General features: G+C 41.4%; 2 protein-coding genes and 2 long non-coding RNA genes across 4 annotated transcripts; 3 read left to right on the forward strand and 1 right to left on the reverse strand.

Moving 5' to 3' along the window:
- Positions 1-22387: 22387 nt before the first annotated feature.
- Positions 22388-30191, forward strand: LOC122643977. The gene is made up of 2 exons (XR_006330205.1): positions 22388-22437; positions 30102-30191. It is a non-coding gene; the product is annotated as an uncharacterized LOC122643977 (long non-coding RNA).
- A 7432-nt stretch (positions 30192-37623) lies between these two features.
- LOC122644183 lies at positions 37624-38292 on the forward strand. Its single transcript, XR_006330245.1, has 2 exons — positions 37624-37794; positions 38169-38292. It is a non-coding gene; the product is annotated as an uncharacterized LOC122644183 (long non-coding RNA).
- Positions 38293-38308: 16 nt separating this feature from the next.
- On the forward strand, positions 38309-40338 carry LOC122643660 (two-component response regulator ARR2-like). The gene is made up of 4 exons (XM_043837262.1): positions 38309-38435; positions 38546-38622; positions 39456-40214; positions 40300-40338. The coding sequence occupies exons 1-4, from the start codon at positions 38309-38311 to the stop codon at positions 40336-40338; spliced, it is 1002 nt and encodes a 333-aa protein (XP_043693197.1).
- Positions 40339-66941: 26603 nt separating this feature from the next.
- Positions 66942-67536, reverse strand: LOC122643114. The gene has a single exon (XM_043836757.1). The coding sequence runs from the start codon at positions 67351-67353 to the stop codon at positions 67009-67011; it is 345 nt and encodes a 114-aa protein (XP_043692692.1). The 5' UTR covers positions 67354-67536; the 3' UTR covers positions 66942-67008.
- Between the last annotated feature and the right edge of the window lie 4553 nt (positions 67537-72089).

Raw genomic sequence — 72089 nt, forward strand, 5'->3', positions numbered from 1 at the left:
CTGCACTGGAACTCGGAACATCTCAAGAAGTACTACCAAGAGAAGCATAGCGAGTAGTGGTAGTGGTAATGACAGATGAGAGTAGGAGTAGCGATGAGACAACATCAAAGACAATGTGAATTTCATCAAAATAAAGAAATGTTGCAAGAATACTTGTCTTCTCCTACCACTCAATCGAATCACGGCCACTACACTAAGGCGGTATGCCAACATCGAGGCTTCGTGCCTAAGGCGGTATGCCAACATCGAGGCTTCGTGCCTAAGGCGTATGCCAACATCGAGGCTTCGTGCCTAAGGCGATATGCCAACATCGAGGCTTCGTGCCTAAGGCGGTATGCCAACATCGAGGCTTCGTGCCTAAGGCGGTATGCCAACATCGAGGCTTCGTGCCTAAGGCGGTATGCCAACATCGAGGCTTCGTGCCTAAGGCGGTATGCCAACATCGAGGCTTCATGCCTAAGGCGGTATGCCAACATCGAGGCTTCGTGCCTAAGGCGTATGCCAACATCGAGGCTTCGTGCCTAAGGCGATATGCCAACATCGAGGCTTCATGCCTAAGGCGACATGCCCACACCGAGGCTTCAAGCCTAAGGCAATATGCCAACATCGAGGCTTCATGCCTAAGGCGACATGCCCACACCGAGGCTTCAAGCCTAAGGCAACATGCCAACACTGAGGCTTCATGCCTAAGGCGCCATGCCACCATTGAGGCTCTATGCCTAAGGCGTTAACTATAAAGGGTCAGAGAGCATCAACGCGCAAATAATCACCAAGAGACAAGGCAATCAAAGAAAAGCAAAAGCGATCACATAGAAAAGTCATAGTAGTTACAATTCAAGTTCAAAAAAGGAAAAAGGTGGAGACGTCTACAGGATCGGGACGACCGTAAGGTCAATGGATCACAGAGTGGTGGGTCACCTCCGACCCAGTGGAGACATCATGTCCGCCCCAGGAGGACGTGGCAGAACACCCCTCAGCGGGACAGCCTCCACCTCGACACCGGAGCGTTCTCCACCCGTTGCACCGAGCGCCGCGCAAAACTCGGAGAACCCCGAGACAGAGAAGTCATAGTCGGGGTCACCTCCAGGACACAAGCGGCTAAGTCCCGGACCCCTCCCTCATAGGCGGGCTGAAGCTGCCGATACAAGCATCGAGAACGCAGAGGATGCTCGAAACTCAGCCACAGCTCGCTCACTGCAGATGCCGCTCCACCTCATGCCTTCCCCTCAATGAATGAAGCTCCTCCTCCAAAGCAAGAACCCTAGCCGAGCTCTCGGCCGCACCAGTGAAGTCACACGCAGCTCCTCGGACACCTCTAGGAGCTTCCCGGACGCCACAATGAGCTCCCAGGCACCCTCTGCGCGTCAGCCTCGGCCCTCTCACGGGCATCGACTCCGACCCTGGAGCTCCCCTCTCCACGTCACGCAGGTTGCGCTGTATCTGCACCTCCCGAGAAGCGTGACCCTCCAGTCGAAGCACCGCCTCAGCAATACGGTGATGGACCTACAATCAACATGGCAAGAGATAAAATAGTGTAAAAATAAATGGAGCAATGGACATGAGGAGACAGGGAAGGAATAACTCACCGAAGCCATGTCATGGTAGAGAGTCTGGGCCAGACAAGCATCGCTAAGCCTCTGCAAGGCCATCCTCGCGGTAGGGAGCCTGCCCCTATCCACCCACTCCGCGATACGCCGGCCTCGGCCAAGGTCGAGCCCTCCAAGCACGCCCAAGGTGATCACGGGGACTCACCCGGCGTGGGAAGATCATGCAGGACCGCCCGAAGAACTCACACCCTTCCCCTTGGAAAGGGGCAATACAGAAGGAATCGGAAGGAACAACGAGAGGGAGGCAGAGGCGCGAGCACGAACGCCACCGTCACCAGGAGAAGTACGGGGAAGGAGGACCCGCACGCGCAGCTCGTCACGCGGGCATGTCCTGGTCCACCCTTCCGCTTCGCTTCAACAACCACAGCGCGAAGCACCACTAACATCGGTCACTCCAAGAGATGGACCACCACGAGAAGCGGCCTTCCTCCGCAGATTACCGCGAGCAAATCAAGTCCGGACGCGTATCCACTGCATAGATCGACCCACCAATCAGATGACACATACATTCAAATACCAACATGCCAATCAAGTACAAAAGACAATGCTCTTACCAGGACTCAGCTTCCAGAGAGACAGGAAGGCCTCCGAGTCCAACTCCTGGACGTGGAACGGATCGCGACCCAGGCACAGCTTGAGGGAGTCACCCTCAAAATCACTCAGCTCAAGCCCCTGATTGACCCTCTTGAGGTCAATAACTTCCCTAACGGTCCGTAGTGGGTATCGGGGGACCGTGGCAAAAAAGAAGTGATCCCTCCAATACTTCACGTTGCTAGTAATCCCCGTGAGAAGCTCCACAGAGGCATAGGGCCCCTTGAGCACGCGACGAGCAAAGTGATAACATCCATGGTTCCCCTTCTTCAACAGATAAAAGTGGGAGAACAGGGGAACAGTGGTGGACCGCCCCCGGCGGGCGAAGAAGACATAGAAACCCAAGATCACCCTCCAAGAGTTGGGCAACACCTGCCCAGGGGTGAGGTGCCAATGCTCTAACACCAACTCGACAAAGCGAGGGATAGGAAGGCGAAGGCCCTGGAGGAAAAATGCACGGTAGAGGCAGATCTCCCCCGCACGATGAGAGAAGGCATACTCGCTAGGCCCAGGAGCGCGCAACATGACCTCGGCGGGAATATGAAACTCCTCACGGAGGGAAACCAAGTCAGAGGGTGACAAGACGCTAGCAACAGGGCCTAACCTATCAGCAGGACCGGCAGCTGAGGATGCCGCCCCAGAGGGCTGACGATCCCTACGGGGACCGGAGACACTAGAAGGTCCCACTCGTCCACCAGTATCACTGGGGGAGGGTATAGAGGGCGGAGTACCCACAGAAGAAGGCGATCCGGGGGAACACTCCTCCGAAGATCCAACCCCGACTGAAGCAGGACCAAGGTCACCAGGGAACGACATGAAGGACAAGAGGGGAACGAACTACTTACTCGAGAAAGCAATCTCCCTGAAGCTGGCAAGAAAAAGGAAAGGAATGTCACCTGCAAAATATAAATAGCAGATCCATCACATACAAGAGGAGGAATAGGGAAGAAGAACGAGGGTCCATCACGTCCACGCCACGGCCACCATAGGCGCGGCATCACCGGCAAGCCGTGGACCACACCCAGGCATGGCCACCCAGCGCCTCCAGGCGGCCTCAGTGCGGCGGCCTCACCGCGGGCGCAGCCTCAGCCGCGGGCGCGGCCTCACCACGGGCGCGGCAATCTGTTGCGTCAAGAAATCGTCGAGCGGTCCTGCGAGTGCCGTCACCTGCAAGTGGACCAAAGGGGTCAATCAGAGAGAACCGGTGTGGTGCCGGCCTAGGGCTCTCCGATGCCAAAGTTAGATCTCCTGGCGCAAACAGATGAGTAGTGAGTATTCAGTATGAGTTTTGATGTCCCCTATGGGGTTGTGTACCTTTGCCTTTTATAGTAGCATATGGCGGTGTGGAGAGTCCCCGTTTGATTGACGATTGTGCCGTTGAGTGGATAGAGGCCCTGGGTAACGGGGCTCTATCCTGATTGGCCATCTCCCCGCGGGAGGGAGTGTCCTGGTGGCATCAGGATCCTTGGTGGATAGATATCCGCGTGTGGTGATAACGTCCTTGGTGCTTGAATCCGTCTGGATGACGTGACTTCTAAGCGGTGGCCTAGAGTCCTGGTGGTGACATGAGTCTTGTAGCGATACGATCGGGTCATAGGTGAGTGGCCCCCACCTCACGTTTGTGTCCACGATGCTGTGCCTGGGTGAGAGGCCGCTCCTGGATGTGGCCGCGCCTGGGTGGTGGTCGCGCCTGGGTGAGGCCGCGCCTAGGTGAGAGGCCGCGCCTCGGTGTAGCCACGCCTGGGTGAGAGGCCGCGCTGGATGTGGCCGCACCTAGGTGAGGCCGCGCCGAGTGGTGGCGCGCTCGGGTGTGGCTACGCCTTGGTGAGGCTGCGCCTGAGTGGTGGCGCGCTGCAGTGCAGCCGCGCCTGGGTGTGGCGCGCTGGGTGCAGGCCGCGCTGGGTGTGGCCGTGCTGGTGCGCAGCCGCGCTGCTGGGTGTGGCCGCTGGGTGCGAGCCGCGCTGGGTGCAGGCGCGCTGCTTGGGTGTGGCAGCGCTGGGTGCGGCGCGCGTTGGGTGTGGCGCGCTGGGTGCGAGCCACGCTGCTGGGTGTGGCCGCGCCGGTGCGAGCCCGCGCTGCTGGGTGTGGCCGCGCTGGGTGCAGGCCACGCTGGGTGCAAGCCACGCCGGGTGTGGCCGCGCTGGGTCGAGGCCTCCTGGGTGTGGCCACGCCTAGGTGAGGCTGCGCCGAGTGGAGGCCACGCCTTGGTGCGCCGCGCCGGGTATTGGGACCTCTGGTTCGTTTCCCTTGGTTGGAGCGGGTCGCCTGTGACACGTGGCGGCCACCGATTGGCCCGATGAATATTGGATGTATCATTTGCCCCCCACTCTCTTGGGATAGGATGTCCAAGAGAGTAGATGCCTTTACATAGTGAGGGGTCCGCTGCGAATAAACTTTCCTGTGGGGTTTGCCCGTAAATCCACTAATGAGGTAGGAGAGGTTGGGGGTTCAAACCTTACCTCCTACACTTTTTCTTTTTATTTTTTGTGGGTATATGTTCCTTCCTCTCCCTTCTTCTTTCACTTCTCATTTCTCTTTCTTACTTTTTGTCTTCCCTTTTGCTCTCCTTTAATTCTCCCTTTTTGTCTTTTGTCCTCTTTTTGGTGTCCACCATGTGTTTGTTTTTGGGTCACCTCCACTAGTATCCACTTTGCTTGATTTTGGGGTCCTTGTGCTTGGGTTGTGTTCTCTTGGTGCCTTGGTTTGCTTGGAAAGCTTGAGTGGTGCTTGGCTTGAGTGCCTTGCCTCTTGTGACCTCTATTCCTTGGTTGTGCCTAGTGGTGTGGCTACGTCATCGCCGTGTGCTTGTCCTTCCGGCGCGATCACCTTTTTTCTGAGGTACATCGATTCTAGCCCTCCTTTTTTCTTTTTTTTATTTTTTTTTATTTTTTTATTTTGTGTGGGGTGTCTCCTCGAGGCCGCGTCCCGCGGGTGTGGTGTGGCCGCCCCCGGCGGGAGTGGCCGCGGTGAGGCCGCGCCCGCGGGTGTGGCCGCGGTGAGGCCACACCCGCGAGTGTGGCCGTGCCCGCGGGTGTGGCCGCGCCCGCGGTGAGGCCGCGCCTGCTGGTGCGGCCGAGGTGAGGCCGCGCCTGCGGGTGTGGCCGCCTGGCGGCGCTGGGTGGCCATGCCTGGGTGTGGTCCACGCCTTGCCGGTGATGCCGCGCCTATGGTGGCCGCGGCGTGGGCGTGATGGACCCTCGCTCTTCTTCCCTATTCCTCCTCTTGTATGTGATGGATCTGCTGTTTATATTTTGCAGGTGACCTTCCTTTCCTTTTTCTTGCCAGCTTCAAGGAGATTGCTTTCTTGAGTAAGTAGTTCATTCCCCTCTTGTCCTTCATGTCGTTCCCGGGTGACCTTGGCCCCGATCGGCTGGGTTGGATCTTCGAGAGGAGCGTTCCCGGATCGCCTTCTTACGTGGGTACTCCGCCCTCTATACCCTCCCCTAGTGATACTGATGGACGAGTGGGACCTTCTAGTGTCTCCGGTCCCCGTAGGGATCGTCAGCCCTCTGGGGCGGCATCCTCAGCTGCCGATCCTGCTGATAGGTTAGGCCCTGTTGCTAGCATCTTGTCACCCTCTGACTTGGTTTCCCTCCGTGAGGAGTTTCATATTCCCGCCGAGGTCATGTTGCGTGCTCCTGGGCCTAGCGAATATGCCTTCTCTCATCGTGCGGGGGAGATCTGCCTCTACCGTTCATTTTTCCTCCAGGGCCTATCCCTCGCTTTGTCGAGTTGGTGTTAGAGCATTGACACCTCACCCCTAGGCGTGTGTTGCCCAACTCTTGGAGGGTGATCTTGGGTTTCTATGTCTTCTTCGCCGCAGGGCGTACGCCCTTGTTCCCTGTTCTCCCACTTTTATACGTTGAAGAAGGGGAACCATGGATGTTATCACTTTGCTCACCCCGTGCTCAAGGGGCCCTATGCCTCTGTGGAGCTTCTCACGGGGATCACTAGCAACGTGAAGTATTGGAGGATCGCTTCTTTTTTGCCACGGTCCCCCGATGCCCACTACGGACCGTTAGGGAAGTTATTGACCTCAAGAGGGTCAATCGGGGCTTGAGTGAGTGATTTTGAGGGTGACTCCCTCTGCGTGCCTGGGTCGCGATCCGTTCCACGTCCAAGAGTTGGACTCGGAGGCCTTCTGTCTCTCTGGAAGCCGAGTCCTGGTAAGAGCATTGTCTTTGTACTTGATTGGCATGTTGGTATTTGAATGTATGTGTCATCCGATTGGTTGGCCGATCTATGCGGTGGATACAGCGTCCAGGACTTGATTTGCTTTGCGGCAATCATGCGAGGAAGGCCGCTTCTCAGGGTGGTCCATCTGCTGGAGTGACCGATGTTAGTGGTGCTTCTGCGCCTGTGGTTGTGGCACTTTCGGGTGTAGCTGTGGTGGGGAGCGCTCCGGTGTTAGAGGTGGAGGCTGCCCTGCCTGAGGGGGGTGCTGCTGCGCGTCCTCCTGAGGCGGACATGATGTCTTTAGCTGGGTCGGAGGTGACCCACCACTCTGTGATCCCTTGACCTTACGGTCGTCCCGATCCTGTAGACGTCTCAACCTTTTTCCTTTTTTGAACTTGAGTTGTAATTACTATGACTTTTCTATGTGATCGCTTTTGCTTTTCTTTGCTTACCTTGTCTCTTGGTGATTATTTGCGCGTTGATGCTCTCTGACCCTTGATAGTCCTCGGATTTTGGTAGTGACGTCGTGCCTTGGTGATCCTCTGACCTTGGTGTTGGCATGTCGCCTTAGGCATGAAGCCTCAATGTTGGCATGTTGCCTTAGGCTTGAAGCCTCGGTGTTGGCATGTCGCCTTAGGCACGAAGCCTCGGTGTTGGCATATCGCCTTAGGCACAAAGCCTCAGTGTTGGCATATCGCCTTAGGCATGAAGCCTCAATATTGGCATATCGCCTTAGGCACGAAGCCTCAGTGTTGGCATATCGCCTTAGGCACGAAGCCTCAGTGTTGGCATATCGTCTTAGGCATGAAGCCTCAATATTGGCATGTCGCCTTAGGCACGAAGCCTCAGTGTTGGCATATCGCCTTAGGCACGAAGCCTCAGTGTTGGCATATCGCCTTAGGCACGAAGCCTCGATGTTGGCATGTTGCCTTAGGCACGAAGCCTCAGTGTTGGCATATCGCCTTAGGCACGAAGCCTCAGTGTTGGCATATCGCCTTAGGCATGAAGCCTCAGTGTTGGCATATCGCCTTAGGCACGAAGCCTCAGTGTTGGCATATCGCCTTAGGCACGAAGCCTCAGTGTTGGCATCTCGCCGCAGAGCCAACGACCAGGACCATGTCCCTCTGGAGGAGGAGATCCCCCTTAATGACCAGTTCGTGATCGCCGAGCCCAACAATGACGAGGCCAACGATGTGGTGGTGGAGGTGACACCTGACCCCAATGCTCCAGCCACTGTGGGTCAGATCAACGACCTGCAACGACAGATCCTCGGTGAACAACGACTCTTTCGAGAATACCTGACGCAGCGTGCGACATCTCACCGTCGGAGGACTTCACCAGCAGCAAGGGTGGAGTCCATACCTCAACAAGAGCCAAACCCTAGGAGATCATCTCCCAGGGGCGCGAGATCAGAGAGACTTGCGCGACAGGCAACCCCCACTCCGCAGCGGGGGGAGCCTTCCCAGCATCCCAGGAGAACAAGAGACCTCTCACCACGGTCAGAACGTGGGAGGACGCCAACACCCAGGGCGAGGGTGTCTAGCCCGCAGAGATCGGTCCGGAGGTCTATGTTCGACGGACGACTGGAAGAAAGTCACATACCACGACGAAGCCGGACCTACAGAGAAGAAAGCCCCTCACCTTCACGACAGGATTCATCACGGCGTGACCATTCCCCATCCTACCAACACTCAAGGCGGGAGGGGACATCCGGGAGAGAGCGTGAACGAGGTCGCAGCCGAACGTCCGCCGGCGTGGGGGCGGACACGGACGAGGAGCTCGATCAAAGACTCGCGACCTGGATGAGAAGTGGAAGGGTTGAAGAAGCAAACCAAAGGCGAGACACATTCCATACCGGACAACACCCCTTCTCGGAGAGATCATGTCACCCACACTACCTTCCGTGTTTCGACTACCCACCTTTGAACTCTACAAAGTGGTACCACCGACCCTAATGACCACATCAACTACTTTAATGGCATGATGACGCTGTATGGGGTCTGGACGTGGTATCTGTCGGGCATTCCTGCGTCCCTTAAGGGAGCAGCCACATCATGGTTCTCCAGGCTACGACCGAGATCTATATGCTCGTTTGCGAGCTATGTGAACAGTTCATCACCCGTTTCCAAAGCAGCGTCAAGCGGAAGAAGACCACCGTCAATCTACTAAACGTGGTACGAACCCTGGGGAATCTCTCGGGAATACGTTACAGGTTCACCAAGGAGTCCCTGGAGGTTCGAGACTTGGATGACCAGACACAAACATGCAGCCCTAGCAGGAGGTATTAGGAACTGGACTTGATCAAGGACCCGCACGTCATGAGACCAGGACTATGAAAGAGCTCCTGGAGCGGTGCAACGAGTTTGCAAATATGGCCGAGGTACTACAAGCTAGAACAAAAATAATCGAGGCCAAGCCACAGGACAACAAGAGGCCAGCACCTGATGACCGCAAAGAGGGTAAGAGGTCGAGGACAGAGCGCCGACAAGAGCAGAGCGACCGCCCATCCAGGAGGACAGATCGCCGCCCAGAGAGAAGTGAGAGGGCAAGCACCCCCGAGTTCACACCATCTTGAACACCACCAGGTCCCGGATACTCATGCGAGATCCAGGACCGTGACCTACTCCATTGGCCACGACCCATGCTAGCGGCGCTTGAGAGAAGCGAAACCCTAACAAATATTGTCTCTTCCACAAAGAGAATGGGCACGACACAGAGGAGTGCTATCAATTGAAGAGAGAGATAGAACAACTGGTAAAAGCAGGAAGCTTGAACAAATATGTGAAGGGGAGACGTGACAACCGCTCAGGCCAAGGAGATAGAGGTCGCGACGGAGACAGAGTGGAGCCGAGACGAGTAGAAAGAAGAACAGATCGAGAGAGAGACCGCCCAGAAGAGCGGAGAGATGCCACAAAACCTAGTGGCACCAAGGGACCTCCCATCCTCACCATACTTGGAGGACCAGGGCAAGAGTCCACCAGAAAAGCTAAAGCTCATGCCAGGTTCGTGGGAGTGGCAGAGAAGCCCAGCAAGATAGCCAAGACTGAGGCGGTGATCTCCTTCTCAGATGAAGACTTGGAAGGACTAAACTTCCCGCATGAAGATGCCTTGGTAGTACAGTGGAGGTGGCCAATCGACTGCACAGTGGTCTGATAGACACGGGCGTCTGTTGACGTACTCTCCTTGGACGCCTATCGACAGTTCGGGTTGGGGACGACCAGCTCAAACCGAGCCCACTTATCTCCATGGATTCTCAGGTGCCACCGCCTCCATCGAGGTACCATAGAGCTACCCGTCACCTTCGGTACACCCTCAACAAGTAACCATCATGGTAAATTTCATGGTAGTCAAGTCCGTGGTGTCCTTCAACGGCCTCTTAGGGCGACCATCACCTGACGCCCTTAGAGGAGTCATATCACCGCTTCACCGAAGATGAAGTTCCCCACCGAGAATGGGGTAGGCGAAGTCCGAGGAGATCGAGGAAGAAAGCAAGGGAGTGTTACGCCACCTTCATGAAAAAGAATAATGGCAACACACGTGGAATGGCACTCTGCCTAGAGAGCATGATCGATGACGGAGAGATGAACTGACAGAGAGAAGGGGAAGGCCGGTGGAAGACCTCATCCCATGGCCCCTCGGCCAGGATGACCCCTCCAAGGTCGTTCAGTCGGCTCGCTTGCTAAGCAAGGAACAGAAAGAAGAGCTTGGACACCTCCTCCAAGCGAACATAGATGTCTTCGCATGGTCGACCTCCGACATGCCAGAATACCACGCTCCATAGCGGAACACCGACTACATGTCGACCCAACCAGGAAGCCTTGTTCAACGAGCGGCGTAACTTCGCCCTCGACCGACAAGCGGCAATCAAGGAGGAGGTCGAGAAGTTAAGCCGATCGGGGTTCATCGAGAAAGGAAAAGTTCCCAACCTGGCTCGCCAACGTGGTCATGGTACCAAAGCCAAGTGGGAAGTGGAGGATGTGTCGACTACACCGACCTAAACAAGGCATGCCCAAAAGATGAATACCCACGCCGGATCAACCTCTGATCGACGCCACCGCCGCCATGAGATCTTGAGTTTCATGGACGCCTACTCCGGATACAACCAGATCCTCATGTATGAGGATGATGAGTCTTACACCGCATTCCGGACGGACAAAGAGAACTACTGCTACAACGTCATGCCGTTCGGGTTAAAGAATGCAGGGGCCACCTATCAGAGAATGGTCAACAAGATGTTCGAGGAGCAGATCGGGCGCAACATGGAAGTATATGTGGATGACATGCTCGTGAAAAGCGTCCACACCAACCAACACCTGACCGACCTAGAGGAAGCATTCACAGTACTGAGGAGGAACCAGATGAAGCTAAACCCTGCAAAGTGCGCCTTCGTTGTAACGGGAAAATTCCTGGGTTCATGGTCTCATCGTGGAATAGAAGCCAACCCATCCAAGATCAAGGCCATCCAAGAGATGGCACCTCCTCAAACAGTCGGGGAAGTGCAGAGGTTGAATGGAAGGGTTGCCGCCCTTTCCAGGTTCGTGTCACGATCGGGTGATAAGTGCTTACCATTCTTCAAAACATTGAAGAACCTCCAGAAGCCCTAAGGACTTCACATGGACGGAAGAGTGCCAAAAGGCGTTCGGAGAATTGAAGGAGTACCTAGAGAGCCCACCCTTGCTTGGGCGACGGAACCTAACGAAGAGTTGCAGCCTCTGGCCGTCACCCTGTCGCGGTCAGCGAAGATCTTGCTAAAGGAAGAAGACAAAGTCCAGAGGCCGATCTACTCACGTCAGCCATGTCCTGATCGATGCAGAGACCAGGTACACTAGGATCGAGAAGGTAGCCTATGCATTGGTAATGGCAGCCAGGAAGCTACGACCATACTTCCAAGCCCATACCATCACGGTCCTCACGAGACCTACCCTTGAAGAAGATATTGCACAAGCCGGACGTCTCCGGACGATTGATAGCATGGGCGGTGGAGTTAAGTGAGCATGACATCAGGTTCCAACCAAGGACAGCCATCAAAGGCCAGGCTCTTGCAGATTTCATTGCAGAGTGTACCCGATCGAGATCGAGTCACAAACGGGGAGCCCGAAGAGAAGGATCATGGATCGTGGGACATGTTCGTGGACGGGTCGAGCAATGCGGCAGAAGCGGCCTGGCTCATATTAACCAGCCCCGAGGGATTTCAGTATCCAATATGCTCTCCGGTTCACCTTCCAAGCATCCAATAATGAAGCAGAGTACGAGGCATTACTAGCTGGACTCCGGGTGGCCAAAGCCATCCAAGTCACACACCTATCCACCCGGAGCGACTCCCAGCTCGTGGTGAATCAGGTGAATGGGGAGTATGAGGCAAAAGATGAGAGGATGGCATCATACCTAGCACGCGCTCAAGCATTGATCGAGGGTTTCGAGAAGTTTGAGATGGTTCGAGTTCCCAGGGAGGAGAACGCCGCCGCTGATGCCCTATCCAGGCTAGCCAATGAGGAACTCCGAAATTTGGCTAGCGCAGTCTATGTTGAGATCTGCATGAGCCAACGTATAAGGAAAAGCGAGTTAACGAGATCACGGAGGGACCTAGGTGGATGGACCCTCTACTCAACTACCTCGAACGATGTCTTACCGGAAGACAAGGCCGAAGCAAGGAAGATCGGGATGATAGCTGCAAAGTACCGTCCTAGACTGGCATCGTACAAGCGGGGGCAACAAAGCACCACTACTCCGGTGCCTAGGACCCAAGGGCGGTGAGTACGCCCTAGCCGAAGTCCATGAGGGGATATGTGGAAGCCACATGGGGGCGAGCCCTAGCCTACAAAATCCTCCGCCAGGGACTATACGGCCACGAATGCAAGAGGAGGCCATCCAATATGCCAAGAAGTGCGAGCAATGTCGGTTGTTCGCCCGAAGTCACTCCCATCTTCCCGCCACCAAGCGACATCAATCCTCAACCCCATACCTTTTTCCATGTGGGGACTAGACATCTTAGGCAACTTCACCGCAGCACCAGGAAAGCGAAAGTACCTGGTCGTCGCGATCGACTACTTCACCAAGTGGGTTGAAGCTAAACCCTTGGCCAAGATAACAGAGACAGAGATGGAGAAGTTCGTCCGCGACACGTCATCTGAGGTTCGGGGTACCACGGATCCTCGTCTCGAGACAATGGAAAACAATTCAACAACCCTAAATTCCAAGCATTCTCATCACCGCTACAACATCGACTATCGGCTGTGTCGGTAGCATACCCCTGAGCCAATGGTCGGTGGAGGTCACCAATGTGAACGCATCGGAAGGAGTCAAGAAAAGGCTAGAAGGAGCCAAAGGCAAGTGGGTAGAAGAGCTGCAAGCGTCCCGTGGGCATACCAACTACGGTGCGGACGCCCACGGGGAGAGAGCCCATTCCGCCTAGCATATGGCAATCAAGCATTGGCACCGGTAGAGGTCTGCGCTATGTCCCATAGGGTTCTCGCACTTCAATGAACGCACTTATGTCGGACGCGGGCGAACCTAGACTTTATAGATGAGGTCCGCGAAAGAGCACTACTAAGGAACGTCGCCTACCAAGAAGCGTCTTGCCAGTACTATAACGCCAGGGTCAAGGAAAGGCTATTCCACCAGGGAGATTTAGTACTACGGAGGGCAAGCGCATCGCAGCCACAGATAGGCGGGAAGTTTGTCACCCAATCTGGGAAGGACCCTACATAGTCTCCAAGCGAATACGCCCAGGGACTTACCGCTTGAAGACTCCAGGGGCAAGAAGGTAGACCGTGCACGGTCGGAACATCGAAGAAGTACTACCAGAGAAGCATAAGCAGAGTAGTGGTAGTGGTATGAGCGATGGCGATGAGGAGTAGATGAGACAACATCAAAGACAATGTGAATTTCAGTCAAAATAAAGAAATGTTGCAAGAATACTTGTCTTCTCCTACCACTCAATCGAACCAACACTGAGGCTTCGTGCCTAAGGCGGTATGCCAACATCGAGGCTTCGTGCCTAAGGCGGTATGCCAACATCGAGGCTTCGTGCCTAAGGCGATATGCCAACATCGAGGCCTTGTGCCTAAGGCGAGACGCCAACACTGAGGCTTCATGCCTAAGGCGATATGCCAACATTGAGGCTTCGTGCCTAAGGCGATATGCCAACATCGAGGCTTCGTGCCTAAGGCGATATACCAACATTGAGGCTTCGTGCCTAAGGCGATATGCCAACATCGAGGCTTCGTGCCTAAGGCGATATGCCAACACTGAGGCTTTGTGCCTAAGGCGATATGCCAACACTGAGGCTTTATGCCTAAGGCAACATGCCAACACTGAGGCTTTATGCCTAAGGCGACATGCCAACACTGAGGCTTCGTGCCTAAGGCGATATGCCAACACTGAGGCTTCATGCCTAAGGCGACATGCCAACATTGAGGCTTTATGCCTAAGGCAACATGCCAACACTGAGGCTTCATGCCTAAGGCGACATGCCAACACCAAGGCTCCATGCCTAAGGCGACGTGCCACCACTGAGGCTGTATGCCTAAGGCGTCATACCAACACTGAGGCTCTACGCCTAAGGCGTTAACCCACCAAGGTCCAAGGATCACCAAGGCACGACGCCACTACCAAAATCCTATGACTATCAAGGGTCAGAAAGCATCAACGCGCAAACGATCACCAGAAGACAATGCAATCAATATCAAAGCGACAAGGATCAAACCATATCAACATCTAAAGAAAGAGTCAAGTACATACAAAAGCAAGCATCACAATCCAAAAGTTATCAAAAAAGTCAACATCCAGAAAGAACATCTATAAAATCAGGGGGCATCTAATGGAGGAGCAGCCTCTGATCCGAGAAGGAGACATCATATCAGCCTCGTAGGACAAGCAACACTCTCCTCTGGTAAGACCGCACCCTCCTCTGTCACCACAACATCATCCTTAGGAGAGACACGAGCCACTATAGCAGTCTCAGGTAGCAGCGTAGTGACCTCAGGGAACCTTGAGAAGTCATAATCACGGGTCTTCTCCAGGATGCGAACCGCCAAGTCCGAAGAAGTCAAGACGCTAGGAATGAAAGCCAACTTACTCCTAAGGTCACCAACAGAAATAGAAGCTCTGGAGGCCCTACGACCCCTACTAGGGGTGGAATCTCCAGAAACCTCCTCCTCCCCTTCACTACCAACGGGGGAAGGCAAAGAAGAAAAAGTATCCGCAGGGGAAGAAGACTCCTCAAGGGATCCAACCACGACCGCAGTCAGATCAGAGTCATTAGGTGATGACATGGATAAAATAATGAAGCAGACTAGCTACTTGCTCAGAGCAACGATCTCCCAGACAAGAAGCCAGAGAAAAATGAAATGAAGACCACCTGCAAAGTATAAGCAGCAGATCCATCACAGACAAGAAAAAGGGGAGTGGACAAGCATGAGGGTCCATCACACCCACGCCGTGGCCACCATAGCGCGGCCTCACACCACACAGGCACAGCCATCCCGGGGCAACCTCACACCGCGCGGCGGCCACCCGGCCGCCTCACGCAGCGCGGCGACCAGCTGACCTCACGCCCGCAGTACAGCCACCCGGCGCGGCCTCAAGCCCCCCTGCGCGGCCTCACGCCACAGCGCGGCCTCGCTCCCCGCAGCACGGCCTCACCTAGGCGCACACGCATAAAAAAAAAAAAAAAAAAAAAAAAAAAAAAAAAAAAAAGAAAAAGAAGAGAAGGGGTCCGAACTTACCTCAAGGGGAAGGCGATCGCCGGGAGCGGGCACATGACGACGCGGCCACACCGTGGGGCACGATCAAAATGAGAGATCAAGAGGGAAGGCACTCAAGCCAAGCACCACTCAAGCTTTCCAAGCAAACCAAGGCACCAAGATAACACAACCCCAACACAAGGACCCAAAATCAAGCAAAATGGATACTAGTGGAGGTGACCCAAAAACAAGCACATGGTGGGCACCAAAGAGAAGACAAAAGACAAAAAGGAGGAATTAAAGGAGAGCAAAAGGGGAGACAAGAAGTAAGAAAGAGAAATGAGAAGTGAAAGAAGAAGGAGAGGAAGGAACATATACCTACAAAAACAAAAAGAAAAAGTGTAGGAGGTACGGTTTGAACCCCCAACCTCTCCTACCTCATTACTAGAGTTACGAGCAAGCCCCGCAAGGAAAGTCTGTTTGCGGCGGACCCCTCACTATGTAAAGGCATCTACTCTCTTGGACATCCTATCCCAAGAGAGTGGGGGCAAATGATACATCCAATATTCATCGGGCCAATCGGTGGCCGCCACGTGTCACAGGCGACCCGCTCCGGAACCAAGGGAAAGCGAACCGGGGTCCCAATACCGGCGCGCCAGCACCAAGGCGTGGCCTCCACTTGGGCGCAGCCTCACCTAGGCGTGGCCACACCCAGGAGGCCTCTCACCCAGCGCAGCCACACCCAGAGTGGCTGCACCCAGCGCGGCCACACCAGCGGCGCGGCCGCACCAGCGGCCACACCCAAGCAGCGCGCCTGCACTCCAGCGGCCACACCCAAGCAGCGCGGCTGCACCAGCGCGGCCCGCACCCGTGCACGCAGCCACACCCAGCGCGGCCCGCACTCCAGCGCGGCCACACCCAGCGCGGCCCGCACCAGCGCTGCCACCACTCAGCGCAGCCTCACCAAGGCGTGGCCACACCCAGCGCGGCCACACCCAGCGCGGCCACCACCAGCGCGGCCTCACCTAGGTGCGGCCACATCCAGCGCGGCCTCTCACCCAGGCGTGGCTACACCGAGGCGCGACCTCTCATCTAGGCGCGGCCTCACCCAGGCGCGACCACCACCCAGGCGCGGCCACATCCAGGAGCGGCCTCTCACCCAGGCACAGCATCGTGGACACAAACGTGAGGTGGGGGCCACTCACCTATGACCCGATTGTATCGCTACAAGACTCATGTCACCACCAGGACTCTAGGCCACCGCTTAGAAGTCACGTCATCCAGGACGGATTCAAGCACCAAGGGCGTTATCACCACACGCGGATATCTATCCACAAAGGATCCCGATGCCACCAGGACACTCCCTCCGCGGGAGATGGCCAATCGAGATAGAGCCCCGTACCCAGGGCCTCTATCCACTCAACGGCACAATCGTCAATCAAACGGGGACTCTCCACACCGCCATATGCTACTATAAAAGGCAAAGGTACACAACCCCATAGGGGACATCAAAACTCATACTGAATACTCACTATTCATCTATTTGCGCCAGGAGATCTAACTTTGGCATCGGAGAGCCCTAGGCCGGGACCACACCGGTTCTCTCTGATTGACCCCTTTGGTCCACTTGCAGGTGACGGCACTCGCAGGACCGCTCGACGATTTCTTGACGCAACAGCCATAGTCGAAGATTTTGAAGGTCAGGTCCGCGATCCTTCTCCATGAATTGGTGTTAAGTGAGTAGACTTTCACCTCGGGAGGCGAGGTGTCAGATTTGAACTGCACAATTCTTACCAGTCGGTAATCGTCGGTGGTGGAATCATAACCCAATCCATAAACAAGTTTAAGATCGTCGAACCGGTCCTCAATCTCTATAGGAGTAGTGGGTAGCTTCAGATGCTTTCTGGTAGAAGGATTCGACAAGAATACGATCAATTCCTTACAGTTGGATATACAGAGTAACCTAAATCCTAAAGGAGGGAGCCCTCCCTCTCCCTCATGGGCTAAGATCATTGGATAATGTTTGGATACACCCATTGCACACCACAACCCAATCCAGGCCAAAGTCCAGCAGGTTGGCTAACAATCATATGCCCTGTTAGTTTTGGAGTTTAAAATTTTTTTTTTCTTTTGAAGATTTTAAGAAATTGCATTAAGAGCAAATCAAAGTACAGCAATCCGAAAAGGATCCACAAAATCTATTAACAGACTTAGATAGTCTAGCCCTATTTGCCAAAATATGAGCTGACCTCACTACATCCCGGTCCACTTTTTTAATTACAATATTATCGAAAGAACTGTACAAAGACACTATGTCAAAAAGGAGATGAAAGAATCTCCATGGCCAGTTCACATATTGATCGTTTTGGAGCCAAAAAGCTAAATTTGTCGAATCAGTCCACACAGTCAAGTGCTTGATGTCTTTTTCTTTCGTTGATCGGATGCCTTGTGCGATTGCTTGTCCTTCTGCTTCATCTGCATTTTCTACAAATTCATAATCATAAGTGACTAAGAGTGAATCCCCAGTGATATATAGAATAGATGCCCATCCTCCTTCCTTTGAGTCCAACAGAAAACTACTATCAGTTAGTAGAATATGACTATCCGATTAGTCCACAATTTTGAGAGATAAATTCTGGTAGGTAATGCATTATGACTACATTTCCAGAGAAACATCTTGAATCTTGGGTGAATTTTCAACTTCCAAATAAAACTCCAAAAACCTGGTTGAGGGTTAACAATAAGATGATTGGTTAATGGAAAACCCAATGCCAGTTTGGAAGCTGCCAATTTGGTAGAGAATAGGCCTGATTTAGAGAAGGGGCAGAATAAAAATATCTTGAGTGAGAGAGGCAGACAATTTAACTTTAAGGATGTTATTCACAATCTCCAAAGGAATGATGGAAGAAAGTACAGGAACATTCCAGTTTCTAAGAGGGTCACGCAGTTCGGAAACTAGAGAGTAGGAAGGATTACATTGCAAAGTGGAAGGAATAAAAAAGGAAGGGAGAGAGGGGATCCAGGATCAGTCCAAATATTAATATCATTACCATTTCCAATACGCCAACAAATTAAATTTTTAAAATGATTTCTAATTTTCAAAATTTGCCTCCAGAAAGCATAATAGTTTTTGGGACTAGGAGCATGGATGAAATGATAGTTCCTAAAATATTTAACCTGTTAGTTTTGGAGTTTAGCTTGGCTATTGAAGGTTTTACTCTTAGGGTGAAAGACTTTTTTCTTAATTCCTGATTTGACCAATCACAAATCAATCAATATTATTAGGGTTTTTGTTAAATGCCCCCTAAAATTGCCCATTTGTCCAAAGGCCCCCTTATAACTTTTCTAATTGTAAACTTTCCCCTATTTTCAAAACATTGTAACAATTTAATCCCTGTCATTAGTCTTGAACATTATGTGTAAACGGATTGACTTTTTTGACTAGTCTTAGACCATTCTACCCTTAAAAGTGTAGAATGACCAAAATGACCCTCTGATAAAACTCATTTAAACTAAGAATAAAATGACAAAAATGTCCCACTGATAAAAAACCATCTAAATAAAGAATAAAATGACCAAAATGCCCTCATCTTCCCCAAATTGTTTAGGGTTTGAATTGTTTAGGGTTTGAAACTCAAATCAAACCCTAAACCATTTGGGGAAGATGAACCCTAAAATCGAAACCCTATAATCACCCTTCAATCCAATCGTAATTTCTTCTGCAAATCAAAAATTTGATGAGAGATGGTACCGAATCCAAGCTTTACATCTTTTTTTTATTTTAAATTCATCAGTTGTTTCTATTTATTTTTATTTAGATAAAAAATGTTTGGCTTTGGCGATCAATGGATCTGATTCGTATGGCCTTGTTTAATCTCTCGAAGTGTTTAAGTAATTTAGTCTGCCTTCCAGAGTGGTTTTTCAAATAAATATGATCATGTGAGGAGAAAACTAGAACAGTTTTTATTCAGCTTTATTTCTGTAAAGCTTTATAAAACATACTCAGAAGTCCAACTCTTCTTACGATTCCAAACGCCATACATGAACGATACCATGACTGGGGAAATGGGAAACCACAAGAGAATTCAGGTCAATGAAGGATTAGAATAGAAAAGAAGGACTAAGAGGTAAAACTCTTGGGAATCCGCCGGAATGATAGACGGTAGAAAGAGTTCTCAATTTGAGTAGACCATCTTCTGATGATAAAAGTAACGACATTCTGATCGCTTTCGAGAAGGAATGTTCAAACAATAGTTGACCGAGCCTGAAGTTGACTTCTCAGGCTGCTTACGTATCCCGAATAAATCAGGAATCAGGTCGGACGTAGTTCCTACCACAGATGATATGCTAGTGTCAAAATCTTGATAGTTAAGTTCCATCATAGCCGAGTGAGTTCGAAGCTACCGAAGAAAATCTCACTGCATCTAGCTTAAGAGGACTTTCTTAGGTTGTAATGGGGCTTACGATTTGGCTTCAAAAGAAGGTAAAATGCTTAAAGTACACAACCAGAGTCTACTTGGAATTTGACAACTTTTGGTACCAAGTGTCCTTTTTTGTGAGGGCTTCATCTTTCTTGCCCCTACTAGGTTAAGCCCTCAAAGATGTTTATGGGCTTGACGCAGTAGACCTTCATGGGCCGAGACCTGGGCCGTCTATTTTATATTATTATTATTATTATTATTACTATTATTACTATTTATTTTTGGTGTCCAAGACAGGGATTGTCGGTACTCCATGTATCGTCATCACCAGGGTGGGTGACAAAAATCAGGTTTCCACACATACTCACATAAACCTTTGAAGAGACTTGATTGGAAGCCTTGAAAGTATGTCCCCATTGGGACCTCAGGGAGGTTCTTGGTTGGCAATGCCACTTATTTTAGAATCTTCTTCTTGTCCTCCGTCATGGCAACAGACCAGGGAGGTTTTTCCCTTCCATTTCAATCAATTAACTTTCCTCATACGTGATGTGGACGGGTAGGGATAGGGCTTGGAAGGGGTTCAAAACATGAGGATTTAAAATTTTTTTTTCCTTGAACATCAGCGGCAATAAGGATTGGACGCTGAAATGGAACAGAGGTGCGGAGAGTCTTGATTACTATGTTGGAAGAAGAAAAAGAAGAAGAATAGACAAATTTTAAGGATGAGGAAATGGAAAATTGAAAGAAACTTAGAACAATGGTAAACGATTATCAGTTATATAGATCTGAAGAAAAAGAGATGAAAGCCAGTGCTTGACTGCTTGTGTGTTTTCACTTAGGCTTGCAGATGAATCGACCCCACTATGGAAAGTCAAACCCAGAAAAAGAAGATTTGTTTTGTAATTCTTAAAATCTCACCAACAAAAATCCTCACCAGTAAAGGTAACAAACAAAAGCTTTACAAGAATTGCTCAACCCAAAATATAAAGAGCATCCTACTGCACAAGGCTCCCTTGGAGCAATTCTATGCAACTTCTCTTGCACATTCTCAGATAGATGACCCATCCCGCACCACAAAAAAGGTCAGCTTCTCCTTCATAAATTTTCCATACAAAGGAATACAGGACAACAGATAAAACTCAAAACAAGCCTACTCCAGACTACTTAAGGTTTGGTTTCAAGAATTCTATTCCTGCAGCCCATCTATGTATGCAAGGAAAAATCTACAATTAGCCTATATAAGTAGCCAGCTTTCCTCTCTCCACACCACATAATGCCAATTTAGCAAATAAATAATATACAAATTTTACTATGTTCACCAAGGAGTTCTTATAAGTGCAGCTTCTCCCCTCTAATGTGTCATCTAAGAAAGGAAAATAGGCATTTTTCCAAAAGCCCTTTGAACAACCAAATTAAATGGAAAATGGAAAAAGAATGTATACAAAAGCATGACTCATTCTTATCCAAGTAACTTAAATTTGATTCACTTGGAAATATCTCAAGTAATTACAATTGCTTAAATTATCTATTACTTTTCACATCACCCAAGTACATGAGTAGCAAAGGCGATCAACTTTTGGTAAGATATCATCAACTAGAATTTTGCCACAAACATGCGACGGCCACCAATTCAAGTCTTCACCCTACTCTTCCTTCAATTTGAAGGCAAGCAATTTAAAACTTGATGCAAAAATGGAAGACTCTTCCATTGGAGTTTTTGAGATGAAACAATAATTATTCAGGACGCAAGTTTGCAAATACACAAAAAAAAAAAAAAAAAAAAAGAGGAAACAATTGTAAATATATATTGGAATAGGAACTTGAAGTGTAAATCTTCTCTACCAATTACAATTGAATAATTAATATTATATTATATTATTACCACCTCTGTTTTCCTTATTCTTTCTTTTCTTCTTTTTCAGATCCATCTTTGGCATCGAGTGAAACGAGACTCCCAATGCAGATCTCTGTTTCCCCTGTTTCCCCTGTTTCAATCAGACTATTCCTAGCACTTCTTATAGTCTCTGTTTCAATCGTATGATCAGGAAAACAAATCCTAAGATTCTTAAACGTTCCTCTACGAGGATCATAGAGAACCAGAAATTGGGGATCATTCAGGAACTATGATCCCTGGAGTATAATTATACCCTTCTTTGAATAGCATACAGGCCTGATGATGTTGTACAAAAGATCTGAAGGAAGTTTAAACGAAAACTGTTTCATCCAAGAGTCTTTCACCCCATATTCTTTCATCACCCAAATCTCAACACGGACATTGAAGAAGTCTCGGAGTATACAGAGTTGTTCTCCTACAACCCCGATAATCATCGTATAAATCAAATCGTCCTCCTCAAAATTGGGCATTGGCAACTATCCAAACTCCTCATTTTTAAGGTCTAAGAAAATGACAAACCTGTATCCTGTCTCGCGACATACATTCCAATGAAGAACAGAATTTGCCAGAACCCCATATTCGAAATTACTCCTGAGGAGAAAGGGCATGTTTGCGGGCATGTCTGCGATCCTTCTCCATGAGTTGGTGCTAAGTGTGTAGATCTTCACCTCCGTATGATCAACTCCTTCCTGTACAATCCTTACCAACTTGTAATCGTCGGTTACAGGATCGTAACCAAATCCGTATCCAAAGTAATACATGGTTTTCATGGGAAACTCTATAGGTGTAGTAGGCAGCTTCTTCTGCCTTCTTATACAAGGATTCCAGAGGAATATTATTTCCTCCAAAGAGTTTTGATAAGAACAGACTAAGGTATACTTGGATATACAGAGTAAGCCGTTGCAAGAATCCAAAAATTTGGTTTGGTAAATTGGAGACTTGAGTGGATGATCGAGTTCTATCACCTTTTGTTGTTCGCCAGAATTTAGGTCGATAGAATGAAGTTTTTTGTAGTCTGAGAAAATAAGGCTGAGGTTGTTATTAGTTGCAAGGGATCGGTTGAGGTGAATTTTGATGAAACCAGGATCAGTTATAAGAACACACCAGAGTTTGGATACACACCTGAACCTTAAAAGAGACTTGACTGGAAGCCTTGAAAGTATATCCACGATAAGATGATCAGGGAGATTCATGGATGGCATGGCAAACTGTTCGCGTATCTTCTTGTTCTTGACGTCCGCCATGGCTAGGGAAGTTTTTTCTGCGGAAGACATTGGATCCTTTTGCTTTATGCATTACGGACTCGCATCCGTTTCCGTTTCTTACTGTTCTTACTATTTTTCTTTTGGGGGCGGTTTTCGTACACGGTCTTGTATAAGAGGAATCTTTTACACTGGATTTTCGTAATCATCAGATCAAATTATTTTAATCTGAACCGTCCAAGAATAAAGTAATGATATATACTTTTCTTTTAACGGTTACCTTTCGGTTACTCTCTCAAATATGTCTCTACAAGAATTTGTATTTATCCTCTACCAAAAAAAAAAAACGACTGTATTTATCAACAATGTGAAAAAAAAAGGAAAAACAATTCGATCTCCTTCTCTTCTCTCTCTTCTCTGTCCCCCTTCTCTATCTCTTCGGCCTTCCTTCTTCCCATTGTTCAACGATTCTTCTCTTCGGCCTTCCTTCTTCCCATTGTGCCTTCCTTCTTCCCATTGTGCGATTTCAGAATCGTTGAACCCGAAAGAGATTTTCAACCAAAAAAAAAATCTGAAGGAGTTTTAAAAGCCACACAAAAAATATTCAATAATCCAAAATAAATTTAAGAAATAAAATTATCTAAGAAAAGACATGGATTTGGATATGTATCTGTTTTCATCCATTAATTCAAAAGTTTAAGAGATCTCTGTTTTAAATCCTACACACAGTTTTATCGTCCATGCCTTTGCCCTCTGCCACAGAGAGTTGTAAATACAATTACCTACAACAGCCCCATCTCCCCAACCCCTTCCCGATTCCAACAGTAACGACATATTCTCCTTTTATCATCCCTGCTGTAAACCTGTAACAGTGAACAAACAAACAAGTAAACAAAAACCCTTGACTTCCACAGCAAAACATTCGACTCTCATTCTCATCCAATTACTTGACCCTAAACCAGATTACCTCTTCAATTTTCATTGAAAATCACCCCATCCATTTGAATTTAAAAAAAAAAATAAAACCACTGTAACCAGCAATTTGTTAACCAGTGAAAATGGGGGAAAGGGGTATGAAACGTTTTCCTAAACCATTTTTCGCATATCTGTTGTATGTGGTTCTTACGGTTTGAGATCTAAGGAATTGGGTTACAATGATCTTTTGACTTTTTTTTTTCTTCTTCTGAGGTTATTTTATTCCCTCATGGCGGTTTGTCGCAGTGGATGGTTGATGTCTCGAAGATCGATAGACAACACTTGTCCGGCGGCCCTGTTTTTTTTCCTCTGAAACTTCGTTTAACCCCTTCTAAGGTTCGATCCAGTGAAAAGAAAAAAAAAAAAAAAAAAAAAAAGGAGAAACGGCAAAGAGAAGAGAGCCAGAGACAAAACCAAGAGAGATAAGAAGAACAATCGAACATGGAGTTCTCCTCGTCAGCCTTCTCTAGTTGCAGAGAACGAAACAGAGGAAGAAGGAATTTGTTTCGATTTTTTTTTTTTTTTAATTATTATCGATAAATACAAAAGTCTTTTACAAGTATTTGAAAAATATTGAAAGATAACCGTATAAGAGTTATCTACAATTATTTTATTCTTGGACGGTTCAGATTAAAACACTTTAATCTGATGGTTACTAAAAACCAATGTAAAAGATTCCTCTTATACACGATCGTGCATGAAACTTTTAACCTTTTCTTTTTTTTTCTTTTTTCCCATTGTTCACTCTCTTATTGGAATCCAACCCATGCAAAAGACTCCACTATCGAATACGAAACTAAAACCGTCATTATTAATAATACTAATAATAATAATATTATAGGAGAAAAAACTCTACTTGATCTTATAAGTGGGGTATATTCCACTCAGCTAACCTCATATTCATCGAATTAGAATTATGCATTAATAACCATTTATTCATTTTAGGTATTAAAAAAGTACTTGATTTAATTTAATAATGGGTTAATAATATTTTAATATTATAAAAATATTGGTTGAATGGGTTACAAGTTTAGATTAGGGGGAAAATGAATAATCGAAATCCGTTTTCGAATTCGTGTCCGTTTAGCACTATCTGAATCCGTCCGAAAGCTAAACGAATGCGGATACGAATAGGCTATAGTAATCCAAAAAGCTATATTTACATGTAAATGGATAAAATATCCAATCCGAATCCGTGTTCGTATCCGTTTTACACTATTTGAATCCGTCCGAAAGTTAATCAGATGCTGATGCGGATATAGCACTATCCGAGCCGAATCCAATCCATTTACATCTACCAAAACGGTCCAAAAGTAAATTGGTTAACAATTACGGGAGAAAATCTCTCCTATTCTCTCCCATAAAATTAAGGCAATCAAAAAACACTCCCTTAATTAAATAAGGTAGATATAATCACACCTTCTCTCTTGCTTGGTGAATCCACAAAATCTCAAAACGTATCTTGCTATTCTTTTTTTTTTCAAAAAAACCTCCTTTATTCTCAACAATCTCTCTCTCTCTCTCTCTCTCTCTAGGGTAAACGATCCCGATCGATACAGATCGGTATCTGCTGAGATCAATATTGATTTCTATCCGATCCTATATTAGTGGATCGATACGGACAAGGATAAAAATGTACAAAAAAATCTAATTTTTGAACAACAAAGTGTAAACCTAATCAATAAATCAATTCGGATCGGTATCGACTGAGACCAATACCAATTTCTGGCCAATCCCGTATCGGTGGGACAGTACAAGCAAGGGTATAAATATATTAAAAAAAAAAAAAAAACTTTTTAAGAAAATAGGGTAACCTAACCGATGCAATCCAATACATATCGTTTCAGATCAATATCGGTGGAGATGGAGATCGATATCGATTCCCGGCCAATCCTATATTGGGGAATCAGTACGGACAAGGATGAAAAATGCAAATTTTTTTTAAAGAAAACCTAACCGATCCTGATCAGCACGGATCGGTATCTATTGAGACCGATACCGATTCTTAGCCGAACACATATCGATGGATTAGTACAGATAAGGGTAAAAATATTTAAAAAAATCTAACCAATGCAGACCGATCCATGTCAGTCGGCATCGGTTAGGTTTACCCTGTTTTCTTTTTAAAAAAAATTAGATTTTTTTTACATTTTTACCATTGTCCGTATCGATCCACAGATACGGTATCAGCTAGGAATTGGTATCAATCTCCATCTCCACCGATACTGATCCGGGACGGTATTTATCGAACTGCATCAGTTAAGTTACCCTTTTCTGTTAAAAAAAAATTAGTTTTTTTATAATATATTTTTACCCTAGTCTATACTAAGCCAGCGATACAAGATCGGGTAGGAATCGGTATCGGTCTCTATCGGTTAGGTTTACCCTTTTTTTTGTTCAAAAATTAGATTTTTTATTTACATTTTCGCTCTTGTCTGTACCAACCCACCGATACGGGATCGGCCAGGAATCAATTGGAGAGAGAGATCATTGAGAATAAAGAAAGATTTTTTGAAAAAATAATTAAAAAAAAGCAAGAAACGTTTTGAGATTTTGTGGATTCAGCAAGAGAGAGAGAGGGTCAGAGGGGAGATATCATTGAGAATAAAGAAGTATTTTTTGATAAAAAAATAAAAAAAAGAGCAAGTAGAAGAGATAGATAGAGAATGATAATATCTACCTTATTTAATTAAGTTTTTTTTTTTTATTGCCTTAATTTTATGAGAGATGATAGGAGAGATTACTTTTGGTAAATCTAAACTTGTAACCCATCTAACCAAGATTTCAATAAGATTAACGTATTATTAATCTATTATTAAATTAAGTCAAATATTTTTTAAATACCTAAAATGAATCAATGGTCATTAATGCATGATTCTAATCGGATGAATATGAGATTAGCTGTGCAAAATATACACTCCCTACAAGACCAAGTAGAGTTCTTTCTCTCTAATAATATTTTCTATTTCACTCTACATACTCTTTGAGAGGAAATTGGGAAACGCAAGACATGCCTCTCACCACCCCTTATTACTTCTAGCCCTTGATTGGCTCACTTTCCCTTATTATCTTGTCCAACAAAAATTTTAAATATGTGCAGGATTTTCATGCGATCTTATGTTTTGGTTTTCGATCTTCTCCAAAATTTCTTTTTCTTTATTTCTTCATCTAATTGAAGAATAAGAAAATGGGAAAATAATCTTTGTCATAGAGCATGGTACATGCGTCATTCCCTGACCAATGAGAGAATGCGTATGGGCATCGAATAGAAAGGGCGTGGTGATCATTTCACACTCCCCTGTGTCCAGGTGCAAGTACACACTCTTGGGCAGAGAACACTTTCATTAAGAAAATTTTTCTTTTGCTTTCTATTTTAATACATCTTATTCTGGAGAAATTTTCACGTACCTCTTCTGAGATATCACGTAATTATAAAAACACCCGTCAGTTCTGGGAAATTTCATGTTCCCCCTACTTTTCTAAAAAGTTAACACATGCACCCATTCCGTTAGTATAGGACTAACAACGTTAAAATCAATGGTGTTTCTGAAGCACCATGATTGGAGAGAGAGAAGAAAATTAACCCTAAAGGAAGGATACCTGCAAGACAACTCATCTTCCCTTTTTTCAAACCCTAAACGATTTGGGGAAGATGAGTTGCAGGTTTTTTCTCTTTTATTCCCTTTACCCATTGATTTTAACGTTGTTAGTCGTACACTAACGGAATGGGGGCAAGTGTTAACTTTTTAGAAAAGTAGGGGGCATGCAAAATTTTCCAAAACTGACGGGTGTTTTTGTAATTACGTGATACCTCAGGGGAGGTACGTGAAAAATTTTCTAAAAATAAAATTTATTAAAATAGAAAGCGAAGGAAAAAAGTTTTCTTAATGAAATTGTTCTCTGTCCGAGAGTGTGCACATGAGCCTTGACACAGGGGAGTTTGAAATGACCACCACACCCTTTCTGGCCGATGCCCATACGTACTCTCTCATTGGTCAGGACATTGACGCATGTACCACGCTCCCAGATAGAGATCATTTTCCCATTTTCTTATTCTTCAATTAGATGAAAAAACAAAGAAAAAGAAATTTTGGAGAAGAAAACCCAAACATAAGATAAAAAGCTAAATGATGCAAGAGTCACAAAGCAGATGGGGAGCATAGCCATTGCACTCCTATTTTCTCTCATATTCAATTGCATGACCCATTTTGCATTGCACAATGTCTTGTAATTTCCATGGTTCAGAAATGTTCAAATAAGTGAATGTCACTCTTATTGTTGTAGGTCCAACTCAAAACCTTAACACATTAGATGAAAAGAGTTCCTCAAGTATATGAAGGCATCACGGACCTGAGCAAACCGATGTGGAATTATCTCTCTATGATACATCTCAACACTTATTGCTAGAATAGAATTGGTGTATTTATATTGGATTGCATTGACACTGATCATTCTAATTGATTTAGAAACACTGAAATATTTGACGAATACTCAACTGAACCTTTGAAGAGACTTGACACGGTTTATGTGTCTTCTTTATGGGTCTTTAGCTCAAATTGATAGAGCACTTAAAACATGAGCATGTTCCAAGGGGATGGTGAGTCAGGTGAGTTCTAATATCAAAGATAAGTATGTTGAATATATTTCAACTCATACAAGATGAGGTGAAATTTAGCTGCAATAGTACATGAAGTGACGTTTAATATCTGAAGTAGTCCCTTTTCAAAATGAGAGGAACAAACCTGAGTTTCACTGATAAATCATAGATGAAACTCATGGTGCTGCTGCTATTGGAATTTGATTTCTTGAGGGCTTTTTTCCCCTTGGTTCTTTAAAATTCTGGTTGAAGAAGTCCTTCAACCGAATTTGCAGCAACAGCATGAAACAAAAGCCCATTAGTTTGCAGCACTTACTACACCTGCTGACTCCATTGATGTTGTCATTAAATATTTTATGACATTCCAACAAAAGCTAGTTCAGAGATCTACAAGTACCCATATTTGAGTGGGCTGTGGGAAACAGAGGAACTTGCTATATATATATATATATATACTAAAAGGTCAAAGTTTGTTATCATATCTATTCAATAAAATAAAAAGAAAATTAATAAATTTTGGGGTGCTGTTCTCTATGCCGCAGCATAGACTGCGTCCAGGCACATGGAGGTAGGGCGCAATGATCATCCTGTTTCCCTGAGTGGCAGGCCCATGTACCTGGACTCAGTTTGCACCGTGGCCCAGAAAACATTCTTCCTAAATTTTAGATCAAGAAAGGTAGAAAACGCCACCACAACTTTTACTGATTGTGAAAACTAAAAAACAATTACAATCTAATGTGGGGGACTAGAGCCTACCGTAAGTACAAGCTTCTTACATAATTGAGATAGTAAAAAGAAAAAAAAGTAGACAGAGAAAAGAAGAGAGGTGATGGTGGAGGAGAGGCATACAGAATAAGGTTTGTCATCTCGTTTTCTTTTTCTGTTTCTTGGCATTGAGTGGAACAAGACACCCCAGTCCCAATGCAGATCTCAAGACTCCCAACACACATCTGTTTTTTGTCTTTTCTACTTCGTCTTCTTTTTGTTTATGCTTCTTGGCATTGAGTGGAACGAGACTCCCAACGCAAAACAATCTGGAATGTTAATAAACCTAAGCTTACTAGCTCTTTGACTACGGGGATCATACATGAACAGTGCTGTAAAATTCTTTTCGAGTAAAACTTCCCCATTCTTTAAAAAACATATAGGTTTTAAGCCGTAATCCAAATAACCTTTTGTACGGATTGAGAACTGTTTCTCCCAAGAGTCTCTCACGCCGTAATCTTTCATCACCCAAATCTCAACACGTTTACCACTGTAGATGTGACAGAGCAGACAGAGTTGTCCTTGGAGAACACAGATGTCAAACTCTGGCATTTCACCGTCCACAAATTGAGGCAGTAGCACCTCTCCATACTCTTCATCTTGAAGATCAAAGGAACCGATAATAGTGGAGCAAGTGTCAAGATCCCTGTTCCGAATTCCAATCCAATGAAGAGCAGAATTTGCAAGAACCCCACAATTCTCATTACCCATGATGAGAGAGAAAGGCAGATCCGCGATTCTTTTCCATAAGTTGGTTTTAAGTGAGTAGACTTGCACCTCTGAAATAAAATAGTCATATTCGGACAGTGCAATTCTTACAAGCTTGTAATCATCGGTGATGGGATCGTAACCAAATCCATAAACAAATTCAAAATCATGAGAACAGTCATTAATCTCTATAGGAGTATTAGGTATCTTATGATGCCTTATGATGCCTTCTAGTAGAAGGATTCCAAAAGAATACGGGAAAGTCTATATCATCGGCTATACAGAGTAAGCCATTGCAAGCACCCCATATTCTAGATGAACATTCTAGAAAGTCAGGCTGATGATGATCGAGTGTTACCAACAGTTGTTGTTCGGAAGCAACATCTAAGTCGAAAGAGCAGATTGAATCAAAAGAGTAGAGATGATCAGTAACAAAAATGAGGCTGTTCTCGTGGTTATTTCTTGCAAGGGATCGGTTGAGATGCATTTTGACGAAAGCAGGATTAATTATAAGAGCACACCAGGGTTTGCATACGCACTTGAATCTTAGAAGAGACTTGACTGGAAGCCTGGAAAGTATCTCCACAATGATGTCCTCGGGAAGATTGTTCTTAGTTTCCATTGCCTCTTCTTCGCTTAGCTCTTTGACATCCGCCATCGCTATGGACTGGAATGGAGAGAGAAATATGAATAGGAAACACAACACTCATGTTTTGAACCCTTCCGAGCCTCACCCCTACCCCACGGCACCAACAATAAAGAAGATGAGAAACGTTAGTGAATATTGACGGATATCGAGTTCTTTTCTTTTTTTTTTTTTTTTTTTTTTGGGGTAAACACGGATATTGAGGTTTCCTTACCTCTAATTCGGATTTCCTTTAAGAGTCTCCCATTCTTTATAAACTTTTATTTATATAAGGTATGTATATCACATTCTTTATAAATTTCTATTTATATTAGGCATATATATTACAGGATTTTATCCTTTCAAGCGCGGTATACACTTAGAATCTAACTGTAAAAATATGGGTAGCAACGTCTTTTGATCTTCTAAAGTATTTGGTGGACGGTTGGATTCTCAAGTGCATATATCACATGCCATATCATGCCTTCCTTAAATAGAAGTTTACAAGGAATGGGAGATTGCTTGGAAAGACTGAATTAGAGGTTTGCCCAATAAGACATTCAACCGCTGAACTGATCCAATACACACCGGGCCCGCACTGGCACATATCCTGACACGCCCCAAGCAGCCTAGCGGCCTCTTGGATGCTAATTGAACACTCCCTAAGCGGGGTGTTTGCTAGAGAGGAACCGGATCCCAGGAATATATAGAAAAGAAGTAAACAAAATAAGTAACGGAACACATGGCACTTAAGTAGCGTAGTTGGAATAACTCCTCTCTCCATTGGCCGCCCAACAGAAGGAGCCCTCCATCAAGGGATAAGGTGATTGAGTAGTGTTTGGGTACGCCCATTACACACCACAACCCAACCCAGGCCAAAGTCCTGCCGGCTAACAATCATATGCCCTATTGGTTTTGCAGTTTAGCTTGGCTATTGGATTTGGAGGCTTTATTTTTAATTTGAGGGTTCTCTGAGCTAGTGGTATTAGTATAGGGGATCTACAAACCAGGGCATGTTTTGGCAATTTATCAGGAAGAGAGAGGAGCTGCTAACGTAGCCCACCCACACTGGTTCTAGCTAATTTCGAGCTGATTTGGATTGGAATTGATGGACATGGATCTTGAGCTAGTGGTATAGGGGAACGCATCGATCGAGATCAGTTTTGACCATTTCTCAATAGTGTGAGGAGAGAAGACTTGGTCTTAGTCCACCTACGAAAAGGAATGTAAACGGATACCCAAAAATTTGAATTTGATTCGCATTCGTATTCATTTAGGGATATCCGTAGCCATTTAGGGATATCCAAATTTTTATTCGAATAATCCAGAAAAAAATTATCTGATTGAAATACATAGGGAGCTAATGATATAGAGGGTTTTTGAAGATTCAAAAGGCCGGTTCTAAAGAATGAGGAAATGAGAATTATGAGACTAGAACATTTGAGAGTGAATTGTATTCGCTGTTTTGGGGGGGGGGGAGGAAGGTCTGGGTTACGCAAGTCAAAAATGTAAACGAATAGTCAAAAATCCGAATTCAATTCGCATCAGTATCCATTTAGGGATATTTGTATCTAGGCAAGAAATATCCGGATTCGACCACATCCGATCCGTATCTGATCCGTTTACATCCCTACCCACGATGACAGCTCAAAGAGGCTTTTCCCTTATTTTTATAATCAGATTGATGTTCGAAATCACCTCAATTTAAGTAAATTTTTACCTGATTGGACTAATCACAATCAACCATTGTGGAGAAAACTTAAGGCATGTTTTTATAAATCGGATTGGATTTGAGAGTATCACCAATTAAGACCTAGAACTACTGACCCCTGATTCCTATTCACCTCTCCCAATATCTGAGTGAAAAACCGTTTTAAGTCTTGCCAATTTCTATCTTATTTGGATTGGATTGCGAATTTCTATCTTACAATGAGATTCAATGGTTAACATTACATATTGACTGAGAAAAACTCTAGAAATTCTTTTCCACTTTCTTGTTAGTTATTCCAAGCATAAGTACAATGTATTGATTTTTGTATCAAGGTAACTCGATTATTGTTTTGAGGAGTCTTGATGATATCTTCAAGAGTCTTCATTTGTCTTCAAGAAAGTGGGTGTCACATCATCATCCACTAGGGTACATCAAGAGACATTGTATAGATTTTTCATTTAGTCTTCATTGATGATCCAGTGTTCTTGGACTTGAATTGGTCCTTAACAAAGAACCTGTCCTATTTGGGCTAGTTTTGTGATATGGTCTTCAAAATGTGGGTTGGGCCTACATCATTCCCCTTTTGTTGGAAAGAATTCGTCCTCGAATTCTTATCCCATGCTTCATTGATGCAAATTTCGCTGGGGTCAAATGGAAACATAAGGATTTTCCATTTGTAAAACATCTTCCAAAGGCAGGAAGATCAATTGAAATAAAACTAATGCTTCGGTAAAGTAGCACAATTAAGTCCTCATCCATGTTGCTAATTGCAACTTGTCCTTTCCTGCTATCGAGCATAGGGGTCATGTCATCTTTGGAGAGTACGAGAGCATCAAAAGAATTGTACTCCTCAACTTGGTATCCTACAAAAGAAATATAAAAACCTCGGAAAAAAACTGCAATTGAAACTGTTGTAAGAGCTGGTTCAAGCAAGTTGGAAGCACCAAGTGCGACTGGTTCGTTATCCAACTATTCATCGAACACCGGGGGTATGCTCCAATCAATGAATGGGGCAAAACGAGTAGCTGAAATCTTATTCATCCTCTCCCCAAAAGCTCTGATACCAAAAAAAACAGGCCTCACCTAGGCTACTTGAACAAAGGATCGGGAGAATGATAGATCAAACAATTACAAAAGGCTAAACAAGATAGATTCGCACTCTGTCAATAAAATGATACTAACTCTCGACTCACAATTCGGTTTGGGGTAATTCAAATTAAGGATTTGAAATAATAGAATGGGATACAACTTTTATGAAGAAAGTTTCTCCAGATTCGCAATGTAGGTTATCTGAAATTGTATTACAAATGATGACAATTGCAAGAATATGAAAGTAACTTGAATGGAGTGAAGGGTAGAGTTACTTACTTCTCTTCTAGGATGCAAATCAAATCGAATGGTGGCCTACAACTCTTTTAGAATGTAGGTAAACAACAAAATTCCTACTCTTCTAGGAAGGAGAGAAACTTCTCAAGATTTCTTAGTTGAATTCTTCAAGGTTCATAAAGGAAAACTCATCATGGTTCTAACAACATGCTCAAAGCAATTTCCATTCAAAACTCAAGCTCTATTACAAATAAGATAAGTAGGACTTTTATAGGTAAAGGAAAAGAAAATCTAAAAGTTCCTACGACATCTTGACCGTCCATTTACAATTAGATTCAATGGTTAATATTACATATTGACTTAGAAAAACTCTAGAAATTCTTTTCCACTTTCTTGTTGGTTGTTCCAAGCATAAGTACAATGTATTGATTTTTATATCAAGGTACCTCGGTTATTGTTTTAAAGAGTCTTGATGCTATATTCAATAGTCTTCATTTGTCTTCAAGAAAGTGGGTGTCACGTCATCATCCACTAGGTACATCAAGAGACATTGTAGAGATTCTCCATTAGCAAGACTAATCTTAGACTGGTTCTCTTTTGATCTGGTGTTCTTGGACTTAAGGTGGTTCTTAACTAAGAACCAACCTTGTTTGGGCTAGTTTTGTGATAGGGTCTTCAAGATATGGGCTGGGCTTGCATCAACAAGGTTGTCTTTTGTTATAAGAACTTGCCTACATATTTTTTTTAAGTAGACTCACCTCATTCAAGGCCCACCTTAAATCTTCATCTAGATTTTTGTCACAATGTACTCTTTCTATACATGCAATTTAAAGACTATCATAAACAAACATGATATTGTACTTGGGTTGTACATGGGTGAAGATTCTCTATGGATGTTACATAAGAGATCATTTAGATAAGAAACCAGAACACGATTTTATAATTTCTATCATAGGGCGCAAAGGGCCTTAATAGTAACACGATTGTTCGTGTTTGATACAAGCAAATAATGACAAATCTCCCTACAGAAACATAAATATCGAATTCAATTTTGGCTAAAGAACATCAGAGATTCAGAATGTGATGCGTTGATCATCTTTCAATATGTATTCTTCAAAAGAAGATAGTGGCTAATTAGGCTCTGGTGAAAATCAATAAGATCTTATAATTCTATACATGTATAATTCAAGCAATGGCGCATTGTCCTTCACAAGTTGTATCTTCACGTTCCTTTTTAGGGTGAATGAAAAATATATTCACAGCCCAGAAAAACTCCCCCAACCCCCCCCCCCCCAAAACAAATGGGAAAGAATAAGGAAAAAGAATAAAAATTATAAGGAGAAATCTCTTTAACAAAACAAAGGCCTACAACCGAATCAACCGACATCCCAAGACAGCCTGACACCTGAGCCAATCTGAAAAAACCTAAACCTTCATAAGGCATATACGTTTTTTCTTTTAAAGGTGTGATAAATCTAGGATATAGAATTTTTTCTACAATTATGCAAACACCACTATAAGTCATTTATCAAATCTTAAGAGACTTGGATATCGATTCTGAATTATCATACGTTATTGGAGGAAATTAATTACAAAACAAGTAGATTTTGTTTTACACTTACTTTGGCTTGTAACTTACTTGTTTTGTAATTTATTTTCTTATCTCGTAGATCTAGGAAATAAACTCATTGTTTAATCCTAGAATGACTAGTAGATGAACTTTCTATCAACCCAGTGGGTTTCGTTGGTCTTTTCTTCATTCATGTGTGTCATTAGTTGGCATATCTATGTTTTAAAAGACAGATTTTTTTTCCATTATCACTGAATATAAAGGACATATTCGATGCAATAAGTTACCAGATACTATGGATGAATTAGAATATGCAACGAAGAGCAAATCATAAAAGATTTTTTCCATTTTAATTAAATGAGGCATATCTATGCTTTAATAAAATATTTTTTTTCCATTATCACTGAATACAAATGAAAGATTTGATGCCATAAGTTACCAAATACTGTGGATGGATTAGAATATGTAACGAAGAGCAAATCAAAAAAGATTTTTTTTTTCCATTTTAATTAAACATGATAGAATTTTCTTAGTTTTGCAAGACAACTCAACTTTATGAAGGCCAAGAACGGAGACTGGTACTCCAAATTCTGGTTACAACTTCGACATCTTTCTTAATTTTATTGCTTTTCATTTTAGAAGTTGAGAATCTTGGTTACGTACAATGTATTTTCCCCTTGGATATTATGTACGACATTGGAGTTTACATATTATGTCATGCATATGAACCATTTAAAAGGAATTGGCTCCATTGACCAATAATGTTACACATTGACATTTGAGCTTGTGGGTTGGGTCGAGGTTCAATTAAGACTTCAAAGCGATTTTTTTTTATACAATGATTTCAGAGACTGTTAATATTAGTTGGATGAGCTCAGCTTAAAACCCCAGTTGATAATAAATAATGAATCAGCTCATGAAGCAAAGTAACTTTTGGATGTAACATAAGATCAGATCTCAAATCTTGAAAAAAAAACCAGAGTATTGCAATGAGAAGACCCTTCCGCAAGCTTCAATATGCAAAAATTTGAATCCAAACACAATCCATAGAAAGAAGGGGACCTAGTTTATCATCATAACCATCAGCTAGGGACTAAGATTAGTACCAAGCAGCATAGCTTGCTGCAACCCTCAAACGAAGAATCTTTTTAGACTGTCAAGACCAGATAAAAAAATTGAGATTGATTAATGAAAGAGCTCTGATACCACGTAATTTTTTAAGAACTAGGGAAACCAAAACCAAAGAAGTGAGAAGCGAGAGATGGGAGAAACTGAGAGCTGAAAGTAGAATGGTTTTTCGACAGAAGATGTCTCTACTATCGTCATAGCCTGATTATTTATAATAATAATTGTTGAAAATTACATAGTCCAATGTAAATGCTAAAACATAAACATATTAATAAAGTAATTAATTCCTAAAATAATACTAGTTACAATAGGAAAGAAAATCTAGAGTATCGTAGACTAAACCCAAACTTGTACTCCCATATTCCCACGGTTTGGAGCTCCATGGATTCCCAACCGAGATACACATAAGCTAACAACCTCAAATAGTCTAACACTAAATGAACTAATTATGATCTAATTTTAATTACATATTAAACAATGAAAATGATAGTTGGATTAAAATTTAGCAACTGTGCCAAGTAGTAAAATTGAGTGCATTAAAAATATTCCAACCGTCTAAAAATAAAAAAGTGTGAAGATTTCTTTCCATTAATAACATCCTAAAATTTAGGGTATTATAACATTTTGTGTTTGCCTGAGTCTTTTTAAAAATTGTAACTTTTGTCCAAAAATGTAAGACATTTAAGTATAAAACAGGCAAACAAAACCATGTGCTCTCTCTCTCTCTCCACCTAAAGCCATACCCTCTCTCCTCGTCCCCTCTATCTATAAAAGCAACATTTGTTCTCTGTGCTGTATTGTCTTCTTCCTATTTCTCCCCCATTGTTTGTTCAAGAATATCTTTCTCACCACACCCTTGTAGCTATCAAGATTAAAAAAAAAATGGATTATCAAAGAGTCTTGATAGCCCAATCAAGCAGTACTAAACCCATTCGTGCGGGTATGCGGGTTTTGGCTGTGGATAATGATGCAACATATCTTAAGCTTGTTAATGAAATGCTACAAGCACTTCAATATGAAGGTATTTCTTGAAGTTTTCATGCTTTTTTTGTTTGCTAACATAGTGTTTTGTTTAGTTTTTTGGTATATGGTTCTTCAGTTATTACTAGGCTCATTTGACATATCTCTTTCTATTTCATTGTGGGAGGTAATCGTGGAAGGTCATCAAAGTTGTATTCTATGCATTGATACCTATTTTATTATTGAAAGACATAAACACCTCCACCTCTATGTTTTTTCTCTCCACCACCCCCCCCTTTTTTTTTGTGAATCTAAGAAGCAAATACCCTAGGCTTCCATATGGTCTAGGCTTATAAAGTAGCAGTTTGTACACTATGTTTTATGTTTTTGTTGTAGGTCTAATTGGGGAATGCCATGTTTATGGATACTTGTGGGTTTTTTAAAAAAAAATTATCTATGCTCTTTGGGAAGACATAGAGGTTTTAAGCATATGGAGTTTAAATAGTTCTATATCTTTCATGTATTGGTTTTCCATTGTTTCATGTTGATTGTAAAGTTTTCATCTTAAGGGAGCTAAAAGGAGCTGTCATGAAGAACAACTACAGATCTACTCTTCAAGTTTTGAAAATAGTTGAGCAATATTAGAAATTATACAAATAGTACTTCTTCCTTAAAGATTTTACATTGTGTTCCATTTGTAGTTGTCCCTATTAAATGTGCATCTGATGCTTTGGCCATTCTTCGGGAAAGACAAGGAGGATTTGATATCATTCTAATGGATCTTGACATGCCTGAGATGCATGGAATTGCCCTCCTTGAGAGAGTTGAGGTTGAATTTAAGATACCTGTTGTTAGTAAGTTTTTTCCCCCCTTACTTGTTACTGTTGAAATTATTTATCCACCCGTGTCCCCTTTTGGATAGTCCGCTTTAGAGCTCCTGTTTGATAAACATATTGTTTCCTCCCTTTCTTATAAGGTCGGCCTTTTAGAGAAAATGATTCCAACATGGTATCAAAGCAGGCAGGGGTCACGGTATCGAATTCCCCTGGGAGGAAACATTTATCCACCCTTGTCCTCCTTTGGATAGTCTGCCGTGTTAGAGCTCCTGTTTGATATACAAATTGTTTCCTCCCTTTCCTATAAGGTCGGCCTTTTAGAGGAAGCGGTTCCAACAGTTACATTATTATTTTTTTTAATTTAAGGACTAAGATCTAACTTTTTAATCCAGTGATGTCTGCCAATGATAAAGAAGTTGTTGCGTTAAGATGTTTGGAAAGTGGCGCTTCATTTTATCTTACAAAACCTTTAACTACAAGTGATCTAAGTAACCTTTGGCAGTATGTATACCTGAAGAAACGCAATGAAAACATGGTAATTGAGCAAATAGAGACTGTTAAAGAAGATAACATCACACAAAATATGTCAAGGGTAGATTGGAAGAAGAATGGGATTCACAACAAATTCTTGAATGCCATCAACCAAATAGGTCTTCATAGTAAGAAGTTTCTTTCTTAAGAGTTCAAAGCATCTCACTCATTTTTGTATGTCATATTGCGTTGGATTGTTTACACTAACCTTTTTTGTGGTAATATTTTTCTTTTCTAGATGCTGTTCCAACCAGCATACTTGGGTTAATGAATACCCCTGGATTAACTAGAGAACAGGTTGCCAGTCATTTACAGGTATGCTACTCCTCATTGCTATTCTAGTTGCAAAATATGTGTGTGTGTGAGAGAGAGAGAGAGAGAGAGAGAGAGAGAGAGAGAGAACAATAGGAAAAGTGCCCAAATAAGGCAATTTGGGTGAAGGTCTATGGTGGCGGTTGCCAAGGACCACCACGAAAGGTGCTTTATAAATGTGCTTGGGGGTGCATATATAGCCATAATTTCCTATAACCGTGGCTATTAATAACCATATAGTTGCAGTTATTACAACCCGACATCGTATATATATATATATACCGATAGAACCATGGTTTATTAAAAACCGCCGCTAAATACCCCATGACCCTCCCCCTACGAAGGTCCCACGAAGTGGCGGGAGCATATTTAGTGGTAGTTATTAACATCCATGGCCATGTATATATATATATATATCTTTGTGTGTGTGTGTGTGTGTCCTACAACACAAGCTGCGCTCCCGGCACAGAGAACATTTTCCCATATTATAATGAGGAAAAGACTCTTTATAGTCGCGATAGATATAACTGCAGTCATATCTGCACTAGAGAGACAGAGAGAGAGTTTTGAATCAATTACCACCCTGTACTTTAGAAAATAAAACCCTAATAATAATTATGTCATATTAATGTTTTAATTGGGTAACATAGTGTCATGTTAGGAAACTTGTATACTATTATTACATAGTAATATGACATCATTATGATTAGAGTTCTTTCTTCAACATATCAAAATAGGGATTGTATACTGTTTAAAATCTTGTTCATTGCATATATTTGTGAGGCTTTCTATATAGAATATGAATTAGTGATTTTTTCTATTGATCTATGGTGCAGAAATATCGCAAACATTTGAGACTAATGAAAGAATTAGCAAGTCAATCAAGTAAAACAGCACAACTAGGAGATCCAAATTCCCTTACAAAAAGAAACCAAAGAAAGCAGAAGGAACCTTTGGTTGATCATGGCTTCAACACACCTAGCTTGCCTAGTGACAACATTCAAAATGTCAGAAACATGCCATCAAACAATCTTAATCAGAATCCAAGCTTTAGCAATACCAATAATGGCACTGCAAACTTGTCTGGATTTAACCAGATGCCCATTGGTCATGGGCCACCAAATGGTAACAATTGTGGCTACAGTAGGATGGATGAGATTCGAAATGGAAAAAGGCCTCTAGGGTTAGCTTCTTCTACTGGTTTAATGCCTCAAGGGTTAGCTCCTTCTGGTGGGTTGGTGCCTCAGGGACCAATTCCTTCTAGTGGTTTAATGCCTCAAGGGTCATCTCATTCTGATTATCCTTCTCAAGGGTTAAATTATTCTACTAGTTTAATGCCTCAAGGTTTAGCTCCTCCTGGTGGGTTGGTGCCTCAGAGATCAATTTCTTCTAGTGGATTTGCAAGCACTAATCCATTTTCACCGCCACCGCCACAACTACAACAACATGACATTGAAGTTGGAGAAGAAGTTAATAGCAGATTAGAGTTACGTATGGAAAACAATTCCTCATTCGGAAACTTCTCATTTGGGCCATCATTTGATGGAGATTATCTTTGTGATATGTTCATGCCAATAGGTCAATCACCTAATCAGGTAAGTCTCTAATGCTCATTTCATTCCACAAATTTTCTTGTGTATTTAGTTGGTACCATTTTGATATGTTGGTCTTTGTTTGCAGATAGAAGATAGAAGTTTGTGGAGAAGTAATGGATCTTGACTTCAATTTCAACGACTGTCATATGGACAATGACAATCGATCAGTACGGAAGCCGCCATGATGCAGATTCTATATTTATTAGTTTAATTTGGCTTCCATATTGTCCTTTAGTTTAGATTCATACTTGAACAAATACATTTATGCTTTGCAAGTAGGATAGAGTAATAGTCTTTGTTGATGGCATTGCCGAAGGTAGAGGCCTCTTCTTATTCTTATATTGTAGTTTTTTCGTCAAGGTATGCCTGGACGTTAATCCTGTATAATTTTATTTTTTTTTTAATATTAAATCTTGCTGATCGTTAGCAAAAAAGAGTAACAGTATTTGTAATTGGGATATCGGGATATTTGTTATCTTTCTTGTTCATTTCAATGGCTTCTGAAAATCTAACTTGTGTGTGTGATAGCCAGCACTTGAACAACATACGGCTTAAGAATTTAGCCATTCCCTTAGGTCTCATTAAATTTTTAAGATGGATAGAAGAAATGATCATAACTGCTAAATAAAATGTAAGAGAACAATGGACTTCTATACTACCAACAGCAGTTTTTTGGTGAGATCTTACTGCCAACAACTTGGAAAGGACTATATACAATGCGTTTGTTAAAGTTTCTATACATGTATAATTCATGCAATGGTGCATTGTCCTTCACTAGTTGTACCTTCACGAAAAAAATATATTCAACGAACCCAGAAAAAAAAATATATAAGGAGAAATCTCTTTAACAAAACAAAGGCCTACAATCGAATCAAGCTGCATCCAACCTAAACCTTCAAGTTCTTAAGTCATATACTTTTTTATTTTAGAGGTATGATAAATCTAGGGTATAGTATTTTTGCTACAACAAAGCAAACACCACTATAAGCCATTTATCACATCTTATGAGGCTTGGAGATCGATTCTGTATTATCATACATTATTAGAGGAAATTAATTTACAAAACAAGTAGGTTTGACTTTGTTTTACACTTACTTTGTTTTGTAATTCATTTTCTTATCTCATAGATCTACAAAATAAACCCATTGCATGTTTTCCTAGAATGACTAGTAGATGAACCAGAAGTTCTGACGACCCAGTGGATTTCGTTGGTCTTTTTCTTCATTCATGTGTGCCATTAGTTGGCATATCTATGCTTTAATTGATAGATTTTTTTTCCATTGTCACTGAATATCAAGGACATATTCGATGCAATAAGTTACTAGATATTGTGGATGGATTCCGATATGCAACGAAGAGCAAATCAGAAAATATTTTTTTCCATTTTAATTAAATATTATTGGCATATCCATGCTTTAAAAGACAGATTTTTTCCATTATCACTGAATACCAAGGAAAGATTCGATGCAATAAGTTACTAGATATTATGGATGGATTAGGAGACTCAACTTTATGAAGATCAGGAATGGAGACTGGTACTTCAGATTCTAGTTGCCTCTAGAGCAGCAAGACTACACTCCTCTGAAGTTTGGAATATTGATGCCCCTAACTTCTTAATTTTATGGACCTCTTGGGAAGCCTTGGGTAGGCCATGCTACCGTTTCTGTTAATCTAAAGTCTGTAGTTTTCTTGGTTGTTTGAGTTTTTCTTCTCAACAGCAATTTGTCTCTTTTTGTACTTCTTTATATATTTCAATACATACTTGCTGACTTCTAGCAAAAAGAACAAGTAAATACTGTTGATGGATTAGGATAAGAGCAAATCAGAAAAGTTTTTTCCCATTTTAATTAAACATGATAGAATTTTCTTAGTTTTGCAGCATGACTCAACTTTACAAAGGTCAAGAACGGGGTACTCCAGATTCTGATTACCTCGAACAAGTAGATACGACTTTGACATCTTCCTTAATTTTACTGCTTTTCATTTTATAAGTTAAGTATCTTGGCGACGTACAATATTGTATTTTCTCCTCGGATATTATGTACGACATTGGAGTTGTGGAAGTTGTTTATGTGTTACAACTACATATTATGTGGTCGTTCATATGAACCATTTAAAGGGAATTGGCTCCATTGACCACCGATGTTACACATTAACATTTGAGCTTGTGGGTTGGGTCGAGGTTAAGACTTAATTCAGAGAGTTTTTTTTTTTTTTTTTTTTTTTTCTGACATAATGATTTGAGAGACTGTTAATATTAGTTGGGTTGGCTCAGCTCAAAACCCTAATGGGTAATATATGTTGAATCAGCTCATGAAGAAAGTAACTTTTGGTTTCTTTCGAGATGGGAGGTGGGGAAGAGATGGAGGAGAAAAATAGAGATTAGGTAGGGATGTAAACGGATCGGATTCAGCTCGGATACAGATCGGCTATGATCGGATCTGAATATTCACTGGCTAGATACGGATACGTCTAAATGAATTCGGATGGGTCCGGATACGGTTCGAATTCGGATTTTCAACCATCCGTTTACATCTCTGCCTTGTGTAACCCGGACCTCCCTCCCCCTAGTGGATACAAGTCACTCTCAACCCTGTGTAACCCGGACCTTCCTCCCCCTAGTGGATACAATTCACTCTCAACCCATCTCGTAGATCGTGATTCTCTTTTCCTCACATTCTAGAACATGTTGAATCTTCAAAAACCCTCAAGATCATCATTTACTTATTTTTTATTATTATGCATTCTATTTTTTTTTTTTCGGACGAATTTTTATTGGAGTATTCAGATTTTTTTCCCGGATACCTCTAAACAAATAGGGATGTCCCTAAACAGATGCGGATCGGATTCAGATCTTTGAATATCCATTTACACCCCTAGATATAGTGTTTCTTGTACTCTAAAAGGAAAAACTAGGAAGAAAAATCAACTCACGATTAATCGCACAAGTCCTAAATTCCCAATCTTTTCTTAATTGTTACTGCCCGGTTAAGGGTGGGTTGGCATAGGAGTATGATGAAGGTGGACATTCTCTTGAAGACAAGCCAGTATATTCTGTGACAGTACCTACCAAGGACAAGGTAGGTCACAGCCCTCACGGGCGGATCGAAAGATCAAGGTACAAGTTGCACTAAAAATTTTAGGGTTTTTGATAAATGTCCTCTGAAAAGGTTCATTTGTTCAAATGCCTCTTACAATTTTTTTAATTGCAAATTTTTCCTTTACTTTCAAAACATTGTAGCACTTTGATTCCTGCCGTTAATTTGGGACGATAAATGTTTGTTTTAAGGAACTAATGACTAAAATGCCCCTCTGATAATAACCCAACAAAATTAAAAAATAAAATAATCAAAATGTCCTCATCTTTCCCAAATTGATTAGGGTTGAAATGAAGAATTTTTTGCCTAAATTGGTTAGGGTTTGAACCCATCTGAAAATTTGTAGAGAGACATTTGGACAAATGGGCTTTTTCAGGTTGTCAAAAACCCAAAATTTTAAACTTTCATTCCGTTCCAAGTGTATTCACGTGTATTCACATCATACACAAACAAAAACAAAAATTGAGTCATCATCTTAAAAAGTTTACATAAGTTCACTTCGTCAAAGCTAGCAAATCTCTAAGTACAAAAAGCTCTAGTCTATCAAGGGACGACGAAAATACAAAATAATGCTAACATCTATTCCATGCCTAAAACATTTCCAAATCCTTTGAGTCTTGAGGTTCATCTGTGGGATCTGCAACAAGGAAAATTTATAAAGAGATAAGCTCAAAGCTCAATGAGTAAAGCCCTGTCTAAACAATCTTACATCAAAAACTTTTCACACATTTATATATATAGTTGAATTCAAAAACAACAAATGAACCAATGCTATAATATGAGTTCATCAGTCAATGTTAGAAATCTGAACAAAAAAGGAGAGGACTGAAAGATGGCCTGAGTCGAACAAAATCGTTCTGTCCAGTAAGACAGTATTTGCACCCTCCTAATCCTGCAAAGGGTTGCAGCAAACCTGCCTCCCAAGATAAATCAGGACTGTATTCTGGTTGCGGGCAGAACACTTTGTGAAGCTATAAGAGGATTTTTTTTTTTTTTTTTTTTTTGATATCCGGGTCGAGAGAATTCGTGGCCCATTTATAGGCCCACAAGGCCTGTTCGGATGGGTCACACCCATTGGCTCATATGGCTTGACCTGACAGGTCATGACTATTGGGCTGGGCTCCCTTGGCTGTTCGTGTGGGCTGCAACTCTTGGGGTCAATGTTAAACCAAGGGTTGCACTCCCTCTTTGATCAACCACCGATCCAACGGTCGGATCGATCCTAAGCACCCTTTGATCAGACACCGTCGATCCCTAAAAGATTAAGGCGACATACTGTGACGATGCGCACGTGCAAAGTGCGCCATCAAAGCGCCACATTGCGCCTCACGCACGCGCAGCCACGCAGCGATCAGCGTACGCCGGACGGTACCGTCCTCGCCGCAAGTGCACCGTACAATCTCTTCTAACATTACATGTGATAATAATAACTACTTACTACTAACACATATAAACCCAATGAGCTTTCCTTTCATAGCCGATGTGGGACTAAAAGTCCACATCAATATTTTGAAAAATTCCAACAATTTCCCCCAATTTTTTAAAATAATTGAGCCTCAGTCAATAAACTCTCTGTACTTCTAAATCATACTTACATAAAGGTGTCTTTCGACTTGAACCTTTATGTTGTCAAAATACATTAGTACTTGTCAAAAACGAAGTAGCCGTAGCCTTGAACTTAGAATTTTATAGCGACAAATCTAATATACTAGACATATGACTTACTTGAACATAGTTTCAATAACACCCGCACATTTATGGCCTTGTGCTTTCATCTTAGGTTTTCATAAGTGTCTTAGAGACAAGCTTTGAATCTCGCAGAAGCGGCCCCACTTCCTGCACTTATATAGGTGAATCTAATAAAATACAATTGTATGACTTGCATTTCCTATAAGGCATAGACTCATTGAAGGACTGATCCTACCCTCTGTCGGTTTCTCCATACAAACATGCACTACCTTGAGATGTCAAGAGATCTTATCTCTACTAGTTGAGTGCATAACCGGTTATTACTACAAGTGTTTTTCCATTGAACTAGTTGACTAGATGTTGGTCTAGTGTCTAGTTGGTTTCCACTTGCAGGTTACCTCTCATTTAAAAGCTTTAAACCCATCTCCCTGGAAGTCTTCAATACCACATCCCTACCCAGGCCTTTTGTAAAGGGATCAGCCAAATTTTCCTTTGACTTTACATAACTAATAGTCACAACTCCTTTGATGAGTTGTTCTCTTACATAGCTATGTCTTAAACTGATATGCCTTGACTTCCATTGTAGACTTTATTATAAGCCCTTGATAATGTTGCTTCATTATCACAAGATATTGATATAGCAGGTAATGGCTTAGGCCACAGAGGAATCTCTGTTAAGAGGTCCCTAAGCCATTCTGCTTCCTTTACTGCCATTGCTAAAGCGATAAATTCAGACTCCATAGTGGAGTGTGAAACTACAGTCTGTTTCTTGGATCCCCAAGAAATTGATCCTCCACCCAAGGTAAATATCCAACCACTTGTGGACTTTGATTCATCGGATCCTGTGATCCAATTAGCATCTGTGTATCCTTCTAGTACTGCGGAAAAATCTTTATAACTTAATGCATAATTCATTGTGCCCTTTAAGTACTTAAGTACTCTAGAAACTGCATTCCAATGAATTTGTCCAAGGTTATGAGTAAACCTACTCAAAACACCAACTGCAAAAGCTATATCAGGACGAGTGCACTGCATGGCATATATTAAGCTGCCAATGATACTAACGTATTCCAATTGAGATATACAATTTCCTTCATTAGAAATTAATCTAATAGAATGATCATATGGGGTAGCAACTGGTTTACAGTCCTCATGATTGAATTTCTTTAATATTTTCTTTATGTAATGAGACTGTGTTAAAGAAATACAATCAGAGGATCTAATAATTTTGATTCTCAAAATTATATTTGCTTCACCCATATCTTTCATATCAAAACACGAAGATAGGAAAGCCTTTGTCTCCAAAACAGTGCTTGTATTAGTACCAAAGATTAACATATCATCAACATATAAACATATTATAACTGTCACACCCCCATCCCTGAACCACGGGAAACACAACCGGAGCATACAACTACGCTCTCCAACCACCAGAATCACTGATGCAGTACCCAAGACTTACTCATTCACAACGACAGATAATAGGTAAAAAAAAGAAAGGATTAATATTAATAACATCAGAGTTAGCAGAAGCTAGGTGATACCATATAAAATATCATCTATTCAAGTTTACCCCTTCAAGTACAATTCGTTCTAATCAGGACCTATGTATTACCTACTATATAAATAATACATCTATCATGAAAGGAATCAAAAGAATACACCTATAATTCAAAATGAATAATCAAGCGCATCAAAAGATGGCCACCGCCATAAGTCACCGTCTCCCGCCAAGGAACACACATCGCAAGCAATACCGGTCCATGCTCCACGATCTCCGGAGCCCACCAATCAACGTAACCAGTCTCGGAGTCTCGTACTCGTGCCACTGCTCGAATGTACCGCATCAACTAAAAATATGTTTCCTCGAGGAGTGAGCTCCAATCGAGCCCAATGAGTGGCTAAGCCACACAAACATACACAATAATAATAATGAATGGGGTTGATTCGCAAACCATACATGATGGACGGATACCAAGGTGTCCCATACCACCAAGGTAGACCGTACATCACATACAATTTACAATCATGCTACATGAATGAATGATGATGTATAGTTTTATTGTTATCCACCTAACACACAACTAAGTCAGGTATAGTACTATAGCAACACCTTAGGTAGCATCCCCGACATTGGTACCATAAACGGATGGTATACCGCGATGACAAACCCGAGTCGCTGGAAGCCTGCTGCACGGTCTCCACCAAGAGATATACGCAAACCCCCAAGTCAAATCCCGTCCTGGCGTTCGGCCCAAAATACGGTTGGCGCCCGAACTTCCCGGGTGGGTATACCGAATAACGGTCGGAACCCACGGATTTGACCGACACCTAACTCCCCGTCGGAAGGGTCATAGATCTGGGTAAACATTTATCCTAGCCAACATTCACCTATTGTATGAGTGAGGCACGCATGTGCATAAGCCGAGGCCGAGTCCATAGATACCGAAATATGGTCGGCCGGCTATCCTCTCGCCCCTCTAGCCCATAAGCGTATACAAGTACGAGATGTGAATACCGAAGGTAGTCGGTCGGTCACCATCCCGTTTCCACCTAATGCAATGGACAATTCTAATGCAATTTCAAGTACGGTAATCTCAAGCCCGAAGACCCACCGGCACTTGGATCCGCCCAAGCCCTAGATCTACATGCCATGAGTGAGTCCATATTATGGAATCCCCAGGTCCAGCACCAACCGGCACCCGAGTCCCATAACTAAATCCAACACCATTCGCACCATAGTCAAGTAAAATAAATAATATCGCAAGACAAGAATGTAAAGTCCTATCAACATCTAAACATTTATATCGCCCTATATCTTACTAATAATTATATATTATAGCACACATGCATGAATGACATTCGCAAGACACGACACACAAACATTTCATAAATTAAGACGTTTGCTTAACTCACTCACCGATTCTCGGTCAATCGTCGCACGGAGCTCTTCAAATCGGCGTTCGATGCTAAGTACACCGCCCCACGTACTAATACGCCCCGAGCCGGCGGTCAATCTAAAGAGAGTGTACAACGTGGGGAGAGATTAGTGCCTTAGGGCTAGAAGAGTTGGGCCCCATAAGTTATCAAACAAGGCTAAAATAGGGGACCGGCACATACAGCAAGGCTATATCATGTGCCTGTCCATGTGCCTGTCCCTCTCGGACTTTCCCACCGGCAGATCTAGGTTCTCAGGGACTGGCACTTGCATGTGCCTGTCCCTCTCGGACTTCCCACCGGCAGATCTAGTTTCTCAGGGACTGGCACTTACATGTGCCTGTCCACGTGCTAGTCTTGCTGTTCATGCCATTCCGAGAATGGTTTTGCAGCCCCAAAGTCTTGGGCTAAAATGGGGTATTCTTTAGGGTTTTTTTAGGGGTCTCTTTGGCCATGAGAACAACTCCAACCAAGGTGCCATAGCACACACCCAACATGGGTTTGTAAACCCCATGATCGATTAGGTTTTCCTCCATTAAAATACATATGGAAAGAAAACTCATGGGTTTGGGTATTGGGGTTTTGAAAGGGTCTTTAATCAATGTTATTTAACACCCCTCAAACCCACACATCTACGGTCTTCCATGAGGGTTGGTAAAACCCATAAATGGAGGTAAATCCCCAACTTAGGGTTCATAAATGGAGAAGGGTGAATGGGTTTAAGGTAGGGTTGGGTGCTTCATAGTTAAACATCAAGGATTTGCCATTAATGGCTCTTCTAATTGAGTAGATGGAGCACTCAAGGTGTGCTCAACCAATTCAAACCCTAGGTAATAGAATTAGGGAAAGAGAGATGGAGAGAGAGAGAGAGAGAGACAGAGAGAGAGAGACAGAGAGAGAGAGAGAGAGAGAGAGAAAGAGACTCACCAAGGGTTGATGATGATAGCTTGTGCTCCACCATACTTCTCCCTTCTCCTTCCTTCTTCCTCTTCTTCTTTCTTCTTCTTTCTTCTTCTTCTTTCTTCTTCTCTTTCTTCTTCTTTCTTTTTCTCCTCTCCTCTCCACGATTTAGGATTGAAATGTGAGGTGAATAGTAGTTTTGGGTCTTTAATAACCCATCTAGGCATTAGGTCTTGTTTGGTTAGTCTCAAGTCCTTAGGTCCATTTGTTTAGGAGCTTGTTTGGTTAGGTATAAGCCCAAGGTCTAGTTTAAGTCATTGGGCCATTGGATCCACTTGGGCCCATGGCCCATGGCCCATGTCCTAAGTTCTAGTTGCAATTAGAAAGAGACTAAGCTCCTAAGCCCAAGCCCATTCTAGTTCTTATGCTTATTAATGGTCATGCATAGGCATGAATTATTCGGATAGTGACTTACTCCCAATCATCGCTAAGTGGATAAGGGCGATTCAGGTGCGGGCCCCGCGGATCCCTATCATAAGGGAATTCCAAGAATATGCTTTCGTGGACGATTTTCCCCCTTTCTCTGACGATGGATCTTTCCTCGAGGACTTCCCCTATTTCACGGTCGACAATCTTGTGTGATGGCTTGAGTATTATGACCCACAGTTCACGAGCGTACTTCACTCCTAGTTCTACACAAAAGGTTCAAACCATACCGGTGGTCAGGTCGCGTTTCAAACCGGGTTTTGGGTACGAATTTAACAATAACACCATGTCCATTCTTGAATTTAGAATAAACACATTTATCAGATTCATTTATTCTAAATCCATTTGCTACAACCTTTTGGTCAAATTTATCATGCCATTGCTTAGGAGCTTGTTTTAGACCATATAAAGATTTGACTAGTTTACAAACCTTACTTTCCTGGCCTTTCAAAACAAACCCTTCAGGTTGTTCCATGTAAACTTCTTCTTCTAAATCTCCATTTAGAAAAGCAGTTTTAACATCCATTTGGTGTATAACAAGTTTATTAATCGATGCTAAAGCAATTAACAATCTAACTGTACTAATTCTAGCAACAGGAGCATATGTATCGAAATAATCAATGCCTTCGTTTTGCTTAAAGCCCTTTGCTACAAGCCTAGCTTTAAACTTATCAATGGTTCCATCAGCTTTATGCTTTCGCTTAAAAATCCACTTACAACCAATAGATTTAAATCCAGGAGGTAAATCTGTTAAAACTCATGTTTTATTACCCATGAGAGAATCCATTTCATCATTTATAGCTTCTTGCCAAAAAGAAGAATCTTGAGAATTCATGGCTTCTCAAAAAGTCAATGAATCATGTTCAACATTATACACACAAGAATATGTAACTTCATTTCTGTTTCCTTCTACCAAGAATTGATAGAAATCTGGACCAAAGGATTTTTCCACTCTAACTCTTTTACTTCTTCTAAGTTCAACACTCTCATTATTCTCAGAATTTGATTGAACAATATCTTGATCCTCCTTGTTTGTATTTTCATTCTTCCGTTTCCTAGAGAATGAATCCTCAAAGAACTCAGCATCTCTAGATTTCAAAATTGTATTTTGGCTAACGGTCTCTGTAGATTCCATCGTTAGAAATCTATAGGCCTTGCTATGTTGGGCATAGCCAATGAAAATACATTCAATTGCCTTTTCACCTAATTTAGGTCTTTTAGAATCAGTTAATCTTACCAATGCTCTACATCCCCATATTTTGAAATATCCAAGAGAAGGTTTTCTCTTCATCCAATATTCATAGGGAGTGATATTAGTCTTTTTATGGGGTATACGGTTAAGTATATGACAAGCAGTCATTAATGCTTCCCCCCATAAATTTTTTGGTAAGTCAGAAGTAAGTAAAAGTGTATTCATCATTTCTGTTAGAGTCCTATTTTTCCTTTCTGCTACTCCATTCTGTTGAGGACTATAGGGTGCCGTTGTTTGATGGATAATTCCATAAACTTCACAAAAATCATCAGTGGAGAAGTATTCTCTTCCCCTATCAGTTCGTAAGATTTTAATCTTACGATCCAATTGGTTTTTCACTTCAGCTTTGTAGATTTTGAATTTCTCCAAAGCCTCATCTTTAGTCATTAACAGATATATATATATATATATATATATGTGTATTTTGAACAGTCATCTATAAATGTGATGAAATATCTTTTACCACCTCTAGTTAGAATACCTTCTAACTCACACAAATCAGAATGTACTAATTCTAAGAGTTATGTATTCCTTTCTACTTTCTTAAAAGATTTCCTAGCAATTTTAGACTTGATGCATACAGAACATTTGTCACGACTAGAAGATGTGCATTCTAGTAATAAACCTAATTTAACCATATTTCTCATGCACTTATAATTAACATGCCCAAGTCTAGAATGTCATGTATCAAAAGTAGAAATAATGTAAGCAGAAGATGAGTTTTCATTAATCATATTAAATTTATACATCCCGTTTGATGCATATCCTTTCCCAACATAAACTCCTCCTTTGGACACTATGATGTTCCCTGACTCAAACAGGATTTTAAATCCATGTTTGTCAAGCAAGCTTACAGACATTAAGTTCTTCCTAATATCAGGAACATGAAGTATATCATTCAAAGTAAGCTTTTTCCCGGATGTGAGATTCAGAACCACTGTGCCTTTACCTATGACCTTAGCAGTTGAAGAATTTCCCATAAAGAGATCTTGTCCATCTGCTATAGGTTCATAAACTTTGAACAAATTTTTGTTCTTGGCAACATGTTTGGTTGCACCGGAATCGATCCACCATTCCTCATCATCACCCACTGCATATACCTCAGATATCATAGCAACCCAGTCATCATTGTCAACCATGTTGGCTTGATCCTTTTGTTGCTTCTCCTTGATATAAACTCTGCACTGTTTCTTGAAATGACCGGCTTTTCCGCATTTCCAGCAAGCCGCTTTGGGGTTAATAAATGTACCCTTTTTCTTCTCAGAAACAGTGTCTTTCCTATCATACTTTCTCTTCTTGCCCTTAGAAGATGCATTTTCTATGACATGAGCTTTTGAAGATTTTTCCTCCATTTCAAGTTTATCCAATTTGCGAGAATTCTCTTCAACTTGGATATACTTAATCAACTCTTGCATAGTCATTGCATCCTTCTTCTGTTTCAACTCTTTCCGACAATCTTTCCAAGCAAAAGGTAACTTTGAAATAATAGATGACACTTGGAAAGATTCGTCAAGAGAATGGCCCTCAGAGATGATTTGATTCATGAGACCTTGCAACTCATAGGTTTGTGAAATAATAGGCTTATCTCCTATCATCCTGTAATAAAACAACTTACTTATAAGAAACTTCTTATTGCCAGCATCCTCAATTTTGTACTTTTTGTCGAGATCCTCCCATAGTTCTCTCGACGTGCTGTCTGCAAATTTGGGCCCATACACATCATAAAGTGTGTTTGATAACCCATTGAGGATGTAGCCCTTGCACATGAAGTCGTCTTGCTCCCACTTCTGACGCTGTTGTTTCTGCACCGGTGTCTCTCCACTTGAAGCTTCTGCAGGTGGTGTCGCTCGGTGTCGGTGCTATCGGCTTCTCTTCGTTCAGGACATGAGCAAGTTTCAAAGCGTTGAGGAAGAAATACATCTTCCCTTTCCAACGTTTGAAAAATGACCCATCAAACTTCTCAAGTTTGCTTATCTCGTTCCCAGGTATCTTCATGATTGCAGTCTCCTCCATTCAAAATACTGTCTTAAGATTGTTAGAAATCTGAACAAAAAAGGAGAGGACTGAAAGATGGCCTGAGTCGAACAAAATCGTTTTGTCCGTAAGACAGTATTTGCACCCTCCTAATCCTGCAAAGGGTTGGTGCAAAGTGCGCCATCAAAGAGCCACATTGCGCCTCACGCACGTGCACGCGCTCGGACGGGTACCGTCCTCGCTCGCAAGTGCACCGTACAATCTCTTCTAGCATTACATGTGATAATAATAACTACTTACTACTAACACATATAAACCCAATGAGCTTTCCTTTCATAGCCGATGTGGGACTAAAAGTCCACATCAATATTTTGAAAAATTCCAACAGTCAACATTTACAAATTAATACCCAACTGTACTAAACCAATTGATAAAATGCTAAAAAGTGGTTCTGCTGCATATCTTTGAATCTGGTCATCGGATTTCTTCCAAACTTCACTCAGTTTGTTCCCCACACTCTAGATTTCACTTAGGAACTCTATCCTTCGAGTTTCAATCTAATCCATAAAGGCTTCAATGAGCTCTAACAAGTTTTCCCAATTCCAATAATATGGCTAACTTTAAGGAGATAAAAGGGCAGAACAGGAACAGCAGCAAGAACAGAAGAGGGAGATTGTACCTGAGATGCGAGGAGGATAAGACGAGAGAGAGAATAGTAGAAGAAGAAATAACAGAGCAGGCACATAAGAGGAGAGAGAGTATAGTAGAAGGAAGCAATAACAGAGCAGTCACAGTTCCAAGGCCGTGACAGGTAAAACTCAAATTTCATTCAAAAAACTAAATCTGCCCTTCATCCTAGATTACATGCCCTTATATAAAGAGGAAAAGACTTCTAAACTAAATAGAACAACCCATAAGCATTATACACATACCTGAATCCGAAAGCCCATAGCACTAGTCAAGTTTATCTATAGCGTGCACAGGCCAGAGGAAGAGAGGATCAAGAAGGTCTTAGATCATTTAAAACAGAAATTGCAGAGCTCAAACTATGTTTTTCGCAGTTGGCATAAGTTGCAATTTTGCAGAAATTTTCAGAGCTTGAGCCATGGAGCTTAAGCTAATTTTGCCACAATCAATGGCAAGAGGAAGAGAGAGAAGAAAGAGGGAAGGGAGACCAAAAAAAAAAAAAAATAGAAAGAGTTTTATGCTCCTCTTTGGAAGACATTTTTGCGTTTTCAAGCAGTGACGGTGGTGGTTGAACCCTTGCTGCTTGCCACGCCATGGAAGAAATGCCCGAGAATTGAGCAGAAGTAAAGACTGAATTGAGAAAAAATGTTGGGCTTGACGCTGCTTAGATGGGAATTGAAAGGAGGCAATGAAGACAAGACACAATCATGATTGGGTTTGGACGATCTTTTTTGTTAAAATTGGCGACAAAACAAAGACTATTTAAACGTTTTCCCCCTCATCTAGAGTTGGTTTTCCAATCCAGATTGCCAACTTGATAAGTTGGACAATTTATTATTTTTTTGGATAATCATAAGTTGGACAATTGAGTCAACATGGTCAAGTTAGGTTAGTGATCCTACCAGGAATTTTAACAATCCCAATCTACTAGGTTGATTCCCAAGTTAGATGACTTGGTTTTAAAACATCTACACATGGTGGGTTAGATGAGGCTGGAATTTTGTGAGTCCGGTGACTCTTCATGTACGTGAGTGTACGTGAACGACTTATAGCCGTTCAGATGGAATATTTTTATAGATTAGATTCCATCTGAACGGCTGTGAGTCGTTCACGTATACTCAAGTACGTGAAGATTCCCCACTCATGAATTTTGTAGCCAGGTAGATCCTTGGCTACACGCCAAATTTCAGCTCAAGTGGATCTAATAAGTGGTAAAATAGAACTTTGAAAAATCCAAGACTAGAGGAGGGTGTATGCCAATTCATGGACAACTGAAAAATACAAGGAAAGATGCCACCAAATACATGGGAGTGCATATGATTTAAATTGAGTCTAAAATTTGACGTGTAACTGATTCAGATCTTTCCTAGATATTCAGCAGTTAGAATTGCCACATCACCCTCCAATATTATACAAGTAGATATGTAAACCATAGATTAGTCAGAATTGCCACATCACCCTCCAATATTATACAATTAGATATGTAAACCATAGATTATAATCTTGTCAGGTAAACCAGAAAACCTTTGTTCTCGGCACCAAGTGTGACTTCCATTTTACCACTTTATATTATGCGGATTTCTAGTTCCCACAATTGAATTAACAATATAGAACTGGATATAATTCAAAGCACACATTTGTTGCACTCCATTTCAGCATTAGAAATAAAATAGAACTATGTTCCTTTTATAAACAAATTGTCAACGAACATATGAGCACATAAATAATTGATAAAAACTACACTTTACTATGCCTAGTGAAGAATATCCCTTCACTATCTACCACATATATAGTAGTACATGGGTGAATCCATGTGATGAAAGTCAGGCAACCATCTCATTAGAAAAGATACGAAATAATCCTATGAAAATAATTTTTGTAGTGTATTTTCAGTCCAATTCAAACTACAAAAATACGACTTTGACATCTTCCTTAATTTTACTACTTTTCATTTTAGAAGTTAAGTATCTTGGCTACGTACAATATTGTATTTTTTCCTTGGATATTATGTACGACATTGGAGTTGTGGAAGTTGTTTATGTGTTACAACTACATATTATGTGGTCGTTCATATGAACCATTTAAAGGGAATTGGCTCCATTGACCACCGATGTTACACATTAACATTTGAGCTTGTGGGTTGGGTCGAGATTAAGACTTAATTCAGAGAGATTTTTTTTTTTTCCCTGACATAATGATTTGAGAGACTGTTAATATTAGTTGGGTCGGCTCAGCTCAAAACCCTAATGGGTAATATATGTTGAATCAGCTCATGAAGAAAGTAACTTTTGGTCTCTTTCGGGATGGGAGGTGGGGAAGAGATGGAGGAGAAAAATGGAGATTAGGTAGGGATGTAAACGGATCGGATTCAGCTCGGATACGGATCGGCTATGATTGGATCTGAATATTCACTGGCCAGATACAGATACATTTAAACGGATTCGGATGGATTCGGATACTGTTCGAATTTGGATTTTCAACCATCCGTTTACATCTCTACCTTGTGTAACCCGGACCTTCCTCCCCCTAGTGGATACAATTCACTCTCAACCCATCTCGTAGATCGTGATTCTCTTTTCCTCACATTCTAGAACATGTTGAATCTTCAAAAACCCTCAAGATCATCATTTACTTATTTTTTATTATTATACATTCTGTCTATTTTTTTTCGGACGAATTTTTATCGGAGTATTCGGATTTTTTTCCTGGATACCTCTAAACGAATACGGATGCCCCTAAACAGATGCGGATCGGATTCAAATTTTCGAATATCCATTTACACTCCTAGATATAGTGTTTCTTGTACTCTAAAAGGAAAAACTAGGAAGAAAAATCAACTCACGATTAATCGCACTAAGTCCTAAATTCCCAATCTTTTCTTAATTGTTACTGCCCGGTTGTGGGTGGGTTGGCATAGGAGTATGATGAAGGTGGACATACTCTTGAAGACAAGCCAATATATTCTGTGACAGTACCTACCAAGGACAAGGTAGGTCACAGCCCTCACGGCCCGATCGAAAGATCAAGGTACAAGTTGCACTAAAAATTTTAGGGTTTTTGATAAATGTCCTCTGAAAAGGTTCATTTGTTCAAATGCCCTTTACAATTTTTTTAATTGCAAATTCCCCCTTTACTTTCAAAACATTGTAACACTTTGATTCCTGCCGTTAATTTGGGATGATAGACGTTAGTTTTAAAGAACTAATGACTAAAATACCCCTCTGATAATAACCCAACAAAATTAAAGAATAAAATAATCAAAATGCCCTCATCTTTTCCAAATTGATTAGAGTTAAAATGAAAATATTTTTGCCTAAATTGGTTAGGGTTTGAACCCATCAGAAAATTTTTAGAGGGACATTTGGACAAATGGACTTTTTCAAGTTGTCAAAAACCCAAAATTTTAAACTTTCATTCCGTTCCAAGTGTATTCACGTGTATTCACATCATACACAAACAAAAACAAAAATTGAGTCATCATCTTAAAAAGTTTACATAAGTTCACTTCATCAAAGCTCGCAAATCTCAAAGTACAAAAAGTTCTAGTCTATCAAGGGATGACAAAAATACAAAATAGTGCTAACATCTATTCCATGCCTAAAACATTTCTAAATCCTCTTAGTCTAGAGGTTCATCTGTGGGATCTGCAACAAGGAAAATGTATAGAGAGATAAGCTCAAAGCTCAGTGAGTAAAGCCCTGTCTAAACAATCTGTTTGCACCACATTGCGCACACGCTTGAACAGCAGTCATTTTCATTTGCAAGTGCACCATTCAATCCTTTCTAATCATAACGTGTGATTAAAGACCATTATCACATATAAGCCAAGAAAATTCTTTCTCCATAACCGATGTGGGACTAAAGTCCCACACCATTATTTAGAACATTCCAACATAAACTTACATCAAAAACTTTTCACACACATATATAGCTGAAATAAAAAACAACAAATGAATCAATGCTATAATATGAGTTCATCAGTTAACATTTACAAATTAATACCCAACTGTACTAAACCAATTGATAAAATGCTAAAAAGTGGTTCTGCTGCATATCTTTGAATCTGGTCATCGGATTTCTTCCAAACTTCACTCAGTTTGTTCCCCACACTCTAGATTTCACTTAGGAACTCTATCCTTCGAGTTTCAATCTAATCCATAAAGGCTTCAATGAGCTCTAACAAGTTTTCCCAATTCTAATAATATGGCTAACTTTAAGGAGATAAAAGGGCAGAACAGGAACAACAGCAAGAACAGAAGAGGGAGATTGTACCTGAGATGCGAGGAGGATAAGAGGAGAGAGAGAATAGTAGAAGAAGAAATAACAGAGCAGGCACATAAGAGGAGAGAGAGTATAGTAGAAGGAAGCAATAACAGAGCAGTCACAGTTCCAAGGCCGTGACAGGTAAAACTCAAATTTCATTCAAAAAACTAAATCTGCCCTTCATCCTAGATTACATGCCCTTATATAAAGAGGAAAAGACTTCTAAACTAAATAGAACAACCCATAAGCATTATACACATACCTGAATCCGAAAGCCCATAGCACTAGTCAAGTTTATCTATAGCGTGCACAGGCCAGAGAAAGAGAGGATCAAGAAGGTCTTAGATCATTTAAAAAAGAAATTGCAGAGCTCAAACTATGTTTTTCGCAGTTGGCATAAATTACAATTTTGCAGAAATTTTCAGAGCTTGAGCCATGGAGCTTAAGCTAATTTTGCCACAATCAATGGTAAGAGGAAGAGAGAGAAGAAAGAGGGAAGGGAGACCACCGAAAAAAAAAAAACATAGAAAGAGTTTTCTGCTCCTCTTTGGAAGACATTTTTGCGTTTTCAGGCAGTGACGGTGGTGGTTGAACCCTTGTTGCTTGCCACGCCATTGAAGAAATGCTCGAGAATTGAGCAGAAGTAAAGACTGAATTGAGAAAAAATGTTGGGCTTGATGCTGCTTAGATGGGAATTGAAAGGAGGCAATGAAGACAAGACACAAACATGATTGGGTTTGGACGATCTTTTTTGTTAAAATTGGCGACAAAACAAAGACTATTTAAACGTTTTCCCCCTCATCTAGAGTTGGTTTTCCAATCTGGATTGCCAACTTGATCAGTTGGACAACTGAGTCAACATGGTCAAGTTAGGTTGGTGATCCTACCAGGAATTTGAACAATCCCAATCTACTAGGTTGATTCCCAAGTTAGATGACTTGGTTTTAAAACACTACAAATGGTGGGTTAGATGAGGCTGGAATTTTGTGAGTCCGGTGACTCTTCACATATGTGAGTGTACGTGAACAACTTGTAGCCGTTCAGATGGAATATTCTCATAGATTAGATTCCATCTGAACGGCAGTGAATCGTTCATGTACACTGAAGTACGTGAAGATTCCACACTCACGAATTTTGTAGCCAGGTAGATCCTTGGCTACATGCCAAATTTCAGCTCCAGTGGATTTGATAAGTGGTAAAATAGAGCTTTGAAAAACCCAAGACTACAGGAGGGTGCATGCCAATTCATGGACAATTGAAAAATACAAGGAAAGATGCCACCAAATACGTGGGAGTGCATATGATTTAAGTTGAGTCTAAAATTTGACGTGTAACTGATTTAGGTCTTTCCTAGATATTCAGCAGTCAGAATTGCCACATCACCCTCCAATATTATACAATTAGATATGTAAACCAAAGATTACAATCTTGTCAGGTAGACCAAAAAACCTTTGTTCTCGGCATCAAGTGTGATTTTCATTTTACCACTTTATATTATGCGGATTTCTAGTTCCCACAATTGAATTAACAATATAGAACTGAATATAATTCAAAGCACACATTCGTTGCACTCCATTTCAGCATTAGAAATAAAATGGAATTATGTTCCTTCTATAAACAAATTGTCAATGAATATATAAGCACATAAATAATCGATAAAAACTACACTTTACTATGCCTAGTGAAGAATATGCCTTCACTAGCTACCACATAGTAGTACATGGGTGAATCCATGTGATGAAAGTCAAGCAACCATCTCATTAGAAAAGATACGAAATAATCTTATGAAAATAATTTTTGTCCAATTCAATCTAAAAATCGTTGAATCGTTGACGGATCAATTGATTGTATTTTTTTCTCGTGTCATCAGTCACAATTTCTGGCAAGAAAAACAAGGCACTTTAAGATGATCTCCTAACAAATGAGAGGAAAAAAAAAAAAAAAAAACAGAATAGTCTTTTATTTATTAGATATTCAAGTTTTTATGTGAAAGGTATTATATTTGTCTGTTTGGGTCTAAAGTATTTAAAGGCTGCTGGTTAAAATCGATGGAACTTTATTCTGAACCCTCATCTTCTTCCCCAACCAAGCAACCGACGACCAGCAAAGCCGCAAATGACCTGTGAATCCGTGATAAGTATTATTCTATTCTATTTATATAGCAGCGGCAATACAAAAACCACTACCAGATACGTGTTATTCTATTCTATTGATAAACAATGATGGTTTTATTAAACCTCTATAAATAATTAGCAGTGCTAACATTTTACAGCTATGAAAAATTAATCAATTAGAAACAGTAATATTCTATCGTTGCCAAATGTAATATTATATTAATTCTTTAAAAACAGTTATTTTATACTAATTTTTTTTTTTTTCATTAATAACTAATCGCTGCTCTGAGCTAGCATTTAGCAAAGATAATATATTATTGCTGCTTCATTTTTTTTTTTTTTGATGAAATCTGCTTCATAATGATATATAGCAACAATAATATCGCCACTGATTACAAATGCATAGAATGGCAGTATTAAATTACAGATGTTGCTTCATCTATATAATAGCAGTGGTAATAGTTTACCTTTTTATTTATCTTTCCGGTAATAAAATGGTTTATTGAGAATGAATTCGTGATTAACCTAATAAGTATCCTGAACACAAAACTCATGGAGCCAAGGAGTGGAATTTGATCATCCTGTCTTATACGAGATTGACAGGGCCTTCCTGGCCAGGCTATCAGCAATACCATTATAAAATTTACCTTTCTATGATCAAAGAACCATTTTCTTGTAGTGAGATGGGAAGTATAGATCCCTTTTTGCATTACACACTATGTCTTGTATTTTCAATGGTTCAAAAAAATTTAAATAAGACAAAGAATGCCACTCTTATTATTGCAGTTCCATCCCAAAATCTTAAGGCATTAGGAGGAAAATGCTCCTCAAATATATGAAGGCACCAAGGGCCTAATCAAACTGACATCTCAACACTCCCTTTCACGTTAGTTTTGGCAAATTTGGATCTATACATCAACCGGCAACTTAAGGAGGATAACAAAAGGACTTGGGTTCTAATATCATGTTGGATGGTTGAACTCAAAACCTTAAGGCATCAGGTGAAGATCGAAAACTTCTAATCAAATATATAAAAGCATCATGTAAGGACCTAAGTAAACTGATGTGAAAATATAACTCTATGACTCCAAATATTTCAACCCTCATTACAAGAATAATTATTGTACAGACATTGATCATTATTCTAACTGTTTTAGAAGCACTGAAAGATGGGAGGAATCACATCACAATTCAAAATGAATTGGTTCTTTGGCTCCCATTATCGTACGTACTATACTTTAGCTCCCTTTGTCATATTCCACCATTATTATTAGTATGTCATATAATAATAGAAAAGTTATGTGGAGAATGTTAAAGCTTAGCACTTAAATCATATCATTTTATAAGTAGAGAGATAAGGCGATGCGACCTCAAAAAGAACTTTAATGCATGATTTCATTCTTTCGATAGGATGCTTGAATTGATGTGTCCCCCCTTTGCATATTTTGAGCATCAAAAGAAAAATTATGATCGAACTCCCAGATCCTTGCTCTCAGCACCATTATTAATCTTAAGATTTAAAAGAAGCTAGCTTAAACAAAGTTAGAAGCTATTGGGTGTGCATGATTTAATATTCCTTTATTTTAAATAATCGAAGGTTCATAATTCATATATGTGTTCATATGTTTCAATCCTTATCCTTTATTCAATGGTTGGTGGTAGGGACCATTAATTTTCTTTTTCTGTTTTTTTTTTTTTTATTTCCCTCTTGGATTGGATATGAGATAGGACCATATACGGATTATGTTATTGGGTGTCTTTGGGGGCACTTCTATCTGGAGAAAGAGAGAGAGATATGATGATGGTTGTCTCTTCATCAAGGATCAAACAATGTTTAATTTGGTATTATTTCAGGAAAGTTCAATATTTGAATTCAGATTTTCCTTTCTCAAACGGTTTCTCTTTTCATACATCCAACGGCCCACAATGCTTGGGCACGCAGCCCAACACCCCGCCTTTGTATTGGGCTGCGTATCCGAGCACTGTGGGCCGTCGGATGGTGCGCTACATATACCCTGTCACGCTCCAGAGGACCCAACTCCCTCTTCTTCTCTCCATAGTTCCCCTTAATTTTCATTCATAATGATGTAATCACAAGTAGTCGCAACCGACAGAGTAGGGGCATCAATCGATTGGTTCGGTCCAATTTTGATTTGGCTGAACCGTTTTCAATTTGGAATTAGGTCAAACTGAAACCAAACCATTGAAACAAAGTTTGGTTTCAGATCGATATTTTCGGGTTGCCTTAACGGACTCTTATCAGTCCATTTTTTTTTTTTTTTATGGAAATAAAGATATTTATAAACTATCAGAAGGGCACTTTTGTACAATAGTCCAGACTACAAGGGGTATAGAGGGCATTTGCAACAAAACATCTAAACTAGTTAAGCAGAGAAGGATTGGTGAAATTTTTGAAAGAGACATCAGTGGTTCGATCCAGAATCTTCAAAAAATAAGTTAGGACTTCAAAAGGCCATGGAGATAGGGATGGAGTTGAAAGAAGTCCAGGTAGCACTTCATTAGAGCACCAAACTTCTTTCAGCTTCAAACCTCTCAAGGCAGCAAAATCTAACCCATTCAGGATTCCAGTCAACTCTGGTTCCAAGATATGATTGTTTTTACTTCGGCTGGCTGTCAAGAAAAGGAGTTTGCCATCAATCAAAAAACCAAAGGTCCATCCAGATTTACCTATATCTCCGAAATCAAACCCTGCGCATAACAAAACAGGAAAGTCTAATATCGGTAAATCAAACCTAGGAATGGGAAAAAGGTTAGAATTATTCGAATTAGAAGATGATAAGACATCCACTTTATTGAGGGGGGTAGTATTCATATCCAATAACCACTGGTCAATTCTTCGCAGCACCTGACCAGGGTTAGGTTTGACAAAGTTAAACACACAATTGTTTCTAACATGCCAAATAAAATAGCAAGTAATAATAAAAATAGAAAAAAAACCAAATGAGGGAGGGCTTGTCAAGCTGTCGGCCTAGCAAGGCAAAGATGCAGAAATATCTGATAGATGGGAATGATATGAATTCAGTCCTCAGACCCAAAGGACCAGCTATCCAGATGTGCTTAACCTAGTCACAAGAGAGGAAGATATGCCAGAGGGTCTCATTACAAGTGCCACAAAGAGCACAAGTGGGATCGATCTGAGTCCATTTCGAAATAGAATCCTTAACTGGAATCTCTGCATTTAATACATGCCCGAAGAAAATATTAAGCTTAGGATGAAGTTTGAGTTTCCAAAAAAATTTCCACCATGCGATAGTAGAGAAATCAGTTAAAGAATTGCTTGAAAGAAAAGAAGCCGCTAGTTTTGTTTTAAAGCAGCCGTCCTTAACTAGGGTGCACCACCAAGAGTCATGAGAATCTGAGCAAGAGATGTTGAGGATATTGGTCAGCAGGGACGGGATTATATCCCTAATAAGATCCTCCTTCCATTGATTATTGGAGATGAACAAATTAACCTTCTTGGGGTAAATCCTTTGAGAGGGGCCGGGTTTAATGGTGAAGATCGAGATAGAGGGAACCCAGCGGTCAGTCCAAAAGTAAGTATCTTTGCCATTAGTATCTTTGCCATTACTAATCCTTCTAAAATAGAAGGATCAAAGGGGGCTAATGATCTTAGAGATATTGTTCCAGCACCATGACCCTTTTTTCAATCTGGTAGAAGGATCAAAAAGAGAAGTATGAGGGAAATACTTAGCTTTCAAAACCTTAGTCCAAACCGAATGATTCTCAGTTATTATCAATTCCTTTTCAAATTTTCATATCTAGTTGTCTACACAGTAAAAAGTACTTGGAAATCATATTTTCTTTATACTATTTTTCTGTTTGTATCAGTTTTTTGGTTTTGGATTTTGGTCAGTCCGTTCCAGACTTCCAGCTCGACTTTCTACCGTTTCATAAAAGCCCAAATCCATAACTCTAAGGAGTTGTTTATTTGTATTTGAGTTGTTGTTTAGCTCTATAAGTCTAACAAAGGAGTCCAAGTCGTCTCATATTGCTAAATGTAGTGGCATATTTCAACCTTGTTTTCACTCAAGGGCTCAGTTCCATCCGATTTTCCAGATCAATTTCGGTCGAACCAATTCAGGCTGTGTCAATGAGTTATCTTGGAGAGCTTTATAATAGAGGAGATAGGGGATGGGGATAGGCCCCAAGATGATTTGAACTCATGACCTCTTATTTAAGAAGTCGGTTTTTTGCCAACTGAGCTGAACCCTGGGGTTCTATGTGAAAGGATTCCTCATATATATTTGTAAATACAGCGTTTTAGCCATCCATTGAAAAATTAAGTTTTAGAATGGGCTGAACCTTTGCAATCATTGGGGTTTAGGTTACACCTTTGCTTTTTTTTTTTTTTTTTTTTTATGGTAAAAGTAAAGGGGTTTAGGTTACATCTTTCAATCGGTGGTTTTGAAGATTGTAATTTGATATGTACTTTATCCAAATGGTATACTTTTTGTGATGAGTGTCGGTGGATAAAGAGGTAACATGGTAGGGCTGTTCGTTACACTTTATCCATTCATTTTGATGTTGATATTGATTATCTTCATGCTGTTAATAAAGAGGGGTGAATGTTTACGAATGTGAGCGTATGTGAATGACTCACAATCGTTCAGATAAAATATTCTCATAAAATAGATTTCATCCAAACGGCTGTGAGTTATTTATGTACGTGAACATTCCCTGCACACGTTAATAAATGTAGTTTGATTAAACCATTATGATGGTTTTGATCAGATGGCTTTCGGAGTGGTTTGAACTGAATTCATGTTTTTTGGTAAACCAATGGTTTATTGGTTTAAATGTAGCTTTGGTTTAATTTCAAATCAGTGGCTCTATTAATTATTATGCTTGATCGTATTTGACAAGGTCACCCACGGAATTTCCTATACGATTGCCCAGATGGAAATTCTGCATTCTATGTCTAGGGAAATGAACATTCACCTAGATTTTGTAATCTAGTTTTAACTTGGATTAGATTGGATTTGATGATAGTTCAAACTATGTGAAATTATTATTTGAAAGTCTCTTGTTAAAGGTTGATTTCTACTTGGGAAGGAAATCTAATATATATGCTTAGAACACATTTGGAACAACACTTTTCAAAGGTGGCATGTACAAACATGTGTTGGTAGGGTGACTTATAGAATTGATAATATAAACCTATGTTACAGGCTCCACTATGAATATTTTAGTTTATTGTTTTGAAAGAAGGCCGGATCGAAAGCCATAAGGCTAAGAATCTATGTCGGTGTCTCTATATTAAGGCAAAGACTAAATGTCATTAAGGTAAAGAAGACATACACATATATATGTCTTGTACATATATTAGGTAAGGTTAGTGAGATAGTGTTATCAACTCCATATGGTCAGGAAAATAATCTAACTAGGATTTAGAAAAAGTCTTAGATCACTAAGGTGAATCATCTAACTAAATGAGCCCTAAAGGCCTGTGTCAGAGGTCATGTGATGGACACTTAATCTATTTGAAAAAGAACTTTCCTGAATTAGGTTCAAAGAGTAAAAACAAAGTCACTAGATGACATGTCTAGTACTATTAGATGTTTTCTCATTCTGGTTAAATGGGAAAGTAGTACCACCACAATGAAAGGAGGATGAGTTATAAAATCTTAATCAAGTTGAATCTCACAAAATGTGGGGGTTTGTTAATTGTGGTACACACTATGGGCTAACCTAAGTGGATGTAGGAGATGAAGTCACCTACCGATGAGAATTTTAAAAGACAAATTCTTTAAACATCCATGAGACAATGATAGATAGGGGACAAGGCTAGTAGAAAATGTCAAACTTCATGAAAGGGAGGTCACAAACGTCGACTGCTAGGATATGGATGGTGAGCTAATCGGCTACGCAGATGAGGAAAGGTTGAAGAAGTCTGACTTCACCCTTACTCTATGGTGTAGTATAGTTCATCAGACCTAACATCTGTTCAAGTCCTAAAGACATCTGCAACGATGTACCTGTTCTACTATATTTAATATACTCACTAATTCATTATTTTGTTCTATCAGTATTTTGAATCTTGTGGGGGATTATTGGAATTTTATTAAAAAATTTATACTTAAAGATTCATAATACGTTTGGTTGGGTGTGTCTTTTGGAAACACCTTTTGGTTGTGTCCCTTCGAGGAGGTCTTGCCTTTTTTCTCTAACATTTTACATTTGGCCTTTCCCAGGCCCTGCTAAACGTGGGAGCCTTGTGCACTAGGTACGGCCTTTTTTTTCTATCTAAAATCTATTTTCCGCTCTACCATAGTATGTCTGTGTCGATGAGTTGGTGAGTATAACATTCGAATTTACCTATGTAATTACATTAGTAGTGTAATTTATGTGATTAGAGAGTTGTTTTATTTTAAAAATATAAACACATATTCAACTCGGATTGCACAATTTGGGGCATTTAAAAACCTTAAAGAGACTGTCAAACGACTCAACTCTACAACCTTCTATTCCGGTGGTACAAGAGGACGTATATTGGTGTTGTCAATCACACTTCAACTTCTACAAATATATTTCGGTGACTTACAAACTACATACAAACAGACAAGTTACATTATATTTCCAACACTAGTTCACCACTACTACATAATTTGGGGCCCCTTTTAAAGCTTTAAAGAGGATGAAGATAAGCAAGTTGCAAACCAAATTCAAGTTGCAATTCCACTGGTGTCTGGAATCCTAAACCCAGTTGAATTGACTCAACCTTTTTCCTTCTGTCCTCCTTCGTAGCTGCATGAGTGGCTCTCTCATGTCCCACCAAGAATGGATAGAAACCGATCCACATGATTTCTATTTTCAGGATCTCTCATGGAACATTTACACTTCTTTATACTTCAATAATTGCTTGCTACGCAGAACTCATTCCTTACTAGAATCCATCTCTTCTTGCTTTTCCCCAAACTCGTACCCACTACCATTATACTCCACCTTTCCTTAGTGTAAGAAAACAAGGCCCAAAATGACGATTTGCAGAAGAAAATGCAAAGAAAAAGAGCAGACACATACGCACAAGAATGGCATGACGTATGTATTTTAGACCATTGGCAAAAAATCACCACAGCACTTTCTAGACTGAGATCAGGCTTCACCAATAACACCTAGTTTGCTACGTACGTCCCGTTAGTACACTCTAGTTTCTAAAATTCATGATTTCATCTCAAAATATGAAGTAGCAAAAGAAACCATCTGAAACAAGTATGATAAACACATTGAGGAGGAAAGGAAATATGATCAAAAGGTAAAAAGAAAGCTCTTCAAATCTGTATTTATTCGATAAACGATTTATATGAACTAAGAACAGAATAACATCCATATCTAGCTTCTAAGTACATCTGATCTCCCCTAAAAGTTTTCATTTTCTACATAAGAATTGCATAGCGCATGCTATCAGTAACCATAAGATGGTTCATCTCAGAGATTCTAGCAGTGAAATCACCGGAAACCCAGACACCATCAGCACCACTAACATGAGGATGAGAGATGCAAGAGATCAACGAAAGAGGAGCCCTCACGATAGCATAAAGTATAGAGAATCCATTATTATTCCATCCATGCCGCCGTCTTCCATCGGCAGCCACCACCACGTCGTCATCGCCGCCAACAAACATGGGCAATTCAGCTCCGGCTATGTTTTCATCAGCAACTCGACCACTCTTCCTCATGTTCCACAGATTCCGTTTCATCGTTGTCAATAGATGCCACATCTTCGTCGCGCCACCGCCGGGGATCGGATTAGGTGGATAAGATCCTTGCTGGGTAATAATTTGGCAAAACCATCTTAGAATCAAGGGAGGAAGGGAAGGAGGCCGGAGAGATGAAGGTCTTGGCCAGTGACCACCTTTCTAAAATCTAAAATTCTATTAGAGCTTTTGATAATTGCAAGTTGGTAGTGGTGGTGGTGGTCGCGTGAGTGTTTATCACAAAGGGTTATGGCATATGGGTGCTTCTTTTTAAGGGAACTTTGGCGTTCATTTTTTTCTACATTTGTGGGGTCTAATTTTCCTAAAGCCAAATTCGCCGACAGATATTAATTTATGGGTATGGAGTGAGATTCTTCTGGGGTGTCAAACAGTCAGTTTGGTCTGATTTTCGTCGGGTTGAATCGGTTTTGATCGAAGAATGAGTGAGAACAAAACCAAATTGTTAAGAAATTTTGGTTTTTGATCGGTTTCAGTTTTGGTTCAGTAAGATTTTGGTTTATTTCGATTTTTCAATATCAGGTTAATTCCGATTTAGATTGATTTGATTTCGAGTTTGAACCATAATAAAATCTTATATTCATAACATGTAATAAGAAAAGATTTGATAAAAACAATTTGAATCATGATCTTCCCCAAGTCAAACAAGTAAACAACTAAGAATAGGGAAATTGATTTGATGTGTTTCTGTTACAATCGAAACAAAGAGAAAGATAACTAATATTGAAATCAATAGATAACTAATTAGTGAGAAGATAATTTATTGAAATCACAAAATGTAATTATCAAATCATTCATTTTAAGTGTCCAACTAATTTTGTATAGTGAACAAGGGAGATTAATGGAAGCATTGTTACAATTCAATTTTCTTATTCATAATCTTATCCTCATCGATTGGTAATAATTTCCCTTACAACCAGAAATCTTCTCACTAATATAGAAATCAATGGATAATACGTTCATCTAGCTATTCAAAACCTTATATATAATCAATGATTTTTTTTATTAGTCTCATTCGGTTCGATTTTTTTTATTTTGGATATCGGTTGGTTCGGTGTGGTCAGGTTTTCAGTTGGTATCGTCATACCCCAACCCAAAACCAATCCAATAAGGATCGGATCAGTTCAATCCGGGTTTTTTGATTGGTTTCTACCGATTTTACAGGTTTGGGCTAGGTTTTGACATCCCTACTTTTTACGCCCTTTCACATAGTGAGCCAATTCACACCGACACACGCTTTTTAAACAAAATGTGGGCTTCTTCCACCTTCTCCTTAGTGAAATTTTTCACTCTAATGGTGTGGGAAACATTTGTTGGGATTCGGATAGAGTTAGGGTTCTCTTACATGGTAGGGGAGATTGTTAAGTTTACATGCAAAAACAATAATTCCACATTGGATATATGTAGCCTAGTGTAAAAGCTTATAAGTAATTTTTTTTTTTCTTTCTAATATGCTTATAAGAACTTAGACACCCTCTCCTTACAATTAAGTATTAAGGGTGTATTTTATCCAGGGGTATCAAATTGATTTCAGATTTCACCAGTTTTGGTGTGAGAATGAATGAGTCCAAAACTAATTCAATAAGGTTGCACAACACCGGTGTCTGGTTTTCTAAGGTCAATTTGGTTTCTTATCGGTTTTAGTGCGATCCGATTTGGGTTCAATATTGTAAAACACCAATCTAAACTAATCCAATAGGTTCATTTTGGTTCGGATCGATTTGGTCGAATCGTCGATTCGGGCTAGGGTTTTACACCCACTAGTTTTACTTAAGTCCCAACAACCTTAATCCATAATTTATTCACTCAAAGCCCCTAACCATTGTTTGAGATTTTAATTTTTTTTTACCAAGGCAACTAAGGCCTGATTTGATATGATTTCTATTTCAATTTCATGGGGTGCTTTTTATTTCAGAAATTGTTTGGTTTGATTTTTGCATCTTATTTCAATAAAATATAGAAACTCTGAAATAGCTGAGGAGTTGTTTCAAAATTTCTATTTCACTCTTGCTCTTTAATGGACATGTGGTTAACAACTCTTATCATTTGGCAGATTCCTCATTGGAGAAGTGTCCGACACTAATTTGATGGGCAAAGTAGTAATTTCATGTTAAAAATAAAACACCACCCTTCTCCTTCTTGTAATGGTCTCACCACCATCGCCACCCTTACTACCACCACCATGTATGCCGCCGCCACCACCACCACCACCTCCTTTCAAGCCCAGTCCGCCTGACTTGCCACACCCCGCCTCCACCACCTCCTCCCGCTGCCATTATCCCGTTGCCACCATCACCACCTTCTCAGCCCTACCCGCCCCTCCCCCTCCACCACTACCTTTCCCAAAATTTATTCTCAGAAATTGAACTACCAAATGAATTTTTTTTATTTTTAAAATCTTTACAACCAAAACAATTTTAATTTCTTGACCAAGATTCCACTATTTCATGAAATCAATCTGAAATTAAAATAGAATTCATACCAAATCTGGCTTAAATATCAATGGAATCCTTTAAATTTAAGCGAACACACAAAGATGGTGAATCTATACATCTTTTCTCTATTGCAGGTTAGGGAAAGTGTGGACAGGGCAGCACTATTGTTGGGTAATTGTATTACAATTCCTTACAAATAATTGAAACAACACGAATTGCAATACAATAGATTAAGCAGTAGAAACTAGGCTTGACCTTTGGCTGAAATGAGAAGACCAAAGCTTGAATTTGATGTAGAACCACACCCGCAACAACTTGAATAAGCTTGAGGTTGAGTCACACTTGTGGTGCTGCCTTTAAGGTAATTGATGCCTCCTACTGCCAAGGAGTGTTCTGCACCACTACCCCAAGATAAAACAACCTCCAACTAGAAGATGAAGCAGTCCTTCTAGTCCCTTGAAGGAGCCAAGAGCTTCAACACAGCAACCCTCTAACACACTTAGAAGAAAAGAGAGAGAGAGAGAGAATAATACTCCTAGTGATTGCTAAGTATGGGCATGAACATGTATCCAAAAACCATAGGTCCCATGTATTGCAATTTTGGTTGGGTTTATATAGGCCCAAGACCAATCCTTGCATTCCCTTGGAATTCTCAAGAATAACCATCCACTTATGACCAAATTGAAGAATAAGATTTATGGGCATGAATATGGACATGAATTGGAGGTTAATTCCAAATTCATGGTCATTCCCCACTAAGGGTCATGAATGACCTTAAAATTCATTCATTCTCCACTAAGACCATAAAGGCCTTAAAACCCCATAAAATGGTCATTCTCCACTAAGGACCATAAAGGCCTTAATACCCATAAAGGGAGAGACATCACCTATGGCCATGAATTGAGAAATCAATCTCATTCAATATCCTTGACCCACCTTCCCACTCATGATAGTGACCATGAATAGACTTTAGGGTACCCATAGAATGTTACAACCTTTGGAATTACTTCTTTGATTACATGGGTCCCACACCATAACAAAGCAATCAAAAAATTTTGAAACTTAAAATAAAATAAAATATATTTTAAATCTAACAATCCCCACAAGTTTCAAAATGACACGAGACACACATCTTTGTGGACTGAATTAGACACTATAGGACACATCGTTGTAGGTGTCTTCCGGACTTGAACCTACACTAGGTCTAATGAACCGCGCTACAGAGTAGAAGTGGAGTCAGACTCCTTGAACCTTTTCTCATTGGTGTAGCTGACCGTCCCATCAACCATATCCCATAGGTCGACTCTTGTGCTACCCATCATAAAATCACTTTGGACTTTTGAACCGGCCATATCCCTTATCTTGAACTCGTGAATGTTTTAGAGAACTCGCCTATAAGTTCTCATCGGCGGCGGCCACACCCCCTACATTCACTTAGGTTAGTCCCTAATGTGCACCACAACTGACACACCCCCATATTTCCTGGGATTAGACTAATTAAGAGCTTTACCGCTCAACCTCTTTCTTTGTGGTAGTACTACTTTCACCATCTACAGCTTGGAATGAATATTTATACAAGTAGTAGTACAAAACCGGTCAACCAGTGATTTCGTTTGTACCCCTTAAACCTAATTCAGGCATTTAGCCTCTTCACATAGGTAGGGTGTCCATCACATGACCTATGGATTAGGCATTAACCCCATTCCTGTAGATGCATTACACAAGTTCTTGACAGACATAGGCTTTGTGAACATGTCAGCTTGGTTACTTTCTGACTTCACATAATCGATAGCTATCATTCCTTCATCTATGTACTGTCTCACAAGGTTGTGTCTGAGGCGTATGTGTCTCCTCTTACCATTGTATATCCGGTTCTTGGCTAGATGTATAGCCGCTTGGTTATCACAATGTAGTGATACCGATGGCGCCGGTTTTTGCCATAATGGAATACCCGCCATTAAATTTCTAAGTCATTCGGCTTCCGTTCCTGCCTTTTCCAAGGCTATGAACTCAGCTTCCATGGTAGAGCCTGTCCCACAAGATTGCTTTGTGGACTTCCATGAGATTGCACCACCTGCTAGTGTAAACACATATCCACTAGTAGCTAAGGACTCGTTTGTATCCGAAATCCAATTTGCATCACAATACCCTTCCAAAACTGCTGGTTTACCACTATAGTGTAAACTATAGTTTATAGTGCCTTTTAGGTACCTTAATAACCTATCAACTACGCTCCAATGTTCCTTACTTGGATTGTGAGTATGTTGACTCAACTTTCCTACCACAAGGGCAATATCTGGACGCGTA

This window comes from Telopea speciosissima, chromosome 10 (genome assembly GCF_018873765.1).
Source record: "Telopea speciosissima isolate NSW1024214 ecotype Mountain lineage chromosome 10, Tspe_v1, whole genome shotgun sequence".
Lineage (NCBI taxonomy): Eukaryota > Viridiplantae > Streptophyta > Magnoliopsida > Proteales > Proteaceae > Telopea > Telopea speciosissima.

Bases quoted from the DNA above. Each gene is read 5' to 3' on its own strand.
- LOC122643660 (XM_043837262.1), top strand. From the start codon at position 38,309: ATGGTAATTGAGCAAATAGAGACTGTTAAAGAAGATAACATCACACAA. The intron at 38,623-39,455 runs GTATGCTACTCC...TCTATGGTGCAG, and splicing joins AGGTTGCCAGTCATTTACAG to AAATATCGCAAACATTTGAG. The intron at 40,215-40,299 runs GTAAGTCTCTAA...CTTTGTTTGCAG, and splicing joins TAGGTCAATCACCTAATCAG to ATAGAAGATAGAAGTTTGTG.
- LOC122643114 (XM_043836757.1), bottom strand. From the start codon at position 67,353: ATGTGGCATCTATTGACAACGATGAAACGGAATCTGTGGAACATGAGG.